This window comes from Haemaphysalis longicornis, unplaced genomic scaffold (genome assembly GCF_048455015.1).
Source record: "Haemaphysalis longicornis isolate Haplotype H1 unplaced genomic scaffold, Haemaphysalis longicornis Haplotype H1 scaffold_2, whole genome shotgun sequence".
NCBI classification, from domain to species: domain Eukaryota; kingdom Metazoa; phylum Arthropoda; class Arachnida; order Ixodida; family Ixodidae; genus Haemaphysalis; species Haemaphysalis longicornis.
Window position 1 is genome coordinate 224258136 of NW_027526295.1, and position 71482 is coordinate 224329617.

Here is a 71482-nt window from a genome sequence, read left to right on the forward strand (position 1 = left end):
TGCCGCGGACACAAAGCTGAGGTTTAGCTTATATTTTTGCACCTCTCTGAAAAAGTTTATAGTATTGCTGGCACAGAAACTAATCATCATTCTTTGAATAGCACTTGTCCACTAAGCGTCTCTTACTCTGCGTTGCTTATTAAGCCAGGAAATACGATAGCAAATTTTAGCTCGCAAGCAGATCGCGAGTCCACCAGCCGAAAAAAAAGTGTTCTTCGTACTTCTGTTTCGCGCTTTACGACAGAAACATTGGTTGATTTTGATTCTCCGTTTCCTAGATGAAGTTGAGTAACCCTTCTTCTGGACTTAACATGCCTTACATTTTCTACATGCATAGTGTAAAAGTACGTCCGCTTCGTTGACCTTACGAAGTTTATTACGCTCTACGAACTAACAAAATAGAGGCACATTCGTCGCGGCTCGAATCTAATCGGGTCTACTGGCCGCCTTGGTCAACGAGCCTGTCGATCTACGGCAACTTTCGGTCAGCCGGTGTGTTCGTATCGTCGTCGGAGTAATATGACAAGGCAATCTCTAGATTTGGCGTGCCAGCAGGTTATCGTCATCGGCGGTGTGAATGCCTGGTGTGACTGCGACGGGATGCAGAATGGGGCGCTCATGCATGGTGCCGGAGCGGAGAGCTCCTATTTGTTGACTTTCGTTTCGGGGTTGGCGTGTGTCGATAGAAACAAAAATTTCACCCTTCATGTTATGGTTTGGCCGATAGTTGCATTTGTAAAACGTACTGCATTTTGTTTTCTCGATGGGGGGCCGAAGCCGGCCTAATGTTTTCACTACACGGGCTCAGTTACAGCCGCAGACAGCAGTGGAATCACCGCGGTGCAGACCGGCCGACTCCTGCCAGACTGTTTCCGGCCTCCTCCGCCAGGAACATGCGCATGCGCAGTAGCGTTCTGAAAGAGGTGGATTGGTGGTCGCCGATCACACAAACAAGATTCCGTGACGTCATAGAGACCTGGCCAGAAAGTTGCTCTGCCTCATCTGTTTTTCTTAAATATCTCGATTATTTGTTCGAAGTTTGCCATAAAAGTGACATGATTGTTATAGTGACGAGGCTTTTTTCTTAATCGCGTGCAACTTTCCGGCTCTTCGCAATATTTTCAGAAGCGACTACTCTGGAGAAATTCAGTGTAATGCAAATATTTTCGCACAGATGATACTAAAGGCGAGAGCTTGCCTTGAAGCTTTCAAGTTTGGCAGTTTCAATCTTAGCAAGTTGCTCAAGCAGGTTCCAGACTGATTGAAACTATCCCATTAAATGTATCTTGACAGTAACTTATGGCTTTGAGTTACACAAACCTATTTATAGTTTTGCAATGAATTTTTACAATGTTTATATAGAAGTGGACACCTGCTCTAGGTGAAATATAACCGTCCTGCAAAGCTTTACTAGATTCCCTATGGGTCGGAATTTCGAGCCAGAAAGCTTGGAATGCAACCAAGCCTTTATCAATAAAGGGAAGGAGCGAAGAATTGGTCAGGACGGCAATCCCATCCACGTATAAAGTCCACCCGCCCCATTAAAGCTGTCATCCCCATGACAGGCTGTGACATGCATGGGGTCTCTTGCGTCTCGTTCCGTAACAAGGTTGTGAGGGAAGCATCGGACCTCGTAGCGTCATCTTCGTACGTGCCGCAGTTTTTGAACGCACATGTTGAGAAAGCAGATGTAATTGTGACAATCAATAGCGTGCTCGGGAGACTTTTCGTCCGGACTGATATCCTGATAATAACATTTGAATAGCAGGATCGCTACAACCTCGTCTTGACATCAGGATTTTTCTTTGTAGTATCCCCACCACACTTTGTCCCCCAGCTTTGTAAAACGTATTCGCAAGACGTATTCGCCGGTTTTAGAGAACGCTTAGAAGCAGAGAGAAAGCTTGTCCGCACCGTAGGGGCCTTTAAGAGGTCTCCACTGGGCGGAAGGGGCAAGGAATCGGAGCTTCTCACTCAAGGTTTAGCGTCATATTTTATGAAAGGTGCAGCCAAAGTTGGGGCGTTTTTCTCGGCTAGGCACAACTGAACGAACATCTTACACATTACTCTAATCGTGACTAATGAGTCTGAGTAAACGAACCCTTCTCTATGCACGACTGTCTCTCAGACGAGCAACTGACACATGGCCCTCTGGTAATAAGCCTGGTCCTTCAGTAGTTTCGCCACAACGGTGTGCGCGACGCGGGAAGAGGACAAGCCTTGCAGCTCGGGAGTGTCGATAGACAGTGCTCTTCCGATGCAAGCGCGGCTCCTCCACAGAAAGAGTCGTTGTTCCGCTCCTGGCGGTCCGGCCCTGCAGGTTGCGTGCACGAGTGTGTCGACGTGCGCATATTCCGACGCGCTGCCAGGAGGTGCAGCCGGTGGGGCACAATGGGAGCCGAAGAAACAATTGAACCCGGCGGCACAGGGGTCGGCCGACTTGCGTGGACGACGAAGACGACGCCGTGACGACGGCGCGGAAAGCGAAGGGCGCTGACCGCGGCGCGTCGTGGGAACGCATCTAATTGGCCTACCGCGGGCGCGAGAAAGGCCGTCGCTCTGCTGCACTGCCCAGTCTGCATACCGGCGTTCTTCGTAACGGGGCAATGGCGCGCAGTTCCGATTGACCCTGTGGCCACTGTGTGCTTGCGGGAGCCGACTTAACGTGTGACGACTCGGATGTTTGGACGTTGCGGAGAGATGGACGCGTTGAGTTCGGCCCTTGTCTCGTAATCGACAAACTTCTTTCAGGAGAAGGATCAAGTGCGCGGCGGAAGTTGTACTTAAGACACGTGATTTTATTTTCGTTTGAAAGTGAAGCTTGGTTCTCACTTGAGAGGCGCGCGATGGTTAATGCTGATGTTATTTCGACATGCCCGGGAAAAACAATGCGGCAAGGGACGGGGCCAGCGTAGGAAATTTACGACCCACATCAAACGAACAACAATTAAAACAACAACAACAACAAAAAACAGAAATGTCTGCTCAGGCTGAATACCCTTTAGAAGGGCACGCTATTTTACATTAATTCTATTAATATTACCACAGAACTACTCAGCGAAAGTTTTTTTTTCAGTGCCTAAGGGTAACTCATAAACAAAATGGTAAAAATTAAAACGGGGCAATCCGATATTGTATAAGGCTTATTCTTTACCGCAGCTTGTTTCCCGAAAGAGGAAACAAGAGGTCGATGTTCATAATTTCTGATTTTCTATTACAGATTCCTCCCCCCCCCCCCCCCCTCACAAAGCTTCGCATGCTTCTTCCTTCTTCGCCGCTTCTAGTCGGACCGAAACCTGGGCTGTGTTTCATAGTGTACTCTTCTAGCACTATACTCGTGAGTACAGTAGGCACAAGTACTGCACTCTCTACTCCCGAGTGCGCGCATGAATACTCGCGATTATTACTTACGAGTACTGCACTCTTGAGTATAAACTTGTGAGTTTGATCACGCACACGAGTCGCGACGTACGTGCACAAGCCTTAGTAATCTCGCTGAGCCCCTTAAAGTAAGGTAAAATGAGGTGTTAACATGGAAAACTCCTGCTCTCTCCACTCTCTCTTCCGCCGTATTACCGCTCTCGGCAACCACTCGTCACGGGGTTGCCATTTTGAAAGCCCGGGCAAGCATGGGTGGCTTCGCTGCACTTTTTTTGTTCAAATTGTTCGAAGGCTGGGGCAGGGGACAACACACGCTGTAGCTAATCTTTCTGGGTCTTCAGAATCAGTAACCAGAAAGGATTTTGCCTGTTTCAGTCAGATGAAATTGTGAAAGGGAAACAAAAGAGCCAACTAATACAGGCTGAAGCCTTCTCTGGCTCTGACTTAGTCGAGTCCATAGACCTAGTGCAGCGCGTGAATATAAGTGGTTGAATGGGAGAACAAATAAGTAGAAACACTTTTGAGGGTGAGGAAATGTGAGTAAAGATTGAACACAACTGAGTACAGATTGAGTACGAGTGTGAGGGAGTACGGGTTGAGTACGAGTACTCGTGAGTTCTAATGGGTTTGAGTACAAGTGAGTACGATTACAAATGAGTATTTAATGAGTGAGTACGTGTGATTTTGAGGACAGTCGAGCCTTTTTGAGTCTGAGTTTGAGTGAGTAGAGCGTGAAGGAAAACAACGCGAATGAGTTTGACTGAGTTCTTTCTGTTTGGCCGACCTATGGCCGGGACCACAGAACACTTTAAGAATTGATGCGTGTTAAGGCATATCGGGAAAAATTAATAATTATTAGCTGTGTGACCGTGTACCCAGCAACGCCCTGCATTTCCACAAAAATGCAGATTTGGTGGGAGTAACACTGGTAATCGTTATAATAGTGTAAATGAAGATAACTGGTCGGACAGAGATTTGAAAACCAAAAAAAGAAAAATAAATAAATAAAATAAATAAATAAACTGTTAATCTTCCGGGAAGACTGCAGGTTAAAACACACCCCTACCATCCATTCCTGTCTGTGTAATTATCTTCCCGTCTTGCTCTCGCTGTCTAGATAGATTAATCGAGACAGCGGGAATGAATGCGATGCATTCTACGCGGCAAAACCCGCTCCTCCTTCGATGCTACCGTGGAACACCGGGCACGCTTTGTCAGTGTGGGCTACACTCAAGTGGCTCTTTGGCTGGGACCATGCCGAGGCAAAGGTCAGGTGTCCCTTGACCGACACGAGATTCGTAACCGCTCATCTTCTCTTTCGTCAAGGGCCGTGTCGCAGGGGTACACTGGAGAGAGAGAGAGAGAACAAGACTTTATTATCACTATCCGGCGTGTGAGGGAGTGGGTCATGCCGCGCAGGGCTTCGCCACCCCTCTGTCTCGCTAGACCTCTATGTTGCCTGACTCATCATTGGCTACTCACTGGAGACTGCGGTTCTGTTTTGCGGATGCATGAGAGTATATTGTGCGCACGGCTCGCACGCCCAGTCAATCGGAGCTCCGGTGCCGCGGGAGAGTTTGACCGAACCGCGTAACCTTTCCGTTTGTTTTAATGGGGGGCGTGCGTGTCGGTCATCTCTCCACCGGGCAGTCTGAGTTCGTCTGAGGTAATCGTGCTTTGTCCGCGCACCGTGTTCTGTGCGGCTCATTCACTGCGGTTTTGTACGCATCCCGGCTCGTTGGCACGGTCATTACCTGCCTAGAAAGATACCGTGGGCGTTCTCATTAGTTTTCTTTTCTTTTTGGAGTTATGAAAGTAACAAGAAATTATTATTATCGAAAAAGTTAGACTATGGAACAAAAAAATGTAGCACCAGCAGGTTCACGAAGCATTTGGGCAGTGAGCGCTTATGTTACAAGTAGCATTAGAACTTCGTTTTGAAAGATGAATTGTTGTCTTTGAGTAGGGCAAGGCAGTCAAACGGGTTGGTTCTCATTCTTGTCCTCCTTTCGGTACTCACAAATGTATCCTAAAATACATGACAAACGTCTCCCGCATGTTGATTCCGTCCGGAGCCAGATGATGGGATGCCCATCCATGGAAGGTATTATGTATAAGCGAAGGTGGTTCCCTCCCTCCAGCCCGTTTTCCCATAAGGGTTCTTGTATATAGAAAGCGTAGCGTCGCAGGGCGTCTCCCTTTCCCTTGCTTTGACAGGGGTTCTGGCGTCCGCCTGGTCCACCTGGTCATGGTCGTGCGTTGTAGGGGGACCAAGTAGGTTTGGTGTCAGCAAATGCTTGCCTCCCGCCCGTCCACACATCATAAGTGCCGTTTCTGACACCATCAGCGCGATCCAGAACCAAATCCAACATCATGGTTATGGCTCTCTGGCATATTGTCTGTACGAGGTGTATGTAAATCGGGTGACCGGAGAGCCGTTGCGTATTTCCGCCGCCTGTCTGCAGTCTTATACATAATGGAGCTCCGTTCCTTTTAATGCGTCGTATTCTTTGCCGAGCACCACCCCAGCCAGGATCGTGTAACGCCCTGAATTTCCACAAAAATGCATATCTGGTGGCAGTAACACCGCTAATCGTTATGATAGCCTAAATGGGGACAATTGGTCGGGCAGAGTTTTGAAAAACCAAAAAATAGGAAAAGTAAAAAAAAAAATTCGACAAAAATGGTCTCACAAAATAAAAAAAAATGCATGTTATCTACCTCCCGCCAAAACCGACGAATGAACACGAAAATTCGGAAAAGAACGTTGGAAATACGTATAAAAATAGCGTAAATGGATCAACTCTGCATTAAGCCTTGCAACTTCGAAAACAAAATTAGCGAAGTAACGGCACTTCATCGCCATTCTGGTGTAAATTTACATCATCTGCGAAAACAAACAAAATAAAACTTAAAATGAATAGAACAATCTAACGTCTTTCACAACTCATAGCCATCTTTGACTGCAAAGAACTCACAGGTTAGACAAGCGGCATAAGAATGCTAGGCATTAGTAGACAATTTGAATGAATTTCTGAATTTCTGCAAAATCTTATTTGCGAGAGGTACGGAAGAGTGCAGGCAGATTGTACGGTTGATTATACTCGCAGTGTGCGGGCTTCAATAATAAACAGGCCGCTTTCGTGGTTTTTGCATGCATTGGTAGCATTTCCGAGTGGCGTCGGCTCGAGTGAAAACTGCAGAAAATCCCAAATGGAGATTGACAAAAAAATGCTGAAACCGCTCTGCTATACCCTAAGCCCCTTAAAATAGACTTTCTTACATTACAAACATGTGCTGCTTGAAAACATATTGTCAGGCACCGATTTAGCAGTCTGACACCGAAGTAGGAAGGCCCTAGGTCCTATTATTAAATAGCACGAGGTCGCGGGTTCAATTCCCGGCCCCGGCGGCCGCTTTTCTAATGGAGGCGAAAAGCAAAAACACCTGTGTATACGAGATTTCGGCGCACGTTAAAGATCCCCAGGTGGTCAAAATTAATCCGGAGCCCTCAAATACGACGCGCCTCATCGCCTGAGTTGCGTCGGCGCGTTAAACCCCCACATAAAAGCCCAAGAAGCGGTATATGCCGAGTGCCTTTAGAGTCGACTTCACTAGTATGCACAAATGCTTTGTTGGATGACATTTTTCTAGGAGAAATAAAAGCAGCCTGATATCAAAGTTGGAATACCTTCGTGTCATTGTTTTGATACATCCATAAAACTCCCTGTATACCTAGTATACCTACGCTATACAAAAAGCCCCTTCAAACTCGGCTTTACCGCTACACAAAAGCACATTGCTCGAAAGACATTTTTACGAGACATTTAAAAGAAGTCCGATAATAAAGTATAAAGGCTGTAGCCAGTTTTTAAAGCGAAGCTTTATTGGTCTTACTGAAGACCGTGTCGTTACCTAAAACGCACTGCAGGAAAGCCAACTTCACACTATGGGACAACACGTGAATGATGATGATTTTGCAATAAAAAAAAAGCTTCCCGTGGCCATAATCGAACCTTGGTCCCTCCTGTTATGAAGACGACGTCTATCCGATGGCTCCATTCCGAAGCGCTCGACGATGGGGGGCGGAAAGGGGGGGGGGGGGGCAGGGCACTCAGCTGTCTCCTGAAACCTTAGTTTCAGTTTGGTCTTTGACTCGCAGGCAGTTTGCTTTTTGATCGTTGGAGCTTTGACTTTGATTGCAGCGGCTCTGACTCTGCCACTTCGCCATTCGATTTTCGCACGCAGGAAAGCTTTGCGTTTTAACCATCGTCATCGTTAGACGGAGGCGATTAGAATTTAACAGTATTTTTTTCCCTCTGGTGCAGCTGCTTTTGGGGTGCGCATTGAGCAGGATCGCCCCAACTTGCAGTGCAACGTGCTCCGTGTGGCAGCAATCTCGCAGGCAAGCACCGGCCCATTCGCGCACGTTACCATGACGCGGTTGGCGGCAGTGATGTTCCGTGCGGGGAATTTTTCCTTGTTAGGAGAATTATGGGCTGTAATTTTGGCCAAAAGATAAAAAGAGAATATATAACAGATGCAGATAATTTTAGGAGCCGTGGAGTTAAACGGAAAAATAATGCCATTAAACCGGACCTCGCATCATTTATTACGTTTTTTATAAGTTCCTTTAACATTTCGTCGGATTTGTAGGCAAATATCCAGAGTCGTGTTCGCGCAAGCATCCAAGACCACTTCAAATTTTCTTCATAAAGCAGAAGGGAGTATAAAAAGAAAAAACGAAGAGCTGCTAAAGAGTGAAGCGGCGGTGGCTAAAGGGATGTAGCGTGTTGGCATGTATTGCTCCGCAATATAGATGGTATTCATCAAAAAGTTTACCGAGAGATTTCTTCGCTTGGCAACACTGAAAACCGCCATGTCCGTGGCCAGTGTGTTGGCGCATGCGCTTTGTGCCTGCGTCTCGCAAAAAAAAAAAAAGCATCAGCGTCCATCGTCTGCTGCGTTGCAACCCGATCATCGTTAGTGGCGCCAACAGATATACCACTCACATTATGCGCTGGCGCTCTAACTGCCCTTGAACACTTCACGTCACCAGAGGATGAAACCGTGGCGGCGAATGGCGCGCAGAAGTCCGACGCTGCAGTTGGCTGCCGCCGCGGACGTCGACGCAAGTGCACCCGCACCGTATCCACGACTTTACGTCTGGTAAGTACCCTCTAATACATGGTTGAGTACGAAAACCAAATAATTTCTCTGGAGAAATGTTCCACGCGTACGCCGATGTTGCGATGGCTTTCTAGTGCGCTAAATGTTTCACGCTCAGCAGAACAACTCACCTTTGGCATTAGAGCGTGGCGGCTGGCAATCAGCTGATCTGCGACGGTGACTTCGCACGCGTACTGTGCTGCACTCAACAGCATTTGGCGTCGAGATATTACTTTGCGTTCAGTGGGGAACAGTTTGGAAATGATGAAGTTCCTGATGTCAAACGGACTGCAGCGCTCACGTGGCAACCTTTGTGCCACGACCAATTCGCACTCGCTCGTAGGTGTGCGCAGTAGCTGGGATTAAATTGCAGATAAAATTGTTACATTCATGAGCGGAACCACGACTTTACGCGTAACCAACAGACTATCGAATTACTCGCACACGCCTTGCACGAAAACAGAAGCTCACGTCGCGGTTCGCGGCTTCCCAGTCCGCCATAAAGGCATGGCGAAGAGGGGTGTCTGGGGGCCGTGCGCACAACGTCGCCTTAGCAACACACGGTTTGCCACGGATATGGCGGCACACACACATGGTTGCCTGCATGCATTCCAGGTCAATGAATAACTCCTATACAAAAAAATTACGCCCACCTCCCCTCGCGGGAACCCTGGTGTGATGCGACGCTGAGGGGGGTTCAAGCGCAAGCGGAGAGCAACCGTCGACCGAAATGCCGCCGGAGAGCGCCACACCGGTTATATGCGCAGCGCGCCCGAAGGAGAGGAGACCGCGGAGAGAGTGCCGCGGCTATGACGCAACACAATCCAACACAATCCACTTTAATCCAATCCAATCCAAATCCAAATCCAATCCAACCCAAATCCAAATCCAATCCAATCCAATCCAAGCCAAGCCAAGCCAAGCCAAGCCAATCGAATCCAATCCAATGCCTCTCGCGAGAGAGTGTTCTCTATCGGAGAGGAGAGGGGGAGAGTGGCTGCGGACAACAACGGACACACGCGGACAACAACGGACGCACGCAGTAAGGACAGCGCCGCCGACAAGAGATGCTCTGAGCGTTGCATCTTAAAAGTACTTCAGGTGCGTCTTAGTCCGCGTGCTGTCAACAAGAGAAGGCGCCAGCAGCCCCAGCACTGTGCTAAAATTGCAACAATTACCCAATAATGTCTCGTTGTCTTTCATGGGGACTGTTTTAATTCAGGGATTAGGCGTTCAAAGTAAGCATGCTCTCTGGTACAAAATGTGAAATATATAGTCAAATGCTGCTGAGCGGCCAATGTTAACGCTGAAACTCTGATATCTGAACGGCGTCTGCGTCCTAACGGCTACGTAAAGTAAGCATAGGTGGTGCTGGCTAACGCCCAAAACCAAACAGGAATTCAAGTAAAGATCCATCTCCTGCATATAGAGAACGCAGGGATATTTTCAGTTAATTCTTAAGAAACCTGAAGGGAAAAGTGTTAAAAATAGGGACTTTCTGAACTGAGAAATGGAAATTTTTCTTCACAGGGCGGAACGTCCCTGGTTAGCTGTCGCGTCCACGGACACATCGACGAAAATTTCAGGCGGCGCTCAGGCCGCAACCCTTTCCCACTTTTGTCTCCGGTGCGGAATGGGAGGAGGAGGGGTATGTACAGGCTTGCCAGGCATTGGTTTTGGGGTGCGGACGAAGACATCCTCTCAAGGCGTGGATTGAACGCCGGGTTCTTAGAGGAACGAAAAAAATCCCGCCATCTCTACTAAGTGAATGATGATGAGAGGGGCGAAGCAAAAATGCTTCGCGGTAAAACCGTGAAACATTCGCCCACACATCATATAAAGACTCGACACGTCAAGCTTTTCACCGCTTCGTTGACAAGCCCGTCGACGACGTCGATGTTTGTGGTGCTTATGTAGAGGTTGTTTTGGACGATGAGAATTTCCATGGGTAAGTTGGCGAATTCGTTGTGTGACATTTTAGCCACCTTGGCCGTCGCCTTCTGCAGAGCGTCTTGTGTCGTGTACCCCCGGTACGTGTCTTGAGCTCGCAGGCGACGAAGGACAGCCTCTTCTTCCCCTTCTCCTTGTTGGGTAGCAACGAACGCGTTGAACGTTTAGACCTCTTCGGCCAATCTTTGGTTGGCCAATCCCTAGGGGGATCCTGCCACAATCATCATTAATGTGCCGTGCCGTATACAGCAGCAACAAGGGACGGGACAGGGCCCGAGCAAGAGGAGCTTCACCCTAAAAATCTTTGTTCTTAGTCTGTCGATCTGCCGCTTAGTCTGTGGTTAAATCTGGTCCTCAGCCTCTGCGGTCGCCAGTTTCGCCACTTGTTCTTTGCGGTTTGCTCTACTTCGCAATGATGTCGGGTGATGGGAGGAACCGAGCGACGCGGTAGAGCTGCTCGATGTTTCTGGGTGTTTCTTGGTCGGCCCGGAGTGGCCTGCAGCAATCGATGTGAATCATTTCAAGTGGTAAGTGCTTTGTTTGGTTCATAGCTAAGCAGACCTCCCCGTCGCACGTCTTCAACGGCATTGCGCCTGTTGTCTGCGTACCCGCACACAGCTGCTCGTATGTTGGATGACATGGTGCTGTAGAATCCACGTCCCCTTCAGCGTCGAATGTAATTTTATGCGTGTACGCGCGTGCTCGTCCATGTGTGTGTGGACATGTATGTATGTATGTATGTATGTATGTATGTATGTATGTATGTATGTATGTATGTATGTATGTATGTATGTATGTATGTATGTATGTATGTATGTATGTATGTATGTATGTATGTATGTATGTTAGCATGTATGCATGTATGTATGTATGTATGTATGTATGTATGTATGTATGTATGTATGTTTGTATGTTTGTATGTATGTATGCATGCATGTTTGTATGTATATATGCATGCATGTATGTATGTATATATGTATGCATGCATGTATGTATGTATTTATGTATGTATGTATGTTTGCATGTATGCATGCATGTATGTATGTATGTATGTATGTATGTATGTATGTATGTATGTATGTATGTATGTATGTATGTATGTATGTATGTTTGCATGTATGCATGCATGCATGTGTGTATGTATGTATGTATGTATACATGCATGTATGTATGTATGTATGTTAGCATGTATGTATGTATGTATGTATGTATGTATGTATGTATGTATGTATGTATGTATGTATGTATGTATGTATGTATGTATGTATGTATGTATGTATGTTTGTATGTATGTATGCATGCATGCATGTTTGTATGTATATATGCATGCATGTATGTATGTATATATGTATGCATGCATGTATGTATGTATTTATGTATGTATGTATGTTTGCATGTATGCATGCATGTATGTATGTATGTATGTATGTATGTATGTATGTATGTATGTATGTATGTATGTATGTATGTATGTGTGTGTGTCTGCGTGCGTGTGTCGGTGGGTGTCCCAGAACGTTAAAAGGAAAACCAGTACAGAAATCCCCTTTGTGAAGCAATGGGTCATAAGTTTTCACTGAGGTTCTGTGGACCACTGCCAACATAACTTCCGAGAAAGCGCTGTGAAATTGCGCACAAAGAGCAGCGGCTGTCTTGCCACGGCGTGGGCGGGGGACGTCGCCGTGTTCTGACCGATGAGCCGCAGCGGCCTTGTGGCTCGGTGAGAACCGTGCCGATGCGTCGCCGGCCACGGTGCGCGAAAGCCAAGCCGGACGTGCAATAAACCACGCTCCCTTGTCTTTTTCTCGCTTCTTAACAACGGGCGTGTACGTGCGGCCGATTCGTGCGTCCAGGCTTGCATTCCAATGTGCTCCGAGGGAGAAGAATGGGGGCTCTTTTTTCTTTTTCGCTTTCTGTCCGCTTCCTGAGTGGCGTTGCTTGAGAAATGTTAGGCTCGCACTGTAAGCCTGTCCTCGCACCGATTTTACGGCTGCCGTAACCTTTAGTATAAAAGGATCGAACCTGTAAGCTGTAGTTATGTAACTAGGGTGAGGCTATTGCACGCAATAGCGCACATGTAGTGGCTCGGGAGTTACTGGTAGTTGAGACAAAATTTCAGCAACGAACGTGCAAGGTAGCATGCAGGCTTTTTAGCAATGCGTAAAGGGCAATTGACTGTCAAATTTTCTAGGGAACCTAGAACGCAGTGCCGCTATTTGTTATTATTATTATTCTCTTGTCAGTTCGTTTCCAGCGTTCAAGGTCAAGAACCCATCGATAATCGCTTCATCGTTTCCGTCTATGAATTAAAACTAGGTAAACGCTCAGCAACAGTTAAAATGTAGACAAAGTGGTTCGAAGTCTGGAAGGAGTGGATTGAGCGGGAGAGTCGGTTGGGTGTAGGTAATTCAGTTTTAGTAGTTGTAATAAACATTTATTGGCGTAAGGTTGAGTGTAGAGATGTGAGTTCAGCCTCCTTAGTCCAAGAGGCCGCTAGAGGGCAAAAATGTATCGCACAACTGGAATGATACTGCTAGCGCAGGCCCCACAAAATGAATCGCAATGATAACAGCAAACGTTTTTAGAATTAAGAGTGATTCTCGCGGCGCAGTCAAGAACCACTCAACGGCAAAGCCAACTTTCAGGTTTGGAATGGATAATTCGTAGTGGCAAAATAGTTTTAAGCTGGCAACCGCTACCGCGCAGGAGGCGAAAGACGGAAGCTGCAAATGCCAGCGCTGTTGTGCGGTAATATCACCTCGCTGTGTGGTTGGCCGCGGGCGAACTGACGGGAGTTGGGTCGAGTAATTCGTGGGAAAGTGTCAACGAAGAAGAGTGACGACTCTTTTCCACCGGAGGCACAGACGAGGCAGTGTCATGCCGGGGCGTAAGTTCCCGTACGCACGACACTACGTACGAGAGCGACGGCCGTGAGCAAGCCGCGCTGCCTCGAAGGCGAATAACGAGGGCAGAGAAAGCGAAGGGCGATGAGCAAGAGAAAGCAACTCCTCCTTCTCTTAGGGCACCATTGCTTGCAACGAGCTCTAATGGGTGGAGCTGGGCTGGCGGCCCTTGTGCAAACGCTAGGCTTCTGCGTAATCATGAAGGAATCGAAAATTTATAAAAAAAAAAGAGTAACCTAATGGGTTGGCCTAGTTGGTATTCGGTACTTTGGAAAGTTGAGCGCGAAACTTAAATTGTAGTAGCACCCTTCTCCTCTTTTCGTCGTTCCTGGGCATTTTTTGGCGCTCAAGTTTGACAATTTCAATATAATCTCCAGCTTCTCGCTCAAAATTCCGCTCTCTCAAGAACCTAGTGAAATCACTGCAGGAAAACGATATTTCGCATGGAGCAGGCAGTCGACTTGGATACGAACACTCTAAAAATACATTGCAGAATTCCACGTAGTTTTTGTTTCATTCGTTATCAAAAAATTATCGGCCATACATTTTGATGCGACAGTTTCCGTGGCTCTGGAACGTACTAAAGTAAAGTTCAATACTTGAAAGTTCGCACAATGCAAACTTTCTTCCTCAGCAATACCTGTGCAAAAATTCTTCCCATTAAATTGACTAACTCCAGAGTAATCACCTCTGGAAGACTGCGACGAGACGGAAAGCTGCAGCTGAATCTCTAATTTGGCATAGTCAATGCTCAATGTATACACAAATCTCTTTATGGATGCCCAGACTTTTCTATACAGGCAAAAATTCGAAATTGGCGAGTAGGAAATGAACCGGTTTGTTAATGGTATCCACCTTGAGTGAGGTATAACAAAGACAAACAAGATTCGAAATACGCAGTGTCTAGAGGTACGTCCGACGGCACCCTGAATTGAAAACTAAAGGTACGTCCGACGGAACTTTAAGCCAGTGTCTAGAGTTACGTCCGGCTTAACCTGTAAATGATACTAAAGTTACGTTCGACGGAAATGAAAATTAAAGGTTCGCCGGACGTATCTCGACCCCAGCGGTTAAAGACACGTTGGACGTACGCCGACCCCGAAAATCTTACGGTACGTCAATATGAAGTCCCTCCCCGTTGAAGGGAGTTTACGTCGGACATACTCTGTGTCCAGAGGCTATAGAAAGGTACAGCGGGCCGACAGTGCAGTCCCGTCCGTCACACCCGTAGACTTTAATCAATCCTGAGGTTGTGCTATGTGGTTGCCTTGGTCGCACGATTGTTCTTCTTGATGGGCGTCTGTTGGTGCGAACCCCCCCTGGCTTCGTGGCGGCGAGGTACCGCCTCGCGCTCTTGACCACAGGTCCTAGGGTCGAATCCCTTTGGTTTCCTTTCCTTTTTTTGAGACAATGACCATTGCTATGCAGTTTTCTATCATTTTTATAAGATGAAGCTTCTTAGGTTCCAGCCGCCACTCGTAATTTTTCCCCCGCACGCGGCGCGAAAAAAAGAGGACCCATCTGTAGCTTGTGATCTGTCTATGTTGCTTTAATCAAGTCTGTCCTTCATTGACCAGCCGAAACAGTGTTTCATCGACAACCCACAACTGTGAAAAATTCACTCTATCTGCACTGTACCAAATTCAACTTTCGCTTCTCTTTCGTAACGAGTTTATGGTGAGCCTGTCCTAACTTCCCGAAATTTAAACCGTCTTTTCATACGCTATCTGGACCGCAAGCCAGATGGTACTGCTCCACATCAGCTTCCAAAAATCGAGTGATCGTGGCAGTGCTTCGTATAATGAAAGCAGCGCAATACGTACCACTGCCGTCCATCTTCTAAGCATGATGCACAAATGCATAGCAATTGTCATTGTCACAAAAAAAGGAGAGGAAAGAAAGTTCTGGGTTTGGGGGACTCGAACCTAGGACTTCTCTACACGAGCGCGAGGTGGTACCTTGTCGCCACGAAGCCAGACGAAATCGCATCTTGAACACAGGCTTAACAAGACGAACACTCGAGCAGTCAAAATCCCAGCGGTAATCTCGTCCCATGTAAATAGCGTGAGCTCACGCGGGAGGCTCTTCCTCCGTGGTACCGGATTTGCATTTCCAGAGGAAACCACATAGCACAACCTCAGGATACACCTGCGGGCGCATCCGACGGGCGCCTGTACAGTCATCCACCGGCTAAGTTCGCCGTGCCTTTCTTTAGCCTCTGGGCATCGGGTACATCCGACGTAAAATCCTTTCATCGGAGAAGGGACTTTATTCCGACATACCGTAAGATTTTCGAGGTCGGCGAACGTCCGACATACCTTTCTTTAATTTTCACTTACGTCGGAGGTAACTTCTATCATTTACAGGTTAAGCCGGGCGTAACTCAAGACACTGGCTTAAAGTTCCGCCGGACGTAACTTTAGCTTTCAATCCTGGGTTCCGTCGGACGTAACTCTGGAGGCTGGTTTAAAGTTCTGTCGGATGTAACTTTAGTTTTAAACTTTGGGTTCCGTCGGACTTAACTGGCTTAAAGTTCCGTCGGAGGTAACTTTAGTTTTCGATTTTGGGTTACGTCGGACGTAACTCTAGACACTGCATTCAAAATATCCCTACGAAAGCAACGTTGTTATATCAAACAGATTTTAAAGAGGATAGTCTTTCTTGGGCTTATTAAACCCAGAAATTGTGGTCTGTCTGTCTGTATGTATGTCTGTCTGTCTGTCTGTCTGTCTGTCTGTCTGTCTGTCTGTCTGTCTGTCTGTGACTCGATTCAGCCACCCGGCCAAAGTAAAATAGATATTGCGCAATAGTCTTATATACTCACAGCCAAATGTAAACGTCTAAGCACGGTTTATATGTTCATACTTGTCAACTTTGTTGAACAAAAATAAGACAGGCAAATATAAGACAGAAAAGTAGTCCACAAGGAATATTTAGAGTGTTCCTTCATTAAAAAATTCATGGATTCTTGGTTTTTCTATAGCAAATGACATTCTACATCTACTGCAGAAAACCGCCGCCTACTGTTGCCCGCGCCACCTCCTGGCGTCATATGAAAAACCACGCGGCAACATCAACGAAAGGTTTCGCTAGCTAGGTTTCACATTCTGCTTGGAACGCACGTACAGCACGGCCACGCGGTTCTATAAACCTTAAAATCGGCCGCCTCGATTCATGCGCGCCTCCTCCGTACTGCAGCGCTGGCATCGAGGAACCCGGCCTGTAGCAGTGGAACGCCGTAAATTCAAATCGCCTTGTGCAAACCTTTAGTGTGTTTACCTTGGTATGAGCGCGACGGTACAGGAACAGCATGGGAGGTGAGCGAGAAGGCAAAGGGGGGCATTTACTTTGCAAATGTCTACAAAGACTATTGTCTTTTGACGACATTTGCAACGAAAGGAGCAGATACGTGGCCATTTTTTTTAATTTTTAGTTAATGAACTAAAATACATGACACGGCTTAGCGTCTGGAGTGTAAGGGGACGTGGGAGGCCACATTACCTTATTTTTAGGAAATCTCACACGCTTAGGTATATACTATTTATGCAGGAAGAAGAAGAAAACTAGAGTTCTTATAAAGTTTAGTTGATGGGCGTTCTGATGCACCAAAGAATAAGTCATTGTTTCCGCTAAAGCAGAAGACGGTACCAAAGGAGCCATGCAGACAAAACACGTTTGGTTCATTCGAAAAATCGCCTCGTTAAAATCATACCGACACCACGTTTAACGTAAACGTCGCTCAAATAAGAGTACATAATTAGCAAAAAGGGAATGGCCATCCGACTGACTAGCTCATTTTCTGAACTCGAACATATGACGTCATGTGCACATCCGTGCCATTGGCTGAAGACGGCAAAAGCAGCCGCAAGTTAGTCAGTGCTTATACTCTTGTAGAACTAGCTATTCTCGCTTAGTTGTAATTCATATTCATTTTGTAGCTGTAAGAATGGCGGGGTAAACAATGGAAATTGCGAAAGTACACGTAAACATAGAAGTACCAGTGCGTACTTCTGTTGGTACTGCGCGCACTGTGCTTGTTCTAGCTACTCAGCGGTTCGGCGCTTTGGGGTTGTCTCAAACGACACTGGCCCTTTGGTGTAAGTGACATTGTCTTAAATGACCCTATCATTCGGGCGTAGCCCATGTTTCACGAAACAATCACTACCGACCGTAAAAAAACAAGGCAGGTGCAAATACCGCCAAAAACAAAGCAAAAGCCAATAGCGGTGCGGATCAGCATGGTGGCGCCATCTAGGAGGACTGACGGTGAACAGGGCTCCTCCGTCCACTGCAGACTGAAGAGTGCACTTAAAGTTCGCTTCAAGACCCGCCATGTGACGTGATGGCAGACGTCACGAAACCGACGATTTGGCATGAGAATAAAATATTAACATAATTGAGTAATTTATCAGTGAATAAAGCATCACCTGCTTCTGGAAAAGCGCTGGGGGCACTATAAAAGACCAAATGCATCGAATAAAACAAACTTGCATTTTGTCTGCATGGGCCCTTTATATTACATAAAAATAAAATAACAACGTACCATTCAAATAGGTTTGTCGCCATGACTTGTAGTAGTAACCACTGGAAAACGAAAAAACCCATTTCTAAGACTTTTTTTACGAAGCGGAGCGTGTATTTGTGCTTCTTAGTGCACAGCCTAAACACATAATTCAGCTACCTGAAGATTGTATCCCACGGGCGATACTTTTCTCACGTTATTTTGCTCCCCGGCGAAGGAAGACTGGGCAGTCTGGTGTCGTAAAAACCTAGCTGGCTTACATTGAGCTTGTTTTAGCAATAATGCCCGATAAGCACCTCTCAACCCCACCATCCAGCCCCACTCAATGCAACGGTAAGTGATTCAATGTTAGCTGCAATGGTGAAAATTTGGTGTGATTACACCTTTAAAATATCTGTTATTCAATTATGGCAGTCCACCGCCGAGCCGACTGGTGAGTCATACTACCGACTAAGCCAAGTTAGGAACAAAAAATAAGGGGAAATAAAGCGAACAGTGTTGTCGAACTGGGTGTATACCTCCGGCTTTAAGTGAACAAACGTCACACTTGTCTTAATCATAAAGATAGACTATAAAAAAGGGGCGGCACCCGACAATATATCCAATGTATTTCTAAACAGATACGCCAACCGGATAGCGAACTATGCATACATAATGTTCAACAAATCGCTGCCAATTAGTTCGCTACCGGCAGAATGAAAAATGGCGAAAGTAATCCGCATTCACAGAAATATCGGCGAATTAATTTCTCTAACAAGCATCGCATGCAGACTGCTTGAACACTTCCTCAGACACATAACATGACCGCGTTCCTTGACCATGAGCGCCTTTTATCAGCATTTCAGCGCGATTTCCGTCAAAGTATATCACCCGTCGCTCAACTTATTGAATTGATTCATGACCTTTCCTTAAACGTTGACCATCAGGCGCGAACAGACATTATAGTGCTTCATTTTTCTAAAGCCCTCGGTGGGGTACGCAAGCAAAAACAATTAAAAAACTAGAAGCAACCATAGGAAAACGCCCAATCAGTGACTGGATTAGGGACTGATGACTGACCGATCACAATACGTTCAAATTCATCAAGAAAGCTCCACAAAAGAGAGAGTCTTATCAAGTGTGCCCGAAGCAGTGTTTTGGCACCTGTTATTTTTAATATTCCGTAATGCTTTACCAAAAATAACCGAATTAACATAAAACTATTTGGGATGATTGAATTATTTACCATGAAATTAATTCACCTGAAGATAATTTATTGTTTAACAGCGCTTTACAATCAGTGCCCGACTGATGTTCCAACGGGCACATAACCCTCAACACAGCAAAATCAGCTCTTGTAAAAACAAGCATAAAACAACTGAAATCAAATTTTTGTTGCACCGTAAATAATGTTCCCTTGACAATCAGGAATGAACACAAATATCTGGGCATAAGCATAACTCACGGCCTCAGATGGCATTGACCTGTCACATCTGCTGCCTTACGCAGACTTTTTTTCTGCTTAGGTGACTAAGGTAAGCACCACAGGAAACAACAAATTTCGCTTGAAATACGTCCGTAGAGCCAACTTTTGAATACGCCAACTTCACCCGGTTTTCTACTGCTAACACGCTTATACACAGACTTGAAAGCGATTAAGTTTATTTATAACAAATACAGGACCACTGATTCGCCCACAGCGGTCTTTCAAAAAAACAGAAATTTGAACCTTTAAACAGCGAGCAAAACTCGCCCGACTAAAACTGTTATACCAGTTAGTAAACAAGCAGTTAAACGTAGATAGCTATGAATATATACAAAAAAAAACAAATTAGACCAACTCTACAAACGAGTTCACTAACACATCGAGAATACGAATGCCGCACCGACTGCTTTAAATTTTCGTTCTTTCCACTAGCCATAAGGGAAAGGAATAACTTGCCGTCCTGCATAACTTAGCAATCTGGCGTAGGAAAGTTTTTCTTCTCTGCTGGAAAACCCCCTGCGCACTTCGGTATAAATCATTTCTTACAGCAGCTGATGATTAAACATAATTAATTTATTTTTGTGTACAGCCATTTTAGCGCTATTTTACGCTTTTACAAAGCTATTTTACAGCCACATTATTGTTGTGACCTATTGAAACTGTACGCCTACTTGCACAAACCTGCACTATCCTAATCAAATTTCGCATATTGGTGTACGTTGTAAAATGCTGTATGTTGTAAAAAGTTGAAGGTTGCATTATTTCGCCCTTCATGAAAAAATTCATGATTGGACTTTCAGCGCGAGTAAAAATCAAAATAAGCAGAAAAAACAGTCTTTTGCTATCTTAACTTCCCCCTTGCGATTGAATATTTGTTTGACCAGCTTACTTCGACGTAAAATAACCGCCGTAAAGCTCAGACGCAGCTCACAACCAACTGATCACATTAAACTCAAGCTCGTCTCAGTCACATGAATCAGCCACATTTCCCACTATCAAGTTAATTCTATGCTTACAAGTTCAAGAGGACTTCATGCATTGAAAGGGACACCTTACGTGTTACCATTACCTAAAACTTCCATGGTGCTGCAAGAAGCCATGTATTAACGGTGTTACCACATGACAAAGTATGCGTAAGGGTTGCTTAGCGTACAAAAGTGTCTGGCTGGCTCACATAAAGAATAACACGCCATACACTTTTCCGTGTCAGATGTGCCGCCCGGTCAAGAGTTAGCTAGAAAACCGTGGGCAAGATGACAGAGTTTGAACAGGTCTTTCAGGCAGCAACGCACGAAATAAACCGAAACTATGGCAGCACGAGCCTAGGATATGAACTAAGCGGAGAAAAGACATGAGCCGCTAGGGGTCATGTAGCAGGACCGCGAAGGTGCGGTTGGTGCATATACCAGGGCCATGTGCGCTGCACTGTCGCTAGCTCCAGCGCCAGTTGAAATCTGGTCCAGCTGCAAAAGTGAAAATCAAGACTATTGTATTGCGTCATCACTGGCGGAAAGTGCTAACAAGGTTCGAAGGGGAAACAAATGAACAAAAATTACAAGGGCACCTACCCTCTCCTTACGATGTAATTACGAAAACATTAGTGCCCAATTGCGGTACGTCTTTTCCCATTGCTATTACTGGAATTGCTTCGCCTGTAATTAGCGTGCTCATATTACTCATGTTATCCTTATAGAGGTCTCTTACATGCGTTTTTAGGTGAACGCGACAACGAATTCATTGAGTTAACTTGACAGCTTTGATATTGTTGGGAATGCGTGCTCGTATCGCATGCCCGACGACCCTGATGCGATTACTATTTAGACCCAATTTACCTTTTTGTTCGCCTCAAATATAGTTAACTTTGTTTATGGGACTTTTATGAGAAATTCAGCGTCAAATCGAGCATTTCTGACCGGCGTTTTAGTCTTTGAGCTGTCAGCCATTTTGTCTACCACCCTTTAAATTTTGACCTTCCCCAATTTCAGCCAAGCCGGGCACATCTGCTACCAGATAATACCAGGATCCAGCACAAATAACTCAAGGGTGGATTGGTAAGGGAACAAAATGCTGGCGCATGCAAGGGGTGAGAGAGAGAGAGAATAGTCTTTAATGGTACAGGTGAGGTTAGCCTGGCAAAGGCGACTAGCTTGGTACACCAGACATGCAAGGGGTACACGCACATCTTCATGGGACAAAGGCAAGTAGCAGCAGTCCTATGTATTCTGTGGGAATTTCGGGTGAGTTCAACCCAAGCAATGACGACGATAAGCAGCAGAAGAATCCGACTAAATGTTCCGTTGCCCAAGAAGGCGATGACGGGAGTAATTACAAGACGGAATTAGCTAAGCTTCGCGTTGCGCAGCGTGTTGGAGCTCTAAACTGCATTCATTGCCTGAGACCGCAGGGCGAAGCTAGACTTCGCGGTCTTCAGAACGTCACCCCACACCATACGCCCAATGAAGCATTTGCAACAGTCCTAGCAAGCCTTTTCACTCATGGCCGCTGAATGAGAGCGCAGTGCGCCTTTCATCCAGCGGCCGTGTCTCACAAGTTGTCAGTGACGCAAGGGGGAGATTATAGCACCGTAAGTGAGGGAGGGGAAAAAACGTGCTTTATTGGAGACCTATACTAAAACACCCTTGCTGTCTGCATCAGTGATGGCCTGTCAGGGTGGTGAGGTCCTCAGGGATGGCGGGTGAGATGGTGGGAGGGTCTCCGGTAGTTACGCAAGACGTCCCTCGGATCCTCGTCGGCATAGACAAACGCGGCAAGAAGAGGTTCATAATAATTAAGATGTGATGTCCCACGTGAACGGTAGCACCCAGTCGAAGTACGCCGTCGGACGAACGTCTTCGGGGAGCGTATGGAGCGTGCGATCACGGAAGATAGTGTAACAATCACAGTCATAGACCAAATGTGCGGCATTTGCAGGCACAAGACACTGCAGACAGAGTCGTTGGGCAGGGTCATCGCCGTAGAATTTGTGGCGAAGCGCCGGGAAAGGGCAAGGTGGTTGTGTTTGTGATGGTGGCAAGCCGGCGAGCCAATGTCTGTGTACCCCGCAGTAACCACTCCAGCATGGGAGGAACAGTGCCGTCACGCTGTTCGGTGCGTTCTAATTATCTTCCCTCACGAAGGCGCCCAAGTATCTGTCGCCGTTTCGGTTGAGCGAGGGCCTTCGTAGGAGTGAAATCGGGCGGGCTTCCATTACTGGTGGGCAATGCATTCAGCGCAGTTGGTTGTCTAGCCGCAGGTCGTCCCTTGCTGTTACCCCACTTATTGCTCTTAATACCCGCATGTGCGGGTACCAAAGCAATTGTCGTGGTTATGTTTAGGTGAGAATGTAAATCCTCGAAAGTTCCGACCGAGTCGCAGAGGATTCCCGGGTATGAAGACGAAGCTCCACTCACTCCCGTGCAGATATTGTAAGCGCGAGCCGTATCAGTTAATTGCAAAAGCTTGTGTGGCAGGTCCGTTCGTGCGAAAGTATTTCTCACCCACTGTGAGGCATGTAGGAGGGCAAGTAGTTCAAAGTGAGTTGTGTCCACGCTGGCGGTACTGGGAAGGAGATCCGAACGAACGACGCAATGAGGGGCGTCAGCCCAGGCCACCGCACAAATGTGTACTGGGACGCTTTCGTCCTCTTCGCCAGTGTCACTTCGTGGAGGCAGCAAAGTCTCCGCCACGTCGGTGTATACGATGTTGTGAGTGATGGGTGGCTTGTTCATGAAGCTTGAATTGTGTGCCTAGGCAAAGCGCCACCGTCTTGCTGAATTTCGAGGGTGTGGTCCCATGTTGCGAGGAAGCGGCTTGCCATTAGTCAGGGGAAATCTTCCCAGCCCATGGAGGTGGTGAGGATGTTCGACCAACAGCCATATTGGGTAATAATACAAGCTCATCTAAGATGGAAAGTCCAGAGTTAGTGCTGCTAAGACGGTCCTTCTGGCCTGAGAGAGCTTGCTCGGCTAATTAGAACAGCAAATTCATAGCACCGTGCCCATAAACTTCACTTAGGGGGCGTATTTTGTCAATCCGGTAACAATCCATATGGCCTCACGGTTAATGTTCTCGTGATGCTCTTGTTGTCCCTTGGTAAGGACATGATAAATGTAATCGTAGAGAATGCTGCGGGAATTAAGGATAGTTCGATCAAGTTGCCGCGTCTCTTTTTCTTTCGTACCCCAATGGATACTTGTAACTCTGGGAACAAGATGCAGCAAGGACTTGCACTGCGTGGTAACTTTCTTGATCCATGACGTACTTTTACCGTTTTGATCAATGTGTGCTCCGAGAATCCTGACGGGATGTTTCCTGAGCGTATATGTCCACAGCGTAGATAGCAAATTTTAATAACGCAATTTCCTTTAGCAAGGGCGGGAGGCGTGGCATTACGATATTGAATAATGTGGGTGAAAGGACTGCACCCTGGGGTACTCCAATGCTGTTGGGGCAAGATGGTCCGATTTAATCTCCCATTTGCTCTCTGTAGCTTCGATTGTACAGTAGCAGCAATGAAAGTCGAGCTAGTTGGTGTGGTTGCATCTTTTTAGCAGAGCTAAGGCGACGGGGACAAAGGTTATTTGCAGTTATGGAAAAATTGACGGCTTTAAAGATGTGGTTTTACATGCTTCAAGGAACACGGGGATGGTTTAAACTTCACTTGCGAAGTATCCATAGAGAACAAGCTGCAGTTTTTAGATTTGACTTTATCTTTTTCCTGTCGCCACAAATGTCACAAGTAGGCACCCCGGTTTGAGAAACCTTGTTTAATTTTAGATCATCGCATTCAAAGCTTGTAAAAAAACAGCATTTCCCACTGCTGCGTTAAGGCTGCGCTTTTAAAGTCCTGCTGTCACATGATGCGTCAGAGCCTTGAAAGACAAAATGCCATGTTACTACAAGTAAATATACCACCCATGTCAGTTTTCGCTCCGAGCGAGAAAGCTTTTAAAGCTTTTAAATCACTTCTGCGATATGATAAGCTTGGGAACACGAGGATGAAAATGATTGTAATACCGCACGTCCATGGGCTGTCACATCGTATGAAGAAGGTATATGCAAAAAGTATAATGCAAAAGTTTTTTTTTTACCCAAAAGTAAACTGAGCTGAGTGTATCCCATTGTTGAGCGCATGTACGAAGAGAAACAGCCAAACTGAAAGCTCCGCTGGAAAATGATATGAACCATACTCCCCGATTTGTTGAATGTAATAAGAAAGGGGTCGTGTATCAGATACCCTTGAATTGTGATCGCGTGTACGTGGGGCAGTCGGGGATATGTCTAAATACCAGACTCGGAGAGCATCTTTCGTCACTGAAAAGGAGGCCCGGTAGCCACTTGTCACTTCATCGCAAAAAATGCAAGTGTATTCCGTCCTTCAATGACACAAAGATACTGTAGTAACACAGCAATCAAACAATAAAAGAAGTTGTGGAAGCTTTCCACATTAAGAGATTGGGAGAGGATTGCATAAGCCACCCATCCTTATCCCTGTCAGATAGGGAAGTTGGTTTGCTGGTGTCAGGGTTGTGAATGGGAAAGGGCGAACAAAAAATCTTGCAGCTGTTTTTATCGATGCACGCACTCATTGCACGGGATCAGATATGTGTGTATAAAAGTTCTTTTTCTTTGTATAAATTTTAGTTGGTAGTCAGCGCCTGCGGTTGTCCTTCTTTCTTTCTCCCCATCACCTTAGCGCTGGTCGAAGAATCGATTGTACAGGAAAATTTTTTGAATGTGACCATATGGCTACGTGCTCCAGCAACTTCCGCGCTTTCTATTACAGCTCTGTGTGGGACGAAGTCGTAGCTTTACGGACGTCCACCGCCACCACAGTCTGTGACTGTGCTGCTGAGGGAGCACTGAGGACCTGGCGATGCAGCATGAGCAGAATATCCTGCGTGCTTAGCCCTTGACGGAAGCCGATTCGAACGTAGCATTTTTCTCAAGCAGCCAATTGAGTATCTCAAGAACCATGCGTTCAACCAGTTTACTGAAGTTGCTCGCGAGGGATATGGGTCACTACTCTTCACTTCACTGCGAGTAAAGTGTAGTGAAGGGACCGGACGTATTCTCTTCCTGAAGGGCGCTATAGTGGCAGTACCAGGACGCAAGTACGTGGCGACAAGCGTTTTCTAGAGCCAGGCCTGTGCCGTGTTGTGGGAATAAATAAATGCATTCAACGCGCATGTGAATACGTAGTATACTGGGACGTTTTATTGCGGGGCTAAATAAATAGGCAACACACAGCACACAAACACTTTCACCGGCAGAGGAAGCGCACAGCTCAACAGACACGACCTGCACACGCAGCACAAACAGATGGCGGCTGCCGAAAGCCAAATGAGAAACCCCGATGACCCGAAAACGAGGGTGAACAAATGGAGGCCTTGTGCGAGTCAAGCACGCACGCGGTCATTTTGTACCATTGCGGAAACCCTCCGTTTTGCGGATCAGGCAGCCTCGGCGAGCGCACACACCCCCACACAGGCACCAACACGCGGACAACGTTCAGCTCGCCTCTGCACACGCACAAAACACACGAAGCGACGACATCACAGGACAAGTTACGAAAGCCCTCTTCGGAACTCCGCAACGCAGCAGCTGAAAACACATACAGCAGCGACGAGCGCGAGGTGCTTGAAGCGGTGACGACAGCGAAAGCAATGCGAGGAACAATGGCCACATTGAAGAGGCTAAAGAGGACAACGGCGAAAACCATTAAAAAAAAAGAATTCTGCTTTCCGGGACAGGCCCGTTAGGCTTAACTCTTGTTGCACCTGAAAAGCCTCCTCTCGGGTTGCGAATAGGAACTGGAAAAAGTTCCGAGGCCTTCTCGGGAAAACCTCTGAAACCACCATAAAACTCATGCCGCGGCCGATATACCGAAGTAGCGAGTGCTGTTAAAAATAGTATCAGTGCTGTTAAAAATAGTATCAGTGCATGACGGCCCAGACCAACCGGCAACTTGGGTGGGCGCGCGGCCAAACGTGCGGCTAGCGCTTACACAACTTACCAAAACTAGCTGTCCGTACGTGCAGCTATGAGTTCGGCTAGCATATTACGCCGTAAAAAGAACAAATACACTGTACACTGCCGAGTAAAGGCTCTCTAAGACATCCTAGTTATCAGTTCTTTCCGGGTGGGTGACGTGAATTGGTGTTTCTATATAAGTTACAGGGGACGGGGCTTCTGGGAATTACTAGGAACTGGTTGAGATTGAGCCTCTAGTATTTGCCGAAGTATCCGGGCACGGCGTAAGTGGGAGTCAGGAAGGCGGCGGCCGCCTTCACGTGGTGGGCCTTGGCGACAACGGCGACGGGCTTGGCGTCGTAGACGGCTCCTCCGGTCTCGCCTGGTGCGGTGCCGGGCTCGTTCGTGGAGACGGTGGCGCGGAAGCCGGCGGCGTCGGCAACGTAGTTCACCTGGCGGTAGATGCCGTTGGCGTCCGTGTAGCCGTACGAGCCCTTCTTCTGGTTGGCCGAGTCGCTGCTCTCCTGGCGCGTCATCCTCGTGCCGAACTCGTCGACCGTGTCGTAGCCGAACTCGTACGGCTGGGGTGGCTGCACGAGCGAGCGTCGCAGATGATGAGGTATTCAGATACTGATTGATTGATTGATTGATTGTGGGGTTTAACGCGCCGACGCAACGCAGGCGATGAGGCGCGCCGTAGTGGAGGGCTCCGGATTAATTTTGACCATCTGGGGATCTTTAACGTGCGCCGAAATCTCGTACACACGGGCGTTTTTGCTTTTCGCCTCCATCAGAAAAGCGGCCGCCGCGGCCGGGAATCGAACCCGCGACCTCGTGCTCAGCAGCGCAGCGCCCTAGCCACTGAGCCACCGCGGCGGGTATTCAGATACTGAGAAATTGGATCTTAAACATGTGGGAAATATCTTTAATCTCATGTTATGGCACCTTAGGGCTTACGGCCTTAGAGAGATAAGGGGCTTAGCCCTTATGTAGTTACGGCTGCTGGAACTGAGCAATGACGAACTAGATTCAAGGATTTCGCGTAAGGTTTATGAGGCTATCGAAGTCGGTGGACCTACTGCAATAAACGTAAAATTTAATATGTACTGCCGTTTGAGCAGAAACCTCTAGAGGTTAACAATTCGGAGATGCACTTAGCATACATTAAAGATCTATTTAGGGGATAATTATATAGACTAAATTGAATGACCTCGGTACACAAAACATTCGGAATTCCTCATCTGGCTGCTAGTCGATTCTGATATCGAATTTATGGTTAGGTGAGCTCCAAAACCGACTGGACGGTAATAAAGCTTTACACCTAATCTTCATTCGGATGTGAGTTCTGATGGGGGTGAAGAAGAAAAACAATCGTGTGTCTTGATTTCAGTGCCCGTTAAAGATCCCTAGGTGATCAAAATTAATTCGGAGCTCTCTACTACAGCATGCCTCATGACAAAGCTGCAGCTTAGGCGCGTTATTCCCCCCCCCCCCTTTTCACTTCTTCCAGAACTTACTCGGAGTTGAGTCCGTCAAACTCACTGATCAAGCTTTGAAATAAATTTAAGTCGTCGCGAGAAAATAAAACACATCAGTTGTTGTGCGAGGATGAATAGGACGAAAAAGTATTTACGGGTCACATGACACCATCCCAACCGCTATCCGAAAATGACTACGCGGATACGAGGGCGAAGAATAATGCAGGAAAAAGAACTAAACCCTGTTCCATCCATTGTGAAACCTGCTGAAACAGCGGATCTGTGGTCCCCTTGTGTCGGCACGAAAGTCAGCCGGCGCTCACCCGAGAACAGCAGCGCCGTCGCCGCGCAAGTTTTACGGCTCTGGCAAAGGAATCTGCAGCTAAAGGTCAGCGGCGCAAGGCTTCCTCCACTCTCCCTCCCTCCCCTAGCGAGAAGGAGAAGAACCGCCCCTGAAATATAACTGCGCCTTCTATCGGCGGGTCTGGGAACCTGCTTGCACCACCGCGTGACGCCCGACCTTCAGCAGACTTACAGAAAGTCTCAATCTACAAGAGCTCCGCTGCTGAAAACTCTGTCATACAAGAGCGAAATAAAGCTGTTCTTTATGGTCGCTCCTGGGTGTAGAGTATACAGCGTTCTTATCAGGTAGATCCCGGACAGTCTCGTTGGCCCAGCATATATGCGAAAAGGAGGAAAGCAAAATAAATGCGATAAGGGGCTCTTTAATAAATGGCTGCGGTATGAAGGGATTGATAAAAAGGCTGGTCACCATTTGGTCGCGTGATAAATCTTACAAGCAGTCGGTTATACACCCCTCATACTAAAAGACTGGTTTACCCATCTCGAAATCGAGATACTTACGTAGATTGGTTCGGCAGCAACAGCCTTGATTACAGCTGGAGCTGCGATTAGGCCTCCGCCGTAGCCGAAAGCCGCTCCACCGTAGTGTCCCGCACCGGCTCCGTAGTGTGGCCCGAGGCAGGAGACGTATCCAACCAGAAGGGCGAAGGTAACCTGCGGAAACCACAAGTGATGCGCCTTGGTGACGAGGTAGACCGGAAACGAAGTTCAACAGTTTTAGTGCAGGATAAATTTAAGGGGGTGATAGGGGGTAGTTTCGTTTTCGCACTAGTTTACTGTAGAATGGGGAACCGAAAACTCCCACAAGCCTTATTAACGTCTAAGCTTGCGTGTGTTGGTATATTAAAGACGTATTGTGTACGTGAAATATCACTAAAATACAACTTTTAGGAAAATATTTGTAGTAGTTAAGGAATAACTTTTGGACGAGCATGGGGAGTTGTCAATGTTGGATTGCTCTCCCCTTAATGGGCTTAATTTTAAAACATGGTATAAATTGTTACTCTATGGTCAAGGGAACGAAAGTAATGACTGCTTTGAATGAGCAGGAGTACGATTTTAAATACTGCCCGGAGAAAGTCGGTTGCAACTGACATTCCTTTTTGCGTTCCCCAGCGCTATTACCTTCATGTAGCGGCTGCCATAATCAGTAACCACTTATTTGGCGATTTTTTCACCCTCATGCGTTCTTCTGTGGCTTTTAGTCAATTAACGTAACCTCCAAAGCAATCAATCCAGGAGAGTTGCCACCATGAAGGCTGTTGGGCGCAGGAAGCTTTTTTTTTAACTCGATGTAATCACTGTTTTATTAATTATTAGTTCTTGTAGCTGATTTAGGAAGTCTCTCCGAAACTCTTTTCGCTAAATTGGGCCTATACTTGCTCAAGGATGGAAGGCCAATTTGCTGGGAAACCTCGGTATCTTATAATTCGTGGCGGTTTCTTTCTAATCATGGCTACGTGCAAGTACCCTGTAGTCCTTCTTTAACTTAGTGAAGGTGGGCCTGAGTTCAAACTGAAGATGCTAATTTCTCATTTAAAGAATGGTGTAGCTTGACGCGCGAAAACACAAGGGAAATTCTCGCTTTGAATTCAAGAGAGTAAGGAGCGATGTTTTGTTGACATCACTTGTCCCCACAAATGTTCCCATATTTTCCCCTATTCCCTCATAAATCCCTGTCTTTTGCTCCCTCGTGTGTTCCGGCCTGCACCGGAAGTGCGGCGGGAGTGTTTGCAGCGCCACCTAGCGGCTTGGAGCGCGCCGCCACTCACCTGGGCGATCATTATTCCTTCCTTGTGGGTTTGTGCGGCTGACGTTGAAGAGCGGACTGAGCGAACAGCAGCGACTGACGACATGTTGCCGGCGGCGGGGGCTTCTTATACCCCCTGGCCACGCGGTCTGCCCAGCGTCCATTGTCCCAATTCCGAGGTCACGCGCTTGGCGTCTCCGGATCGTCCGTCTCCGCCTTCGCCGGCCGCAAAGCGAATCGCCGGAACCCTAGCACCCTCGCCTTCAACGAGAAAGGTTTGCGGCGAGGTGTCGGCGGGAAGCTAAATGAAACGAAAGCCACAAAGAAACAATCGGAACAGAAATAAATGAAGAGCTGTGTGAAAGGGAAAACGCTGATGTGCGGTGAGCGACGGAAGTAAAAGAAGACGACGTGGTTGACGATGCAAATTTTTTCTTCTTCGCGCTTCGCGAAGGAAAAGAGAGGCAAGCGAAAGGTATTTCTCCGCCCTTCCCGGCCGCCCGGTTGTTTCACTTTTCGGCTTCTAGAAGCGTGTGCGGTCTCTGCGGGAAGACGAGAAAGTGGGAAGGGTTGCGTCAACCAGCCCGGCCAACCTTTGGGTGGCACGCCGGAGGCAATGCAGCCCGGACATTGGGAGAGCAACTTTCTGATGCTCCTGATTGCCGCTGAACGAGAGTCTATTGTGCGGCTGACGTAGTCAAGGCAGCGCGCAAGGACACTCGCGCAAAGCCTTCGATGCCAGAAACGAGCTGTGAACAACGACAGCGTCAGACTCGTCAACCAGAAGATGAATATGGATTCAGCGCAATGGCCTGACGCCGTCACCACGCGTCGGACGGGCGAGCGCAGATTCGTGGTCAAATGTGTGTCAGCGCAACACGTCCCGTGCTTCGGCTGGGACCGAGCACTGGGCGGGAGGACGCTGTTTGAGAGTTAGCTGCCGCTGCTGCTGCGGTGCGGAGCAGCCAAGGTTATTTCCGCGCTCGTTTGGCGTGCAGAGGGATGCCGGGCATCGGACGGGCCGGACAGCTGAATGATTAAAGAGGACGGGACGGAGGCCTTCGCTAAAATGAGAGCTGGAGAAAGCTCGAGAGGCGACCCCCCGTTGGTTGAGTTTGTGTGTGTGGTGAAGGCGAAGACGTGTCTGCGGGCGGCGTGCAATGTGGATAAACGCCGGAACCTGCCTTCTGCGGGTGACCGCAGCACCGACTACGGGAAACATAATTACGTGAATGTGTGCTATGGCGTACGGTGTAGCCAGGAAGACGGTAAACAAAATATAATTTCCATTGGGCCCGCATACTGTACCACTGTGTACACAAATTATGGCAGCTGACAGATTGACAGCGTTGTTTATGCGTTTGAGCTTGCAGTCTTATCGCTTGCCTTAATCAGGGCGCGCGAGTGGGAGTCTGATCAGTGGCAAACGGCTTATCGATTGTATTGTACTGGAATTTCAATGGTGTCCCGAATCGAAGCACCTCCTTGCTGCATGTGAAAGAGGAAGGGATCGAAGAGAGTTGAAGCAGGAGTCACCACTGTCTCCGCAAATACGGGTCGCGAAAGGCTGTAAGGAAGGCGGAAAAGGGAAAGGAGAGAGAAATATTGAGGAACAGAATGGCAGGACATGGCTGGTACCATCTTAGATATTGTCGATTTCTTATTGCTGTAAGGTTAAGAAATCGAATGTAAGGGTGTGTCCAGCTGATGAGAAACACCCCCACCCCTCCCCTGAATATATTCAGGAAAAAATACAAATCGAAAACACCAACATAAACAATGCCATGTCAGAGTGTACTTTCTCTCAAAACATCTCAAACAAAAAGAGCATTTACATCAATGCTGACTTCTTATGACCCCCTCAAGAAAGCGCCACAACCAGCCCAACGGGGTGCTCGGAAGAAATGTTTGCGAGGCTAAGCACCGCTATGTCATGAACACGCCGGCTGTCTGCGCAGCTACTGTAGAATACGTATAACTATAGGATGCCATCACCCAGCGTAACATGCAAGGGTCATAAATCCCTTTTGAGTGATCAGCACGCTATCACCCATCGGTACCCCCAAACTTTATGCATGCATTAATGCCAGCCCTTAGGGTAATGTTGAAATATAATGCCTAAAGTCAAGGAGCCCTCCCATCAGCTCACAGGAAACGATATGAAGTCCCGGCTTCCTTAGACACAATAGTGGGGTGACAGAAGAACGAGTTCTTTCAGCCGTTAACGGTGAGCCTTGCCACGGGCAGTGCGCTTTTGTTGATGGCTGCGCCAATGAACTAACCCGAAAGGCCCCCGAGGAGCCTGCTTTGCGTGAACGAGGGTATCAGTTCCTTCATTGTCAGCAGCATTTACACCCTGGTTCCCGCGGAACCATTCGAGAATAAATGCGTCTGTGGGCTCCCATGTAGCACATGCGATTATTTGGAAATTGTGGGGATAAAGTTGGCGGCAAAGTGCCGGGTTGCGGCTTAACTGCGTCTGCGTATGGTAATATGAGTGGAGTAAGGTTACAACACGATTGATTCGGTGATGGTTTGTGCCCGAACGGTTGTAGCAAAAGGCACACAGAAGTGGTGGCAGTTTTTCTTTTGTGTTGGGGCAGTTCATAAATGTAACATATGTGTAGTATGTGTCATACGATGGGCTGATGAAATGGAGGGCTCGACCTTGTATATATACCGGGATGTGTAGTGAGATCTTAATGGTGGCTTGGGATAGGATTGACCATGATGGAGGGGATAGCATGGGATAGGGGTAGGGGGAGGGGTCTTTCGTAGGGTAAAAAGGGGGCAACGGGAAGGCTGGTATCAGACACGATGGTGAGACCTTGGGTGGACGTAGTGTGAATGTGCCTCTGCGCAGCGATTCGGGTGGCTACGTTCTGGGCATGGTTATTGTGGAAGGGGGGGATGGCGAAAGTAGCCGTCACTAGATAGTAATGTGTAGAAATTGGGGCAAACCAAGCTCGTTAGCAGGCGTTTCTGCAGGGAGATCTCCAATTCCACTTATTAAGTTTTCTTGAGTTGTAGGCATCGAAGGGCGATCCGAAATAGGATAAGATAGCCGCTTCTATGATCTTGTGGAGTTTGGGTGGACTGAAGCCTAGACAGCTGGAGGGCGGTTTGTCACAGCATGTTTTAAATTAGGTTGATATGTTTGTTGACTGCTGTGGTCAGCTGGGTGCTTTTCCCATTGTGCTGGGGAGTAAAATAGAAGATTGGGATGTGTAGGCAGCGGGAATTGGGTGGATGTTGACAAGGAGAGTGTTAAGGAAGCGTCAGATGACAGCTTGCTTGCTGTTTTTGTTTAGGACAATCAGTATTTAGGCTTTTGGGGTCAAAATTTCAGACCAATGAATTGAACGTGAGCATGGGTCATCTCCAAGCAGTCATACAGAGTGCCTTCTCGTCTTCGGACTGCTGCAGAAGCTTCAAATGGTGACATTACCGGCATAGATGGTGTGCCGAAGACCAAGAACAAAAAAATTGTCTGTGGCGTAACTCAGTTACGCTTGGGTGTGCGCAGCAAGAGGAAGGGTTAACGTTATTGTTTATCTTGGTTCTCTGTACGGCTACGACGCTTCTCGAGGCTCCTCCTGGTTTTGTTCCGACGACGAAGAATGGCTTCTGTCCGTCTCTCAGACTCACTTTCTATATCTGACGACGAATCCCACCGAGCCGCCATTTCTATATATACGATACAACGCCGGCTCCTGCTCTGTTATTGCAACGTGGTATCACCGGCTCCCTTTCTGACGTCATACCAGATGGCGCGGCGAGTGGCTATGCAAGCTGCGGCGGTTGCAAGGCAACCGCTCAGCTCGCGGTGCAGCCACCGGCCGCAGCGAAACGGCGAGAATACGGCCATTGTAGCTCTCGCTACAAAAATTTCGAGGGCAGGATTTCCATGGTGAAGTGGAACAGGGCGGGAGATAGAATCCACTTCCTTGCTGCTTCCTTGAACTGATTCAGACACACATTAGGGTATTTATTATTGCTGGAGATAACGGTTTTGAAGCCACTGTGGAGGGAGGTAACCGGCATCTTTTCTTTCTACACCGTATCTGGAGATATGCCTGAGAGACATGCGTATCCAATGTGAAAATTTCCCGCCATCCCTATCATAATACTAGATCGCACAGGACTTCTAACCTTTTCTTCCTCAGAGCCCGACTTTCATACGGATATTCGTTGAAACACCATGAATGGTGTTTTGTCGTCACTGAAAATGGTCGCCAAGGAAGTCCACGTCGACTTCCAAGCGTGCCCGGAGTGCCATGTCAATGCGTGCCTGTGGTAGACACTTCGGGATCGTTGCCTATATGAAGGTTGTATGGTTGCATTAAGCAGCGAAACCAGTCGCTCATCAGCGCGTTCTGAATGCACTCTCTCTGTTGCTCCTTGGAGACCCACTCTGGCAATGGCAGCCGACTCTTGTGGTGCCAACCATATGTAGCACGCAAGTTTGTTTATAGTAGTCAGCGACGGGACTACGTTTTTTTTTGTTTTTTTTTTTGCGCCATCCACGCTTGGAAAACGGGCCACGTACTGAAAGACGTCATTAAATTCGTTCCTGCGGAAAGGGCCGAGCCAAGATGTCTGTTCTTTACTCTTGTACGTTCAAAGGGAACAAGAAAGAAAAAGACAATAGGGTTCGTGTTCCCTAGGACACCGCCATATTTGCTGGTCTTGTAAGCGGAAACAGTGTAAGCTGAAAGAATTGCAGCAATGCTTCCTTCAACCGACACCGACGACGACATACATAGTTTGGGAAACTCCTGTTTAATTAGGAAGTGTTCGGGGCAACAAATTTCTACGTCTTAACGGCGACAGCTGATTTTTTACCCTTTCATCAGCAGTGTGGTGGCCAGAAAAAAAAAGTAAGTATAAAACTCACAGAACAAAATTTTAGTAAGGTGAAAAGCTGAGCTAATATTCTCTACGAATAAACAAATGCCCTCACGTGAGGGATATGATCCTGGAGAGTTATCCTTCCCTTTCATTATTTTTTTTTAAATATTCCTCACACATCACGATTCCATGTACGTTAAATGCGAGTTATTTTTTTCTGTAGTCTGCTGAGGTGAAATTTGACCTTCAGCACAAATGCAGCCGCATGGCCACAAAGGAAAGCTACACAGACTTCTCAGAAACTTCACAGTTGAGAAATTCGACCTGGTCCAGTATTCTAAGCCGGGACCACCGCCTATCTAGAGCAGTCGCTCTGCCAAGAGAGCTAACCATGGAGCAATAGATGTTTCAGGTAGCATTTTCTAGTTGACATTCACATGCAGCGCACTCATTTTAGAAATATATTCACACTGCAGGTTGTACGCAATCAATTGAAGCACCTCGAGCATTTGTGTTTCTGTAACTGAGCGGTTTTTATTACTACTTTCTGTACACAACAAAGGACATTTGGACAATACAATACACGGAGAAGCATTCTGGCAACATAGTTGTATTCCCTGAAACAAAACCTCCTCAGATTTTTACCTGTAAACCAGCGCCAGCCACCCAAAATATTATACGCTCACAGGAATTTCTATTGGAAAAAAAAAGAATGATAATTCACCGGTCTTTGCCGGCTTGTTTTCGGGTCTGCGTTTTTGTTCTGACAAAAAAAAAAAAAAACAATGTTATTCAAATCTGACTGTAAATTTAGGTCTTCGAATAAAGTTTGTTCCGTGGGAGCACCTCATATTAAAGCCCAGCCGCCCAGCAAAACAGAGACGTCGATTAAAAAAAAGAGAGAAAGAAATAGGAGAAGAAGGCACAACCAAAAATTCGTGAAGTAGCGCGGTACGTAACAAAAACAAGCTGTGAAACTTTCTGGGAAGTGCGTGTTCAATCTCGACGGGGCATGAACAGAAACGTACGTAGGAAGATAGTTTTTTTGTTGTTTCAGTCTGTGTTTCTTTGCAGGTAATGTCACGAACTGTCTTGCAAGCATTACGTGAGCGAGCGTACCCAAGCGCCTGCTTCAAAGCGCCACGACTGTTATGCGATACTGTACGTAGTGAAGTAAAAAGCCTAAAAGAACCTAGTCTGGACACAAACAACATGAAAGCACAAAGAAACCACACATAAAGTGGGCGAGGAGATATTAACGGGGAAGGACGAATAAATAGATAGACACATCACGAGGAAATAACAAGACAAAACAATACTGTGCACGATCATACTAAGAATGAAAACCGCGGTCTTAATTCTGCTTGTGCGTGTGCAGGCGTGTGTTTCTGTATTTCGCATGTTGCTGTTACCTCGTTGTATCTAAGTCCGTTGTCTTTCCTCCTACCGGTGCGCCTGTACTGTTTTGTTTCCGGTGGTTAAAGAGCTGCCGTTATGATTGAGCGTGATTTCAACATAGCGCAGAAGATGCGTCAGTATTGTAAAGGGACTAGCTTGCTTTCCTGAAAAATAAAAAATAAACGTTTTAAGCAAGAGTACGCGATCAAGGCTCATCACGTCCATTCAATATTTGGCAGTTAATGTAGTTGAGTGATCGATTTAGATGAACCCAGATCCAGCAATTTAGACGTGCCAATAGCTCATGCAAGCATGAAAATTTATGGAGAATAAAAATAGTGATGCCGCTTTTAGTCACACTGAAAAATGTTGCTTTTTTTTCGCTGCTACACGTTCTTAGATTCTACCCAATTATAAATTTACATTATGCCAGCTAAGTAAAAACTTGCTTAGAGTTAACATTGGTTAGTTCGATACGCCTCGACATTCAGGAACGGTGGAAACAAGTTACAGGCCACGGAGTTAGCTTTGCTCGAAACAGTGCTTTTGAGATCTCGGCAAAATGTTCATCACTTGCTGCTTCAAGCCCGGAGCAAGTCGAAGCAGCGGGCCCCATGGCAGGCTGAAGGAGGGACAACGGGCCTCGAGTAGTGTGCGTTGGCTAGTTCGTGTGTTGGAGCGTGAGAGGATCTCAGGCAGCGTTTAACTTAGTGGGAGTATGGCGAGTTGTAGAGGGCGTCGGCGGGTGCGCTGGCGGCGGTGCCCGGCTCGTTGGTGGTCACGGTGGCGCGGAAACCTCCGGCGTCGGCCACGTAGTCGACACGGCGGGTGATGCCGTTGGCGTCGGTGTAGCCGTAGGAGCCGGTACGCGAGTTGGTCTCGTCACTGGTCTCCTCGTGGTAGTGGTGGCCGCCCTCCAGCGGGTTCACGTTGTCGTAGCTGAAGTGGTACGGCTGCGGGGGCTGCAGACGGAGAGGGGAAGGGGAGCGGCGACATTAGCGGAAAAGAGCTTTTCGTTACGAGGGCACAAGAAGCCACAATGGACATTTTGTGGGACCCCCTGGCGGAGAATAAGAAAAGAATAACGAGGAAGAAAGTCAGGCGTGAGACGCTTGACGTATCTACGATCTGTCTGATTATTCGCCTTTTGGGCCACCAGTTTTACCCATCGATTTTATATCAATCCGCTCAACTTTCCTATTTTTCAGCCTTTTCCTTATCTGAAGTCGAGAGCATGACGGAATCCCGTCTGACCGGGAGGGTACATTCGGAACAAAAAAGAGACGCCGACCAGTCCAAACAAAAACATACTGACGTTTCGGCTTCCACCACAAGGCTTCCGTGCTGGAAGCCGAAACGTCAGTACATTTTTGTTTGGACTGGTCAGCTTTACTTTTCCTTATCTCTCCGTTTATTTTGGTTATTTTGATCTGGAGCAATGACGTATGAGCTGTGCAGTTTTGACGTTTTGCGCCAATTACAGCCATAATTGATTGTGCAGCCATACATGGCACTACTTCCTAAAGGAAGAGCATCACGGGATAAGATGGGAAATTAGAGCACGTTATTACGCTTCACGAGACAACTGCTTGCGGGAAATTTGTTCGGGAATTTCAGTAGGACCACAACATGAAAGGAACACGAAAGCACGAGGCATAGAAATACAAAGCTTCTTTCTAGTAGAGATGTACCCGTTTTGCTAAGCACGATCACACAAGAAGCGCACAGTGCGTCTTGTAAAGTGCGGCTTTCAGGAACACCCCCCTCAACACCGCCTCCCGCTCCAATAAACGCTTATCAACAACAATATTCTTGCGCTGCGCACCGTTTCAGGGGCTGGTTACATGTCAGAATAGAAGACCCGCAGTCGCCAAACACGGATCGCTAAAAAAAGAACGTTCAGCGCGAGAAAAAAAAAACATAAATAAAAAATAAAATAAAGCAGGAAAGTGAAAATGAGAGGAAGACTTATGAATGGGGGAATGAAACCGAGGGAAGCTCGGCTGATCTATTTTTAGGAGTCACTAATGAACGTGCGCACCCGTGCCGTACAGTTCCGCATCATGCATTACATAAACAGAAAAAAAAAGAACTGGAAGCGTGAAAAACTGAGCCATCTCCACTCACGTAAGTAAGGAAAAACATTACAAAATGAAGGAGCGCACATACATAAATCGTAAGAGATGTGTGGCTTGGCTGTCCGAGGAAGAAATAAAAGTGAGCTTCCATTTTTGGGCGGCCTATTTATGTCCTTCTAGCGTAATTACGTGTGGTTAGTACATATCTGCGCAGTTCCTATACATTGTCACGTGCTTTATACATGGGGACAATCCTGTGTTGAGGCTACGCAGCGAATACAGCATGGAAGCAGAAACAAAGTAGGATCGCGCGTTGGTGGCTGGAACTCGCTGTTCGAGCGCATTTTTGACTAAACCGTCTTTACCGCAGCTTTTGATATCTCAGACCCTCATTACAGTCCAAGGCTACCTGGAGAGCGTATTTGCTGTACGCTACATAAATGCACGTACGTGAACGTACGAAGAGAACATTTCAACTGCGGTAATTGGCCGAAATCGCCGAGGTTTCCGCCAGTGCTAGCGAAGACGTGTTAAAAATTACAAATAAAAGGAACATCTAAATGGGTAGGTTAGCTAAAACTTTGATGATTCTTTTCTCTCCTACCTTACTTCACGGAGGTTCCTTTCTAACTATAATCCGGCATTTTAAAATTATAATAGAGTGATTTACAATGGAGAAAAGCCAGGGTCGCCGTTGGCGTTGACAGTGAGGAAAAAATCAGCGCGAGTGGAAGAATCAGCAGCGGCATCCAGAGGCATTCACTGAAACCACCGGAATCGTGACGCTCTGATCCAACAGATCGCGTGCGAGCAGGAACTGAACGTTGTCACCACATGCGGATGCCGCTAGGGTGTACGATGACGTCAGCGCTAAGCTGTGATGAGTCGTAACACGTGCTCGCCCTTGATGCACGTGTTATGGATGCGCTTCCGTACCTCTGTGTCAGGTCCACAACACCGTCTTCCTCATCACCGAGTTCTATAACGCTTTCACGTTTCACGATTTATTAAACGACACGTGTAAACGTTCTGCAACTATTATTATTATTTTATAAACATGGGGAACCACAAACTTCAATAATGCCTCCACTACTGAAAAAAGGAACTCCGATAATTAAATTTTTGCCTGGCAAAAAAAAAAAAAAGCAAGCATAACAGCCTGCGCGTCTTGTACAGCAGTATTCAGTTTGCAGCGTGCTTAGCAAAGCTTGTAGCCCTGCGATGAGTGATGCCGTAAGCATCCCGGCCGTTACCGCACCTGTGACCTGCAATGCCGTAACAAGGCGCCTATATTTCCTTCCGGCGGTTCAACTTTCCTTAACGCCATGACAGCGGGAAGACAGGGGAACGGGCGTGCAATCTTAATCTCCAACAAGCATAATATCCAGGAAAATCTCTACGAGAGCAGGAAAGCATCTTGCTTACGTTTGCGTGGGAGCGCCTCATTTAGTCATTTTGTCTCGAACACACTGAGGCGGAAGAAAATTGTCCTATAGACGGTACGACAAAGTGAGAAAGCGAAAAAAAAAATGCAACATCAGTAGGCGGACTAGACGGACTTTCCAATATGGCTGGGTACTCTGTACTCAGTTGTACTCGTGAAACAAAGTCAACGTATACGTGGACCAGCGTGGGCGGTAACGCGACAGTGCGTACGATGACCAGTGATTTTAACGTTTTGCATCTTCAATCCAAACGGTATTATATGCATGCGAGCTCTGTTAGGTAAGCGATGCGCGCGAGGGAATTCCATCAATACTCGTCAACGTATAACCTGTAAACAATCTGACTTCCCTCAGCGTGCCATCGTTTGAAAGCATGTATACGGCGCTCTTGTTAACCATTACTCAGTTTAAAGGTACTGGGCGCCAGTTCTTATCCAAGAGAATAGAACGCAAGCTGCTTGAGATAAATCGCACCGACGTCTTTTTTTACCTCTAAATACTGAAAACTCAACATTATTTAACTATGCGGAAAGGAGTAAGAACAGTATTTCCTTTGTGCTGAGTGGTGCGATTTACACTAGAGGTATTCTCTACGGTCCGTAGCGCAGATGGTTTTCTCGGTTCGAGCGTTCATTGTTTTTTAGCCCGCATCGTCGGCCTCTTTCGCGGCGCGGTGAACAATGGTTACGTTTTACGGCCATTTGAGCCACAGACGTACGCGCCCGGCGCGGGCATGGCCGCACTGTGCGTTCGTAAGGTCGAAGGGAAATTTTTGCCCGTCACAGTCTTGTGCCGGAAGCCACCTTTCGGATGACCGTTCGAACGCTTTCTCTCCATTCTTCCCATTCTCCGGGCTGCGTGACGGTGCATTAGGTTACGTGCGTAGAACCGTGACTCAATCGCTTAGGCAGCGACACTTCTGGCACAGCGCGAGAAGCGTAACGTGGTTACCTCAACCACGCCGCCTCCAGGGTAGACGAGCACCTGGGACATGGCGCAGGCGATCACCGCCAGAAAGACGATCTGCGGGAAAGATATGGACACAGCAAAAATGAGTACAGATAAAAACGAACACATCGCTCTGCCACTGCTACCGTATCTTTAGCACTTGGGGTCAGTCAAGACGAGCAGAATCAAGTGCTGTAGTGGTGAAAAGATTTTTTTTTCACAACATGTTACCAACATTGATAAGTGGGACAACGTATTGTAACGTGTCATGAAATAGCTGTGCGTATCCGGCCGCAGCTGAGCTTCGAACATGGAAATGTATTAAGCCTTCCTTGAACGAGACTCCGCGTTAAATTGGTAATACTACAGATTGTCCATCGGTGTATGGACTTAGAAGCAGGTGCGTTGAAAGTTCAGAGTCACAGTCATCGCAATTGACCAGGGTAAGTGAAAGGTAATTTACGCCTGACGGAAGGTAAGCTACAATACAAAATTAGTCTTTATTTCTTTTCGAGTTAGATTATTTTTAAAATGCGGCTGCGTTACATTGAATTAAATGTCTATTGTATAAGACCCTGATGAAACAAAAACATCTTTTTTTTTTTGTCGTCATGTAGTTTTCAGCTTCGCTTACTTCGTAGAAAGGTTGTTACACGTTACACATCTTATAGTATGTACAATGCGTGAATACCAGGTCTGCGCTAATTCTCTGTGCATTCAGAGAAAGTAGCAGGTAAAGAAACAGGAGAATTTCAGGCTATAGTAAATACGAAACATGCCGCATGAACATAGCGCTACGAGCGCTTGCAGTTTGTGTTGGCGAAAACGTGTCATCCGCATAGTTTAAACGCATTTTGAAAGAGGAGTACTACCGCTGAAAATATTCCAGCATCCTGCATTCTGCTCCATAAACAGCAGCGTCTACGTATGTATTCCATAATTCTCCGTACTTAGAATTAACTGAGCAGCGTCCACGTATGCATTCCATAATTCTCCGTACTTAGAATTAACTGACACATTCAGCGGTGTGTCTGTTTCAAACTCTAATCTGGCACGCTAACTTGAGGTATTGACATTACATTTGCATATAACTCGACAAGTTTATGTCAGAATAGGAGAAGGACATCCCCGGAGCTGCCTTCTGGCAACTTGAAGCAGTATCGGAGGCGATTTCAAATCTCGACTGGTCCTAACTATCGATAATCCGATGCCCTGAAACTCGAGACGAGACACCGTCCGGGGGTATTTCAGGCACATTTCCGGCTCCACCAGAATTTAACGGTGAAGTCCGCTTATCAGGGCAAACAGCAGACGAGGCTTCGAGGAGGACGCGACCAGGGCGTGCAGGCGGCTTCGTCTCGTCCGGGCGAGCGTCGTTAATCCGGGCACTGACGTTGGGTATCCGATGCCGGCGGCCGACTCACCTTAGCGAGCATTTTTGCGCTGGTTGCGTTAGGTTTCACGTCGCAAAGCAACTGCCGTTGTTTGCAGGGGCTGTCGGACCGCTAGGGAGCACAGGAGTGACATGGTGCTGCCGCGGCATCGCTTATATACCCGCGCCGATCCAGGTCCCAATTGATTATGGTGCTCCGCCGATATCAATGGGGTAATCTAGATCCACCCAGCGCGGCGAAGCGGAGAGCATCTTCCTCCCCCCTTCTTGCGCCGTTCCGGCGGTGCGCTAAGGTATTCTGGCAGCATCTGCGGGCTGGCATCCTAGAAAGATAGCGCGCAGGGAAAGGTCGCTGCTGCCTTCGCGAAATCGAAATCCTCCTTGAGGGTTCCTAACGTTGGCGAGCTATGAAAGCTCGAGATTCCGTTCGCTTTCGACGCCTTTCTCCCCCGAGCGCGCTGGCATCGTGCGTATACTTTTCTCTCTTGTATGGCCCCCTTCTCCTTACTTCTTGTACGCTGCGTACTGCCGTGGATGCGGTGTGCGATAGCCCTTCCTCCGGAACAACGACGCAGCTGCTGCTCCGCGCGACGCTTTCGTTCTTTTGTTGTTGATGCTCTTGGAAGGTACGTTTCGGTGTTGCTGCGGAGCAGCACCGATATCTTTGGCGTGTACGGTTTCCGCCCGGCGGGGACCGTCTAGCTTCGTTCTGCGTGAGAAAGGTACTTTGTGACCACATAGTTCGCAGATGCTATTTGTCTTTTGCTTGCGTGACCCCGATTCTGCATCGCTTGTTCGTTCTAAGGCAGATCACAACCCTTGTGTGCCAAGGCAAAACGGGCGCACACATGCGAAGGGTGACGCCCGCATTATTCAATAGCTCACGGAGATTTGCGCTTCGTCCGAGTGAGATTAGCTCATCGAGAAGGTACACAATGATAAGAAAAAATTTGGTTAATATCGTCATTTTCTTTCAAAAAGCTACCCTCGTCTTTTCGCGAGATGAAAATGTCGCCGGCGCATTGAGTTGAGAAAGTCAGGAAACGGCTGCCCCTGCGTTTTCTTAAGTCGACTCACCTTTTAGGCTTATCGCCGGCAACGTGAAGGGGTCATTTAACAGGTTTGATTGTCACGGCCAGGGGAAGAAAAACAGAGAATGATAAGGCGCCCAGCAGTTTTCTCTCTCCGCCTGGTGTAGGCGGAACATATCTCAATACTAACGGAGTTGGGCCAGTAAGAGTCACCTGTCGAGCGATACGGTACTGTTATTCGTTTTTATTTGAGTGTCAAGTTCAAATCTTACGTTAGCGCCTCTTTCTTCTGAAGATTATATGTGCCGTTGGAGGCATTTACTGAAAGGAATGCCTGGGACAGTCCAATGTAGCACATTCATATTTGAAGAGAGGCAATATGCCGTGACAAAGTATAGCACGGCTTCACCCCTTCACACAAGGTAAGAAACCGGATGCCATGGTTCACGCGTGACTCCAGATTGCTTAAGTGCTGAAGTCCGGACCAGGTTTTAGTGCAATGCGTACTCCAGGCGAGATGTCATTCAACAGGATTCTGCTTGATTGCAGAAGTTATATTCCTTCAATAAGAACTGAAGCGCAGAGGAGGGTATACCACGACGCAGGCTAGCAGAACGGTGGTGATGGAGTTCACTTGACTGCCTCATGCTTGAGCGAGAAAGGGAGCTTTCAAAGTCAGCTGATATTTTGAAAAGCTTGGTTGTGGCCTATACCACTCAAGCCATCTTACAAGCTTTGTCACGCCAGTGTGGTATCCTTTAAAGAGCATGCTAAGCCGTGGGAAAAAAGAGCAGACCTACAGTTAAAATACCACCTAAGCATTTTAAAGACGATAGTCTTTCTTGGGCTACTTAAACGGAGAAATTTTGGTCTATCTGTATGTCTGCCTGTCTGTCTATGACTCGATTCAGCCACTCGGCCAAAGTGAAACAGGAGCTACGCAGTAGTCTTATATACCGGTAGCCAAACCTAAACGTCTAAGTCCGGTGTTAATGCTCATACTTGTCAACACTGTTGAACAAGAACAAGACATTACGCAAATGTAATGGAGAAAATCAATACATGTTATATGCACAGTGTTTCTTAATTAAAACATTCCCGGATGCTTGGTTTTTACGATAGAAAATGAACTACTGAATCAAGTGCAGAAAACCGCCGCCTGCTGTTTCCTGCGCTACAATAATAAGAACTAAAACGGCAAACGCAACCAAAGGTTCCACTAGGTAGGCTCCACGTTCTGCTTGGCACGCTCGTGGAGTAGGGAAACATGGTGGTATAAACGTTGTGACTCGATTCACGCGCGTCTCCGCCGTACGGCAGCGCTCGCATCGAGGCATCCGACTTGGAGCAGTCGAACGCGGTAAATTTAAATTGATTTGAGCATATCTCTACGTGTTATCTTAGGAGTAACGAGACGGGAGAGGAACAGCATGAGAGGTGAGGAGGAAAGAGAAAGGGGGCATTTACTTGGCAGAGGCGCCAGTCGACTATCGTCTTTCGTCGACATTTGCAACGAGAAGAGCAGATACGCGGCCATTTTTTATGATTGATGAAAACATTACACAGGACTTTAAAAGGCTGTCACGCCAACAATTTTGGTTGACATTGATGTCGCGTTATCCGCCAAATGATGCCATCAGCGGATAGGGCAAAAGACATCAAAAGGGAAGAAGAACGCCTTTAGATAAGCAACGGGGAATGCGCATACCACTAGTTCGCATCCCGTCCCTAGTTTGCTACTTCTGCAACTTGTCAGGTAGGCCTGTTTGTTGCATTCGGATCACGTTTGTTGTACCTACAAAGGTCACCGAGCTGCTTTGTGCTCGTATTTATCGCTACCTCATCGGCGAAGACTGAGCAGGCATGGGCTCTGCCGTGATCGCATCTCGACAATGCCCAGGGACAACTCTCATCTTGCCTGCCTCCGCGGGGACGCAACCTTCGGCGTTTAACGAATGCTCGTTCGTCCGAGCCTCCTGGCTGCTTTCGTAATATCAGATTCTCAAGATTACCGGCGTGACACAGAGCCTTTAAAGCTGTGCGGTGGCACCGAAACCGATCTGAGTGAGCATAGAAATATCGTAACAGTAGAAAATATTATGGCGCCGCTTTTAAGGAATTTATTGGCGGGAAAGGAGAAGCTCGCGCGGGTGTGATATTCCTTTGGAAAGAGAAATTTCCCGCTGGGGATCGACTGACCTAAAGGTATTGCTTGGGATTGGGCGAGCTGCTTCATGATCACCGGAAAACTTTCATCTGGAACGTAAGGAAACGAAAAGCGGCCGAGAGAAGCGTTGCGTTCGTGTTCCTCTCGACCGTCCTTTGTTTCCTTACGTTCTAGCTGCAAGTTTTCCGGTGACCGAAGTGTACATGCTTCTCGCACAAGAGCTGAAGCAGTATTGATGGGGTGTCTATACTGTAATCCGTCTGCATACGTTTGAAAAATGGGCGTGTCTAATGGGTTGGAATGGGGACGAAAATTAAGGTTAGAAAAGACAGAGTGAGAGTGGGCAATAATGGAGATACACAGAGAGATAAAAAGGGAAGGAGGGAGAAGAAAATACATCTGTTGAGGGCAACCGACGTGAAGGAATGCAGAAGTCTACTTGGTCAAAGCGTACACCTACAGGTGCCGTCATAAGTAACTGGAACTAGGATCTGTGAATATCACAAAGTATTTGTCTTACTGGCTTTATGACAGCCATTACCGGTTTATAGGAAGCTTTTTCTGGTATGAAGGTCTCCTTTACACGCACATGAATGCAGCCAGGCAGTTTCCGGTAGAAGAAATTCCTGTAAATTTACGAGACCGTGTTTCAATTACTTTTGACGGCACCTGTATGTAAATCAGTACTCGTTGATCATTTATTTGATTCATTTGAAAGACTGACGTCGCCGACTGTCCTGACGAGACAATTATGGCTGTTTACGTTTGACGTTGATCAATCTATCGTCTAGACGAAGACGACGACGGCAGTGGAGGTGATATTATTTTGGAATTAGCGCGTGATTTTGTCCAAGGAGGGAGGTAAGCTTAGAAACAACCACTCCGAATCCCGCCTGTACGGTTTGAATGGTGCTATACCACACGCCTAACTTGTACCAACGCTTTGCAACTACTTTAAGCACGAAGCAGTTATTAAACACAAAATAAATGCCATTCAAACTGCTGCCGAGAGAATTTTGTAACCTATCCATATTAGAGTATTTCGATGTCAACAAAATATTCAGTGTTGCCAAGGGTGAGGTAAGATATTTTAGACTTCATGTATTAGAATAAAAGTTTTGGCTATTTTCCGCATCACTTCCCATTAAACTCAGAGAGATAGAAGGGGGGGGGGGGTTAGACCGAAAGAGATAGACTCTTCACTAAAGAGGAAAACGCAGAGAGGTTTGCCGATATGAGTTCGTCGACATTCGACTTTGTGGGAGAAGGCGGGGAGGGGAAAATGCCGTAGGTGTTGTTGAATGAGTACTGACACGAAATTTTAAGAGCGAAGCTCTTTAGCACATCGAAATTTTTCGTGTCCGCAGTTAAAAATACCAAGAAATTGCCGAGGGCGCGCACGTGAGCGCGGGGCTCGCTGTGAGCGGCCGGCAGATAACGAAACCAAGAAAATAACTAGCGCTCGTATGTGCGCGCCTGGCGATGCGTCCCTCGTCCCTGGCGCACGTTTGTCAAGCCAAGCATACCCACTTAAGGAGATTGACCAAGATCGGGGCGACCGCACGGCAGTTAAGAAAACCAAGGGGGCGTTCACGTCGGCATTCTGAGGGCAAGGGGAGCAGATGGCTTCAAGCTGATGCCGATTCCGTAAAGGTATCCGTTGTGAGCGCTCTTGGCCGCACTAAGTTCAAAATGTATTTAAAATATATTATGCTTAAAGGTTAAGGTTGAAACCCGCTGGGAGATATCGTCATATACGATAAAAGCCTTTTACACAGTTATCTCAGCTTTGCAATTTCGTTTCAGTACTCCTTTAAGAAGAAGACAGAGAGGGAGAGACACACAGAGAGAGAATAACCATTTAATAGAGCAAACGGTGGTGGTTGAGCCGTCACTCGGTGGGGTGGGGTCGTTTCAGTCCAGGTACCCTTGGGCCTTGGCTGCAGCCCTGGCTCGGGTGACCAGGGACGGGAGCTGGTCAGCAGGCCCTCCCACTGCTCTGGGGAAGGTCGGTGATTGGGGGTAAGCGATGCGGTGTTTTGACAGGCCCACACCGGTAGCATTAAGAGAGGGGCAGAAGTGACAGGTGAGGCTGTATCGGGTAGGGGAGATAGCGTGGTGGATGGGTGCGTTGTAATAGGGTTTGTTTACAATCGACGCCAGATGATTGCTCCCTCCTTGGTTAGTTGAGGCTGAGGTTGAGGCAAAGTGAGGCGAAGGTTGCGATAATGGTGCAGGAAGTCGTGGTAGCGTGATGGAACCGCGAGAGGTGGAGGAAGAAGCAGGGATCTGGGTGTCTTGCAATGAAGGGAAGGCTAAAATATCGTAGATACACCAATGCCCTCGAGGAACTCAAATAACGCGGATAGGTCTTAGCGATGAGCAGTGAGAAAGTCTAAGTAACAGTCTCAGTGTTAATCGTCGACATTCAATTTTATGCTGCAAACGTCATTTTGATTCTGCGTAAGCAGATCACTCTAGTTATATATGTTCAGCAGCTTAAGGTGAGCCCCAACTGTCACAATATGGGTTTGATGTCTGGCCTATCCCATGTATGTAGGAATTTTCTTTTCTAATGTATGGGTCGAACTGTGATGGTACTCTAGAAGTGACCATAAACGGTTCCGTTCCATCAAAGGTAGTGCCTTTATCATGGCGGAGGCATCATGCTTTGTAAAGAATATGTTCTGATAGCAGCCGCAGCCCCATCCGCTTGCTCGTTTCTCATGATGCCACATGTGGCCTGGGGGAGTGTTACATAATGACCAGCGACGTATGCGATATTACGCAAATACTTCACTACGTGCTGGACATGTTCGTGAAAGCTGAAACAGCTAGCATGTTGCAGGCTTCGAACTTTGTTTAGCTGCTCTTGAATCTCAGAAAACGATCCAGTATGTCGGCGGCTGGCGTACTCAGCATATAATAGAAAGTGCAGGGTTAGCAAAGCTGCATAAAACTAATATAAAGTTGCGATTAAAGGCATTTCTGACGTTATGTACTTTCTGAAACCTCACCTTGTTATAGTGTCTACGTAGTGTGCAGATGGGAATTTATTCGGCTTAAAGTAAACACGGACGAGTGCCACGGCTATTTTCTCGCAATCATGTGGGAACGCATACGAAGAATTTGTGAAAAAACAAGAAATGAATGTCATTTTCACCAGTTAGATGAAAGACGCTCCTAGCATAACCTGTTTAGTGAAACCTTCCGACTATGCTCAGCAGATGCACGTAACGTAATTTGCGTTGAAGTATTTGCATAGGACTGGAAGACACAGCTCTTTTCCGCGACAGTGGGACTCATGGCCGTAATTAGGCTTTTAAATATCGGCGCCACGAAATGCCTTCTCAATTGGCCAAGATAAGGCAGGCATAAAAATCTTAATAAAACTTGCTTTCGCGTCACTTTGGTTCATGATTATTCTGAATAACAGTGCAAGAAATATACACGGAACCCGCGAAGAATAGACAGGAGTAGCGCTAGTCAGGTCTACTTCTCGATTGTGCTGTGCCAATTTTTACTTCGTAGCATTCTTTGCCGAGTACCCCCGCAGCCAGGACCCTATAACGTCGTTTATTTCTACAAAAATGCAGATTTCGCGGGAGTTCCGCCTGTAATCGTTATAATAGCGTAAATAAAGATAATTGGTCGAACAAAATTTTGAAAAACCAAAAAATAAGAAAAATAGAAAAAATAACGAAAAATGGCGAAGCGTATCTTTTCCTGCTTTTCCACAATAATGCAGATTTGGCGGAGTTCCAGCGGTAATTGCTATAATAGTGTAAACGGAAATTATTGGTTAAACAGAATAAAAAAATAACAAGAAATTTGGCTTTAAAGAACTCATTCTCAAGACAAGCGCATAAGCATGCTACGCATTAGTAGGCGATTCTCTGAATTTCTGAAGCTTTTGTGTGATCTTTTTCAAAGGGAAAATTTAAAGTGATTCTGCCCAGGAAGCGTATCTCCAAACGCTTCGCCGCACAGAGCACTCACGTGACATGTCTGTTCGGGCGATGCAGAACGGTAATTAAACGTCTCATTGGCTGCGTTCCAATCCTAAAGTCACCTAAAACATACTAAATCCCTATTATTAACCAAAACAACACGTAGATTTGAGTTCAAAAATTAAATTTAGAAAGAAAAGTTTAATTATAAAAAAAAACTACGTGACAGACCCACTGGGGCTCGAACCCAAGCCATCATCGCGAGTATTCGGTACTGTACATCGAGGCCACAGAGCACGAACGGCGGGCCCCTTTTAAAAGCGCTCTGTACATGTCACGTGGGTGCTCTGTGCAGCGAAGCGTTTGTAAACACGCGCCCAAGGTAATGTGTGTGTGTGTGGGGGGGGGGGGGGGGGGGGGCAGAGGAGCTATAAAGTCATTGCCACGTAGTAACGACAGCCCCAATGGCTTTATTGCCGCTGTTATGCGCACTGTTCCGCATACTCGCAACTGTCAAAGCGTCCTTGGATAATGCTAGATCGCTGCACGTGCGCTGTGGGGTGGTCGGTTGTGCCGGATCGGTGTGGCATCGCAAGCCAAAAGTCTCCAACACGAAACACGTAACCGACTCCTTTTGAGGCCCCGATACCCCTAGGTTGCAAACCCTGACTACAACCACACGGGCAGTGTCGTCCAACTAACCCGCGGTCCGAGGACAGTCCGAGAAGACTTATGTACGCCTTAAGGAGGTCTCACCTCACCTCATGTCTATGGGACTGACTAATTCATAGCCCACGGGCTTCATGACCATCGTACTGCCATACGACAGGCTTTACAGGTCCATGAAAATGTTTCTAACCTCCTAGTTTGCCAATTCCGGAAATATCTCTCCCTTCTATGCTGCAACAAAAAATAAAACCCTCGCTCAAAAGACAGCGAGGTAGTCTAAAATGCGTTTCTTGCTTTTTTGTTTATTTCAGTACAGAAGTGACATAGTGGCACGTGATACATAGTTTACTCAAGACAGAAGACGACGAGGACGACAAAGAAGTGGCTAGGTCCTTGCGGCTCGGCCACCATCCGCGTTGCCCACCCCCATGAGGCATAGGAAGCAGCAAAAAGCCACCCCGTTTCTTGGCCAATCCCCCACGTGGGTATGTGCCACCACAAAACGATCAACAACAACAACAATAATAACAACAGCAGCAATCACCCAGGCCACCACCTTTTTTTTTTTTAATTTCGAGTTTTTGCCGCGCGGCATATGAGAGGCGGTAAAGATGGGAGGAGGGAAGAAAGTAGGAAGGAAAGATAAAGAGATGAAAATAAGGAGAGAGGGGCTGCCAAGAGCACAGAAGGTCACGAAACAGGTTTTCAAGTCTACAGGTATGCATGCAGTCCAGTGGCGGAAAGTCCATCAGTGACCTGCAGTATTTATAGTCCTGCAGCCAGCGGTTGTAATCATCCGGTTTATCCCACCGGAGACCAACCTTTCTGAGCGCATCGTCTCGAGCGGTCCTTGTTCCCGAACACATCCACAAAAAAATGCTTGGCATCAGCTGCAACCGCCGGAGAGGGACACTTGGGACACGATCCTGGGTCGTCTTGTGAGTGCCCCCAAGTCCAAGTGTCTGAAGGTGTGACGGCCACCCCAGCCCGAAGCCTCCCGAGAGAAACTTCCTCCACCCAGGAAAGATTAGGGCGCAGGGAGCAAACACACGGGGGAATTAGGGCACGTGTGTCCTTTCTCAGAAGGCATTTCCGGGCTAAAAGACAGGAGCGCGGATCACAAGGAAGGGGGCTAGGGGAGGATTCAGGGGGGGAGGGAAGAAGAGTGGGAAATATGGTCCGCTAATTGATTCAGTAGATTCTGACCATGCCCCTGTACCCAATGTACACGGATCGTTAGCTCTGATGTTCTGTGGAGGCTGTGAATCTGCTGGCAGATCAGAGGTGTCTTCTTTACTTGCTTCAGATGCTTCAGAGCACTGGGCGAGTCTATGTATATATGCACCTCCGGGATGTTATGGAGAGCACTTGCAGCATTGACTGCGTCATGAACAGCCTGGAGCTCCAGTAGCAGCGGGTCCGGAGTGTCGGTAGCGTAACAGCGCGAGCCTTTGATTTCCGGGTGAGTGGCACTGACGAAAGCAGTCCGTCCTCCGTCCGGCAGAAGAGCTGCGTCTGTGTACAGTATGCAGTGGCCTTCAGGGACTGTGGTATCGGAGGTTGGTGCTGGCTGGTCACGGCGACGAAGCTTCGTCGTCTTATTCGTTGTCATTGTCGTGTACCGCCACGGTGGAAGATCGTCTGAGGTTGAAGTGACGGGGGACGCATGACAAAAATGTGAATGAAGCGCTGCGACCACTGGAATATACAAACGCTTCAGCTTCCTTCCTTCTTCGCGCTGGTTTATAAGCTCCGATATAGTATTGAGCTGGGCGTGTTCATGTAAGATGAGTATCTGGGTAAGACGAGGAAGTGCCGTGATGGTGCGCATGGCTTCTCTGTTTAAAGTCTCAAGTTGCGCCTATTGTTGCATGGTAAGTCTGTGAAATTGTGCCTGTTAGAGTATGCGCAGCTGGAGAACAGCAAGTACGAGTCTTCTAGCCACCTCCGTGCGGGCTCCTCCACTACGCGTTGCAATCCGGCGAATCAAGTGCAAGGTTGTCGAGGACTCCTTCCGTGCATTTCGGAGCCAGTGAAAACCAGAACCCGACTGGTGGATCAGAAGTCCGAGCACTCGCAGCTCTTCTTTGGCTTGTATGGCAGCTGAACCAATTTTAAGTTGAAAGTTAGCCATAGAGGCTAACTTCCTTCCTGACTTATTAGCCACTTGTATGTAGCACGACTCCTCAGCTGAAATTTCTAGGCCGGCTGATTCCGCAAAGGCACGAAAAATATCTAGGGCTTGCTGGAGATGACGGCACTGTAAACCGAGGTCGCGGTTTGTGGACCACAGTGTGACATCATCCGCGTAGATAATAAATCTCACGAAAGGGATGTTTTGCAACTTCCATGCCAAGGGTGCAAATGCGATGTTTAAGAGTAGCCGTGCTAGCACGGAACCTTGCGGTACCCCACGATTCGATGTAAACAGGCCGACCGGCTTCCCATCCACTCGTACAGAAAACGTCCTGGAGCACAGGAAGGAGTGTACCACTTTGGATACATGATGTGGAATCCCTAAGGACTCCATGTTTCTGAGTATTGTTCTGTTGTCCACGTTGTCATAGGCCTTGGAAATATCGGTGGCCACCACAGTCCGCACAAGATGGCTGTGGGGTGAAACATGCAAGGTATCATCAGCAAGAATAGAGAGTCCATCCTCTGTACCTAGGTGCGGTCTGAAGCCAATCTGAGCAGGATGGTATTTCCTGTTGTGCTCCAGCTACCAGGATAATCGAGTGGCCAGTATTCGCTCAAATATCTTGCATATTGGCGGTGTCAAAGAACTAGGTCTTAGTGCATTAATACCCGGGGTGGTTTTCCCGGTTTGGGGATAGGCACTACCACGGAGTGTTTCCACTCGGGTGGAATGACATCTTTTGCCCACACATCATTCAACGAACGGAGTAGTGCGTCCAAGGCCTCCCCCTCCAAGTTCTTGAACAGCTCATACGGGATTTCATCATACCCTGGAGAAGAGTGTGCTTTTGATTCGTCAATGGCCGCAATGAGCTCGGCCATCGTAAACGGTTTGGTTATACCCGATTCATCCAGTACCACAGCCGACGGAGGGGCGGCCGGAGGTTGTTGGTGGTTGGGAAAGTAACTCACGGCCGCTCTGTCCGCAAACTCCTCTGGGTTGATGTTGAGAGCCAGGCGAATGCTAGCTGATTGGTCAACCAGGCTGCCACTCCTCTACATGGCTTGGAAGGTCCGCCATAAGGCCTTGTTTCCAGTGCCAGAGCCAAAGCCAGAGCACCAGTCATGCCAACGGCGACGTGACAACTGTTTCTTGTAGCGTCGCGCTTGTGCTGCGATACGGTTTGCCGTGACACGAGCGTTGAATTGCGCCGGGTTGCGATTAGCAAAAATCTCTGCTCGGCGACGCTCTGCCCAAAGTTTAAGGAGGTGCATATCATGCTTCGGTTGATCCTCGTTCACTGTGGTATGTATAGTGCAGTCGGTGAGTACGGATTGCAGCGTAGAAATTATGTTCTCGGCAGTTAGTGAAGAAGCTCGTTCGCCAGAGCGGACTTTGTCCCAGTGAACAATTCTGACCTGGCGACGAAGTTTTGTAACTTCGTGTGCACGCCAATCAAAATTGGAGAATGGTCGCTCACCCAAGCGTCTAGCTCCGGATTCCAGGAGGGATTCCCGGGTCCAAGCCACCATGTAAGCCGGAGCATGAGACCGAGTTGAAGGGATGGTAGGTACGGCTCGACTGTTCAGTAAGGTAAAGTTCATGTTCGTGAAGGTGTCATGAACCTGTACTCCCCTCTTGGAGTCTTGCTCGTAGCCCGATAAAGAGTGTGGGGCGTTGAAGTCTCCCCCTACGAGTATGGGAGTGCCTGGGTACATAGCCCTGAGGTGGTGGAGCCAACCCAGGTTAAGACGTGCTCTGCATGGCCTCCCATAAAAGGACACTAAAAGAAGCGGTGTTTTGGCTGGGCGTGTTAAAACTGCGATCACCTCTTGCTATTGGTTGCACCATTTCTGAAGATCGATTGGTGTTCGAGGAACACTACTGACAATATATATTGCCGCTTTTCCCCACTCCACGCCTACCCTCATATTAACGGATTCACACACGGCCGTTAGAAATTTCTGCAGAGGCATCCTTTCGTTACTCGCACACAGAATTCTCCGCTCTCAACCGTATCCTGAGCGCACCATCTCCCTTTTGTGGACTCCTGGCCACATGGGCTTTGGCGGCGTGGAGAAGGCCCACGAAACCGCCCGAGATTTGATACACCGGATCCTTCAACAGAGCCCCCCGCCCCTGCGCTTCCCAACCACCTGCTCGCAGCCCCTCATAAAAGTTGAGCCACTGCTCACCATCCGTGATATCATCCTCCATCACACGCTCTCAAGTACCACCCTTCGCCCCCTCACCCCTTGTTATCCCCCGCAGAATCAGCGTTCTGGAGACAAATTTAAACGCATTCCCTCCCCACTCGATCTATTCTCACCCCCATATCACCATCCTCTTCCGCACCCCCCCCCCCCCTGTTTTTCACAGTGCGGGGACTAAGGAGGTACTCCCCACGACATCTGGCATCGCCACGCCCTGCTCCCTCTTCCTCTACCCAACCCCCCCGAGTCCTGGCTGCCTGCCGTCGCGCGCTCGGACGCCAAGTCCTAGTGCGCCTTGGTCGACAGGGCTCGGGTCCACAGAGCTGCGCTTGCGCGGCTCAAGCGTCCCTACTAAGCCTGGCCAGGAATGAAACGATTTTCTCTTTCTCTCTCCGCTGCAATATTTTCAAAATAAGCAAACTAGGCCATGAGGAACATTTCCGTGGATCTGTAGACCTTTTCTTCCGCCGCTCCCTCATCCACCAAGGCCAATAAACGTTTGAACTACTACTACCTATGGCAGCCTACCATTGTCCCTGAAGAAGAAAGTGTATGACAGCTGCATCTTATCGGTACTCATCTACGGGGCAGAAACTTGGAGGCTCACTAAGAGGGTTCAACTTATGTTGCTGGTCGACTCAGCAAGCTATGGAACGGAAAATGATAGGTGTAACATTAAGGGACAAGAAGAGAGCGGAGTGGGTCAGGGAACAAACGCGCGTTACGGACCTATTAGTAGAAATTAAGTGAGTGAGTGAAAATCTTTTGAAGATCCTGGAGAGTAATAACCAGTCCTTGAAGACACAGATAGAGGTGGTAGACCCCGGCTAAACTACTTTGCGAGGCCACTGTCTAGAGCACAGCGCCCATGGGCAGCAAGGAAATCGGGGTCGCTGAGTGTCGTGGGGGGTATCTCGCTTGAATTGGGTATGACATTCAGCAGGATGGGACGGAAGGATTGGTAAGCATAGCAGTGCCAAATAAGGTGCGTCGGATTTTCTATTGTAGCTGTGTTGCAATATGGGCAGTAGGGCGGAGGATCGCCGGTCGGGTGATGCCATTTGCGTGTGATGTGGATCGTCAATGCAGCGTTCGCGCGAAATTTGTTAATAAAAACTTCGGCAGGACGAGTTAGTTATGGGGAATTATGCAGGAAACCTACAGGAGTGGCAGTGGAAAGGCGGTTGTGCCTAACCTGGCGAGCGTGTTCTAGCTGTTGCCTTAGGGAGAGCGGGGGAGCGGGGCTGTCAACCAGTGGAGGAGTTATTTGAAGACTCCCCTGCACTGCGTCGTGGGCAACCTGGTTGCCGGAACCCTGAGCCATGTGTCACGGTATCCACGCAACACGTACAGAGGTACCGTTGCGAGCAAGCAGATATATGTTGAATCTGGTGAACCAGAGGGCGATCGGAGAAGGGTTTCCGGAGCTCACGTAGCGCCACTTGGGAATCAGTGAATGCGGAGTGGTAATGCGGCAGAAGTCTCGTATGTCAAGTGGTCGAGGGCTGCGAGGATGGCATGTAGCTCAGCGTCCATTATAGAAGTAGTGGATGTTTGTCGAGTGCGAGCGCCGTCTAAACTAAGTAAACGGACACCGCCAAGCCAGTCCCATGCGGCTAGCAGACACGCTCGCGTCTGTGTAAATGTTTTAAGTGCGAATGCACTTTATAAGCGACCCTGAATTCCGGTGACCGCCGTCCGTCCACATAGCAACAGCTGCGGGTGCGCGCGCTCCTCGTCTTCCTTGGCAACGGGGGGAGATGGGCGCGCGCTGCCTGGCCGCTGACATGACACATACCCACGTGGGGATTGGCCAGGAATTTCCTCGTCTTCCTTGGCAACGGGGGGAGATGGGCGCGCGCTGCCTGGCCGCTGACATGGCACATACCCACGTGGGGGATTGGCCAGGAATCGGGCGTGAGAAGGGCTAATGCACCCGCTTAAAGGAGTACTGACACGAAATTTCAAAGATGGGCGCGCGCTGCCTGGCCGCTGACATGGCACATACCCACGTGGGGGATTGGCCAGGAATCTCCTCGTCTTCCTTGGCAACGGGGGGAGATGGGCGCGCGCTGCCTGGCCGCTGACATGGCACATACCCACGTGGGGGATTGGCCAGGAATCGGGCGTGAGAAGGGCTAATGCACCCGCTTAAAGGAGTACTGACACGAAATTTCAAAGCTGAGATCCGCTCTAGCAATCAAGTACAACGACAACACAAATAGGTGTCTGTGCATGGCACATACCCACGTGGGGGATTGGCCAGGAATCGGGCGTGAGAAAGGCTAATGCACCCGCTTAAAGGAGTACTGACACGAAATTTCAAAGCTGAGACCCGCTCTAGCAATCAAGTACAACGACAACACAAATAGGTGTCTGTGAATAAATGCATCTTTCTTTCTTTGTAGTTGTGTGTGTGTGTGTGATCTCTCTTTCGCGAACATTACCGAACCGCGCAAATTCAACTCCTGCATTCGCACTTTCACATTCTTCCCCTCGGGGAAATGCGGGGAATTTTTGTTCATCAGAGACTTTAGGCGCCAGAGTGCGAGAAACAGCATGATGGCGAACTCTGGATCGGGATCTTGGGACGCCTGTGCGTTGCAGATTGTCAACCCCTAAGGGTCGTTTCCATGGAGGAGGGGGAGACTGCGGTAGGGTCTGGGGGAGCGCCGTTTGCGAGTCCCAAGCTGTAAGAGCCGCACCCTGCCAGGTCAAGGAACGGCATTTTTCGTGCAGTTGTCGGGTTGCCTCGAGGAGCAGTTCGAGCGGGGGTACCGGGGCTGATTGATTCCGGGCTTCCGTGTGGGTATGGCGCGGAAGTCCGGTAATGGTGCGAAGAACAGCCCGATAAAGAACGTGAAGATGCTGCATATACACTTTGTTGAGCTTATAGACAAGAGCGCCATACGTAAGTCGGCTCATTGTCACTGCTCGAGTAGGCGTAAGGCAGGTTGACTGGCATGCTCCGCCGTACTTGTTCGACATACGCGAAATTAGTAGAAGCATGGGTTTCCAGTTGCGCTTAAGCTGGCTGACTCAACACTTAGCGCTATTGTTGCTGGCCAACGGGACACCTAAAATACGAATTTGCCCACTTTTAGAGGAGACTGGCGTGTCGCCGAGGTAGATGACCTTGCGCATATCCCTTGGGAGTTGATGGCGACCATGAACAAGGAGAAAGTCCGTCTTTTCAGTCTTTTCAGGGGCAATCCCAGTGTCGGAAGGATATCATTGAGGCTGTTAGCGGCACCTTGGTGTTCATCCAACATGGGATCCGTGTCGGAAAAGTCAGAAGAAGAAATGGACGTGGGCTGGGCATGTAATGCGAAGGCAAGATAACCGTTGGTCATTAAGGGTAAGAGAGGGGATCCCTAGACAAGGCAAGCGTGCCAGAGGGCCGCAGAAATTTAGATGGGCAGATGAGATCAAGAAGTTTGCGGGGATAAATTGGTCGCAACTAGCACAGGACAGGGGTAACTGGACATTAATGGGAGAGGGCTTTGCCCTGCAGTGGGTGTAGATAGGCTGGTGGTGGTGGTGGTTGGGATGATGATGATGATGATGAGTACTACTACTACTACTACTACTATGTGCACAATGGTTTTTAAGCCCGTGGGTTATGAGTCAGTATATTTCATAGTGATGTGATGAGGTGAGACCCCGGGCTCACAATTCGAAAGCAATAATGTCCAATTGAAGGTTTCGGGCGTTTTTCTTCCGCCCCGTTTTCTCGACGGGCTTCGTCCTCCGGCCAATAGGCGTGATTTGCTTCGTCATCCGTTCCTGCCTTACGATCTCGAATGACTTCGACCTGTCTTCTATGCGTTGCGCCGCTACCCCTTCCCCCTCGCCATTTCCTGGTTAAAGCGCGTGTTGTGGAACGTCTTGAGCTATAGAACGACTCGCGCTTCGAAGGGGCGTACACAGCCTTGGGAGTTTTAGCTGCCTATAAGCAAGCAGACACGAACCAATTCTAGTAACGCACACACACGACCGCCTCGCTCTATGAAACGCTCACGCTTCAAAGACGCCATGACAAAGTTGGCTTTCGTGCTGCTGAGCATGAGGACGCGGGTTCGATTCCCGGCCGCGGCGGCCGCTTTTTTGAGGGAGGCGAAGAGCAAAAACATCCGTGTGTACGGGATTTCGGCGCACGTTAAAGATCCCCAGGTGGACAAAATTGATCCGGAGCCCTCCACTACGGCGCGTCTCATCGCCGGCGTTATGTCGGCGCATTAGACCCTACAATCATCGTCACCACAAAGTTGGCTTTGCCGAAAGACGTTTTGGTTCGATGGCATCGCAAAATATATGAAAACCTACCCAGACACAGCTCCGCTGTGGACAACCTCCCTGGTATCATCCGCCTGAAACTTTATGTGGTGCCCCGCATCATTTCTCACGTGGTGCAAGTGGGTGATTTCATGATATTCATTCTTGTGAAGGCTCATGCAGCCGGTGGCTTTCAGCAATGCATTAAGAAAGAAACTTATCAATAACGCACATAAAATGAGGGAAATAAACACATTAACAAAGTAAGATGCTTGCTTATCAGTTCGCCGGACGAAGGGATGCTGATTGGCGTATTACTTAACAAAGAAGTATATCTTTCGATATATTCGTGTTGGTCTCACATTGCAAACATGCCTCCGGAGGGGAGGAGTAGGATAGACATCTTTATTGTGAACCAAATTTGCATAGCTTCTTTAGGAGATGAAGTCCTCAGTACAGGTCCCAGGAGGCCCATATGTCTTGCCAGCCGCTACAGCCCGCAGAGCCATCGCGTAACGAAATAAGGTCAAGGCCATATTTAGGGACGAAGCCCCTCAGGGGCTCGAGCTGTCGGCGTCTCCTGTCGTCGTTTCATGTAGTCAGGGGTCTGAAACATTGGGACACTCGTTTCCCAACACCTCGCGCTAGAACGCTTCTTGCTTCAAAGACACGAGAGTTTTACACCAAAGCTGTTCACCTCTACACCACAATGGTGCCATCTCCGTGGGCAAAAACGCCACGGCGCAAAGAACACAATTATACATTGCATGCTTCGCCCCTTGCAGGTTTCACGTTAGGGAGATTGCCGGGTTTCTTTTTACTTTCCCCACATGCCCAAACCATCAGCTAATAGTCCACCCAAGTTCCATTTAGTACTCATTCCCTGCATAGAACTCATAATGTTGCTACGTGGCGGTAGAACAGATGGGGCGACCGATGGTTGATGCTGAAGTGATCAATTTACAAAGTGCGATAGACGTATGTGTACTATGTACAGTCTTTGTCAAAATTTTGTGGACCAAGCCGGAAGTACGCAGACTGCAAAAAATTCAATGTACAAGCTTACGTCCCGAGCGAGGCTGAAACTTTTTATACGGGAATGCTAGAGAAAACACTTATATTTCTTACTGCCTTAAAATATTTTTGCCACATTTCAAGGTAAAGCCGATTTTTTGAATTCTTGGTGGTCGAGAAGGCTTAGGATTGGCCCACAAAATTTTGACAAAGGGTGTACATATAGAGTCAATTAGCAAGCTCGCGCCGGTTGCATGCCAGCCACTCCCTCGACGTCGTCGATGGTGGTCCATCGCACCACAAGGCGATAGCAAAGTAATTTCGTTAGAAGCGCGCGAGAAAACCCTAACGTGGAATGGCAGGCTGCTTTGCTGTACAATGTTGTAATATTTTTAAAGCAGTGAAAGAAAGGCGACTTCAAAGGCGCTCCCCCGAACTGATTGGCGAAATGTCTTTCTCATTCTCTTCCCTCCAATTCGCATCACTCCACGCTTTGCACATTTTGTCTCCTCACGATCTTCTTGGCGTCTGTGAATTGTGTGCGTGGCGCACAAACTCATTTCGCCTCGCCAGTGAAGGTCGTACGTAATACATCGCATACCTGCCGCCGCCGGCTCAGACGATAAAAGTGGTGACGTCACTGTCATCGATGGCCGTGCCCCTTTTCACTTCCGCGAAGGCAGGAAGAAATTTCTGAGACCGGAAGCCGTTTGTGCGTGTGACCTGTGGAGACAACGGATCAACAAACAGAATAAAACCCAAAAGCAAGTAATCCGGCCAAAAGAGATCAAGAAGGAAGAGATTGCGACTGATGATACCCGCGGGTCGCCCACGTAGACAGTCGCGAGAGGGCCGCCTCTCTCTTGCCTCCGACGAGACCCGCAGTGAGGGGTGGCCGATTGTGCACTCAGAACGACGGCCTTGCTTTATCGCTGCAGCACGTGGGCGGTCGTTTGCCGGGAAACGCCGACGGCTGCCAGGAAGGTCTGAAAGGTGCCCGACCATTCGTAAAGCACAGGGGCCACGTGTCAATGCGTCCGGAACACCGGAAACTAACTTGATGTGGGGCACTTCTGTCGCGTCCGTGGGCGGGCTGTATACTTCGCGCATCTGATTTGGTGAGAAGCGGCAGAAACGTCCGGAAATGACACTTGGGATGTTTTGCGCTGCTGATGGGAGTGGCGCGTCTGTGCGAGAGTTCATTTGTGTGGACGTTTAGTGGCATGATTATCCGGACCCTGTGCGGCTTGTCATGGCTTGCTCTCTAGCGTTCGTGAAAGTGGGATGAATTGCTGATATTACTGTGGTTAAAGTTGTTCGCATATTGTGTAAGACGCGTCAAGCCAACTCGTGCTCCTGAAGAACCCCCATCAAGAATGCGCTGGATCTCCACATTTCAGAAGAAAGCCTGTACTAGGGCTGTCCGGATCACCACCACCTGATCCCGAAAATCTCTCTCTCTCTCTCTCTCTCTCTCTCTCTCTCTCTCTCTCTCTCTCTCTCTCTCTCTCTCTCTCTCTCTTGGAGAAGCACCGTGTGGAAACCACCAGATTTATTTAGGCCATCCGAGGCACGCTAAGTCCTGTCATATGATGCACAGCACTTCACACAACCGCCGTGGAAGTCGCTGAAGAATATGAACCTTTAACGTCGTTTCCAGTTGAAGAACTGTTTAGGTAAGCCTAGTCAGTCCACGCTGCTGCTTCAATGACAGAATAATGGAATACTATAACGCCTGAACGCTCATTGTGACAAATAGAAATTCGGCCGCGTATGTTGAGGAGCGTGGATGTTCGCCCAAATTTTAAGATACCCTAATTTATTGTTTTGTTCGAAAAAGAAAAAAGAAAGAAAAGACAACCCCTGGAGGTCTGGAAAGCGTACGCCATTGTGTCAAGAGTGCGTCACTGACCTTCAGTCGGGCTTTCGGCGTGGTAAATTAACTTCCTGCACTACACATTGGTTACCAATCTCCCCCTTGCTTTCATCACCTCGGTTTACAGCCATGCTGTAATATGGCTGGGGTTCCATGTAATTTTCTGGTCGGCAAACAAAAACACACTTACCCTATCTTCAAAGAATAAAGTACGAGTAGACAGCTTGGGCTCCGTTGCTTCATCGTGAATGGGAAGAACTCCGGGAGTCCGGATCATGGCTAAATAGTCTATGATTTCCATGGTGTCCTCGCGGTTATAGCACACACCGAGATGTTCGTTTCCCTCACGGAGGGAGCTGGACACTCGAGACTCGCCCCGAACGAGTTGAGGAAGCATTCCTTTCGTTGATAATGCTTTACAGAATGAGGCGGTCCGAATTCCGAACATACATAGGCTAGGGTTCTGCGGGTGCCAAAATACCTTGCGGCAAAGCCAGCTTTATCGCGAATGGTCAGCATGTCCCTCTTGTTTTCTCTAAATGTTAAAAAAAAAAACAGTTGTATGACAATGGGCCACCAGAACGACTATGTCATTTATTACGGTGAATTCCGTTTACTTATCATACTTCATATTCTATAGCGAATTTGCAAAGGTGGCGGAGTTCCCGTCGGTCTCAAATGCATAGTTTTTACTGAAAGGAGACGAACAGCCGCATAGTCCGCAGGGATAACACACTAGTCCTCCCATGTTTCGTAAACTAATCATAAAGCCATAGTCACCACCATTACCAAATGATGAGAAAAAAACTTCTCGGCACAGTTAAGTTTGCTCGCATGCTTTGAAGGCAGAAGTCTGGTGTCCACTTATTAACAACTTGTTTGCCGCTAAAATCTTTTTGCGCCTGTTTTCGGTTTTGTTTCTTTTTCTCTTGGCGTGAGTTACTTCGACCGCCGCCTTTTCAGCTACACCATTTCCAGTTCATAGTACCGTATTTACTGGCATAATGATCGCACTCGCGTAATGATCGCATCCCTGAAGTTCGTCGTCAAAATACGACTTTTTCTTTATTCCCGCGCAATGATCGCACCCTGAACTTGCCGCAGCCATATGTCGTATGTGTGCGAAGTCTAGCTGACGATGGTCGTACTTACCTGTGTTTGCTCCTCTTTCAAAGCAGACATGGCTACGTTATTGCCGCACCCTTGCCGATAATAACAATATCGGCAAGCATGAGTTTGCACATAATGTAGTCACAAGACAAAGAGAAAAGCGCGCTCAGCAGCTTGATGCGTCGGGAACCGTGTCTCTTTTGGTGTCCCGCGCTGTGACAGCATCAGCCACGTATTGGTCGACCTGTTCTCACGTCACAGCAAACTCGTTCTGGCGCGTTCCGTATTTCATGAAAACACTGCATTTTGCGTCACTTTGCAACGCGGCTGCTGGTGGTCCGTGGAGTTTTTATTATGTTTTTATTTATTATGGTTGTTGCGTTCATGAGACCTATCGTAAAAATTCTGACATGCAACTTGCTTGCGTTTTCAGCGCTGAAACTTCTTTTTTCGCAAAAATTTACCTCGCGTAATGAACGCACCCCTAAATTTGCATTATATTTTTGGAAAGAAAAGTGCGATCACTACGCGAGTAAATACGGTATTGTGAATTTTGTGAAGCGGGCGCACTGTCCCTCAGAGCCCCCAATTCCAGGCCAATCGATCCTTCTAGTGTGTACATGTCCCTTGCGGTCTATGCTGGCAACGTGTGCCACAGCACAGTTGATACAGCACTGGGTTGCTACTCTGCATACACGTGTTCGGATCAGAGTGGTTCATGCATGCGTTTTTGAGTTATTGGAACTGGAACTGGGGCATCGCTGGTCATTTACCTTCGCAGAGTAGAGTAAAAAAAAGCTCGTAATTTCCCACTTCATATTTTACACAGGGGAACCTCGTTATAACGAAGTGCTATCGGAGCAGTAAACTAGTTCATTATATCCGATATTCATTATAACCGTTGAGGTAAGAATAGGCTCTAATGAATCGACAATCTGGCTCGCACACCAATCCTAGATAAAAAACGCATTGTTCGAACCCACTATAAACGAGGTAGTCCTTATCTGTCTCCTTGTGGCAATTAAACAGACCGGAACGTGAGAACGTGATATTACAACAGAACAAAGTTGGTTCGGCAAAACAGGTTTTCTTATTTAGTACTTGAAGGAGGATGTGGGCTTCGCCTTGTGGCTTTTCACAGCCTGAGCGGAAGGAAGTTCTTCGCAGTGTCCACGCAACAAGGGGCTTTAAGCTACCCAAAAAATGTTTGTGTTGTCACACTTTTTTTAAATTTTGCTTTTATTATGCTAGCTGTAGAGTTTTGAGCCTCGCGAGAACGAAATATTTCTTCGTTATAGCCGATACGGCGCGGCTCTCGAGGATTCGGTTTCGTTATAAAAAGAATAGGTGTCATTGAAATGGAGCGGACCGAACAAACTTCGTGTTTAGTTCGCTATATCCGATAATTCGCTATATCAATGTTCGCTATAACAAGGTTCGACTTACATTATGGATTACATATATGGATAAAACAAAACAAAATCAGCCGAGATGACTTTTACCTGCACTCACAAGCAAGAAAGTAAGAAAGAAGACCAGGCATTTTTTTAACATAAGGACATGCTAGTTTTTCAAAAACTCACGATAATAGGCCATATCAAGAGGCGCAGCAGAGTAGGCTGTAGGCGTATCGGCACCAAACGTTGTAGAGTGGCGGAGCTGTCACCTGGTGTCACATGCGCGGAAGTTATCGTCGGCTATTTATTTTCTGCAATTTTACCTGGAACTGCAGGTCATGCAGTTATCGCGTCGAATGGAGATCACGTTGGGGGGGGGGGGGGGAATTTGGATCAAAGCGCCGACGGCATAGGACTGCGCCCTCTGCCTCAGGAAACGGGCACAACCAGGTCGACTTCCGCCATAACTGTCCATCACTGGTCGATTTCAGATTCCTTCGCTCCGTGACAAATTCCCTTGACACTTGGCAGATGCCACTCTTGAATTCGCCATCAGCACACATTTCTTCGAAGAAAAATGAAGAAACTACTCCGACTGCATGGTCAATACTACCGATCGCATTGCACAGTCTGCGCGCGGTAAAGCGGTGCTATGCCTTCGCGATAAAAGATGCAAAAAAAAAAAAACAAAAAAGCAACGAATCCTGTCCCTTCGAGGCTGTGCTGGCGCTTTAAATTACTATGTTCACAAGGGCCAAGCCATACTACGGTTACTTCTCCCACTTCATATTCTCGACGATCACCTCGCGAAAGAGGTCGGATGATGTTCCTTCTTTATAATTATATACCCACCTCCATGGTGGTATATCTCTTTGGCGTTTTTTTTTTTCTTCTTTTTTCAAAAGTTAAGTGGGGATATGTAAGGGTGTTTATATGGACGGGGGAACTACCTAGGAAAGATAAGTTAACATAAATTAGCAAAATAACTCTCGAAAAGAAGTTGTTAGTTCACTAACCTCAGCAAAAGCCTGAAAAATAAATTCGGGGGAGCCAGAGATGGAGACCTCTGGCAGTCGTGGAAACGATATTAGCTATATACCGATGCTCTAACCGGGCCGCCACCACATTCTGCACTGGAACATTTCTGTTAGGCTTCGGTGCACAACTAACGGTATACCGTTTACACTAAAGAGTAAATTCGGAGCTGCCCGTTGAATAAATCACCCATAATCACCTCGTTTAGAAGGTATGACTTGCCTCCATATATATGGATTATTCAGAGACTAAAGAAATAACTGAAAAAAAAAATGCACCACTGCGGTTGGAAAAAGGAAGTCTTTGGAATAATCTGAGCTATGAGAGTCTTCAGACCAGTTTGCTAGGTGAAATACTCCATCACTGCATAATTGATACCCCAAAAAGACAAACCAGGAGAGTTATGGCCGCTTTCCATTTTTCAACGGGAAACGCACGCTATTAGCATGCCCACCTAGCACTTCCATGTCTGCACATACTTACGCGCGCCTTAATTATCGTTACAGGTGATTCACAGTGTGAACAAAAAAGGGCTTGCTCCCCTGGCCACTTTTCACCATGGACCTCTTTTGGTCGTTAAAGGGGCCCTCAAAGAGGTTATGCCGATACATGGGTGTTCCCATTTTCAACTAAATCAATGTCCTAGTAATCACATCCTTCAAACGTTGAGTATTAGTAGAGTTATTGAAAATCAAGACACCGCATTTTCGCCCGCGCGGCGATTCTCCCTCGTTTCGTCCACCTCCTCACACCACGCGAGCGTGAGTGCCCATGATGCCTCGCTTCTCAGTGACGTCTGTCTGCTACTGCGATATTCTGCGCCGCAGCATTGCTTTGGGACGGGGCTGTCTGACTTTCTGCGTACCGTTTGGCCCATTTTGTAGCGTGAGCTACACTGGCCGAGGTTGAGCAGTTTCGCGCGGCTCCTGGAGAGCAGTGCTGCGCATGCGCGAGGAGCAGGGACGTCCCACGGCGAACAGAACGTTGCTCGCTGCCCGGCGTCTCTCACACACCTCACGCGCCCAACGTCTTCGCCGACCTCCGATCCGCACGTGGCCGCCCGGTACACTTGATGATCATGCGGGGGGTGGCCGGGTGTGGAACCGATGGCTCGTGGGTCGCAGCAACACCGGCCTGCGCCTGTGGAACCAGCTTAGCTCTGGGGTGATTGGTGACGCTGTGCCAGAGCCGCTTGATAAATATACATGTGTCACATAATGCGTGTACCGTGTTTGTGCTATTAATTGAAGCAGTGGTAAGCACGATAATCAAGCTAATCCTAGACAACCAGGAAAGCTAAGAATAATCAGCTGAACCTTAGCTCACGCTACGTATATCAGAATATGCGTGCTAAGCCGAGCTAAGCCACTGCTAATTTTTTTTAAAGACGATAGTCTTTTTTGGGCTACTTGAACGTAAAAATTTTGGTCTGTCTGTCACCCGATTCAGCCGCCCGGCCAAAGTGAAACAGGATCTGCACAATAGGTTTATATACCCACCGCCAAATCTAGACGACCTACGTCCGGTGGCAATGTTCATACTTGTCAACATTGTTGAACAAGAACAAAACACTACGCAAATATGACGTTAATAAATCGATGCGTAAGTAATATTTGCCGTATTCCTTTATTAAAATTTATGGATGTTTGATTTTTGCAACATCTCCTCTGCAGAAAAAAAAATAACTCTTTCGCCTGCCTCTGTTCTTTCGCCGTGCGCGCCTGCCTCTGTTCTGCTCTGCATATGATTGCACAAAACCATTATCCACCCTCGTTTTTCCCGCTGATAGCCTAGAGGCCCTTTTCTCTTAATAAAGGCTGGTCGTTAATTTTTTGCGTGCTCAGTGCTGACAAATGCGACATGTGAAGGGTTTGGTTGCCGGATGCGGCCCTATAATACCCCCTCCCCCCTTAAGCCAACCTTGTGTCTTGCTTAAGTTGATGGAAGGAAGCTATGCTTACTTTATATAAAGACATAGTTTCCTTCCATCAATTGCCAGGAAGGCAATTGTACTTTCAGAGAAAGAAATTCTGATGTGTGTATTTGGCAAACTTGGTATGTTTGCTCTATATAAAGACACAGCAATTTTGCAAAATGCACACATTAGTATTTCTTTCTCTTAAAGTACAATTGCTTTTTTATGTATACAAAGCACGAGTTTAAAACGGAACAAACCTTGGCAATGACTTAAACGATGCATTGACGTTTGATATGGTAGTTCCGCAGTTCCACCTAAAAGTTACGTCTTTAATCCGCGAATACGATTCGAAAACTAAGCTATTTAGAAGTCCGCGCAGGGGGAAAAAGCACCAACCTGCGGGATTTGAACCCGCGACTTTGATTTAGTGATTGCCAGGCTTTAGTCCAAAGCTCCACGACAAAACAGGACATTTTGCGAAAATAACTTGTACAATACATTGATATCCACCGCCCTTTGTATCACATCAATGTTTTCTTCGGGATTTCAAGAATTCCTGGCTGGTTACGGGAATATTTCTTGAATAACAGTTGCGCGGTAAGGTTCCATGAAACCCCCGCCATAGCTGATCTCGAGCAACAGCCCTGTTTCGGCTGCGACTGTAAGGGCTTCGTGGATCTTATGTTTATTACACTTAAGAAACTAACGGAACGGAGCGGCATTCATTACTGCATGAATGTTGTCGGGGAGCAGTTTTCGCTTCTCGATCGATTCCTGACTACCGCTCGGCCACTCGGTCAATATTGCCAGTGTCTTTGGTCGGCGAGCCAGTCACACTGCGCGGGCTTTGAATCCGCCGACGTGTTTATGTCGCCGTCGCGTCGTGTGACAAAGCGGTCTGCCAACTGGGAAGTCGGCGTCGCCGTCGTGTCGGACTAGCCAACGTGCCCGAACGAGAAGCGTGGTAATAGAGTAAAAAAGATAAACATGGACGACCACGATAGCGTGCTGCAGGAAGCGGTAATTAACCAAAGGCACCGCCATGACCCGTCGACGCTGAGCAGGCGACGCTTCTCTTCGCCGGAAGTGCGAGAAAAAGCCGTCCAATCGCAGGATTTCTGCTTTGTGATGCATACGGGAGAATCGATGACGTGCATGCGTCTGAATGGAGGAGCCCAAAAACATGCAGGGACGGGTGGGAACGCGGCGAGAAATTTTGCAACGAAGGTTTGAGCTTTTCGCTGCACGTAAAAAAGTTAAACTTAGCACCGATGACGTGGACCACCCAGCCTAACAATTGCGTCACTTCATTCAGTGTTCTCAAAACGCCTTCCAGGACCCCTTTAAGCGCACACGATATTATCTGGGCCGCGGAATCGGCATGTTTTCTGGATTCAAACAGTTTGAAATGACGGCTGCGCGTCATGCATTGCTGTGGGTGTCGCGGTGGCTGGGACACACTGAGGCTATTCGATTCACAGGCTCGAACTCACCGCGGACCCCCCAGAAGCAGACCGGCGTTAGTTTTTCCCGTGTATCTCTATGGCGTGGATAATCCTCGGACTACCCCCGGGCTATCCGCGGTCAGTCCGAGACTGTAAATCGAAGAGGCCCACTGTACTAGGCCCACTGTCACGCCCGGTAAAGAGCGCGTGATTTGAAATTAGTTCGAGTAAATGGGCGCGGCGCTGCTGTATACAGACACCCCCGTTGCTATAGATGTGATATCAGCACGTGCTGCTGGTGTGGATGGTGTAGTTGCTAGCGTGACGTCGGCAGGATTTTGTCATTTTTGTCCTGAGGGAGCAAGCCCCTTGCATCTCCGGGAGAGAGGGAGAGGTTGGGGTTAAGCGGCAAGCGCTGGTGTGGCGGGGGGGGGAGGCAAGTGCCTTTTTCGCACCCCCCCCCCCCCCCCCCCCCCCTTGCCGTCGCCCATGGTTGCTAAGACGGCATGGCAGCCGTTTGAACTTCGATGAAAGTGCGTGAGCATTTGGTAAGTATAGGTTAGCTATAATTTGCGAAACAACTCTTGAAATGATGGGTTATATTTGAGTGAAGAGAGAGAGAGAGAGAAAAGCAAACGGAAAGGCCGAGAGGTTGTCCAGGCTTAGAGCCCGGATTTCTACTGGACACTGGGGAAGGGGTGTGCAGGGGATGAAAGAGAGGGCAGGCAAAAAAGAGGAGAAAGGAGCAGGGCCGCGCACACACTTTAGTCCCTTTACGGGCACTATAGTCTTTCGGCTAAGCCTTTCATTCATAAAACGCAGAAGGGCTTTTGTTGCCTTCTGCGAAGTCGATTGTATACGAGTCGGTGTCCTAGAATAGTTTCTAGTGTGAACGGTTGATTGTCCAATCGGCTGAGCTCGGAGGCCAAAACACGTCTTTCCGATGAATACAGCAGGGAACGACAAAGCACATGTTCGATTGTCTCTTCAACCTCGCAGGCGTCGCACTGGTCACTACTGGCCATCCCGATGAAGAAGGAGTAGGCTTTTGTGAAAGCCACTCCCAACCACAGTCTAGAAAGTAAAGTAGACTGTGATCGCGACAGCCCACACGGAAGACGGCGCTGGAGTAGAGGAGCCTGGTAATGGAGGCGCGGATGCACCAAGTCCGGTGTATTCCATTGAGTAATGGAGGTCCTGCGTGCAAACTGATGAAGCAGCCTAGCGGCATCGGTCCTTGGAAGCGAAAGCAAGATGGTCCTTTCACTGTCATGGCTTGTCCGGGCAGCTGCATCAGCCGAAACATTTCCGGTGATTCCACAGTGACTTGGCAGCCACTGAAATAAAATATTATGGCCCTTTATGACAGCCTGGTGAAATAATTCTCGAATTTCTGTCACCAGTTGGTGCAAAAGATCGTAGCGCAGGGCTGCTCGGAAGCTTTGCAGGGCGCCTTTGGAGTCGGTAAAAATAGACCATTTTTGGGGAGAAGCTTCCATAATGTATTGAAGAGCTTGACGGATGGCTGCAAGTTCAGCAGGCGTCGAGCTCGTGACATGTGCGACACGGAATCGAATTTTGCTTGATTCTGCTGGTATAATCACCGCACCTGCCGAACTGGAGGGCGTCACAGAACCAACTTTGTATACATGCTTCCGGTCATTGTGTCATTCGTGCAGTAACTGTATAGAAAACTGTCTGAGAGTCAGTGGTGGTAAGTCGGCCTTCTTTCCAATGCCCGGAACATGGAGATGAATCTTCGGTGTTGCCAGGCACTAGTACGGGGAGAACGGTGTGGCCGCAGGCGTGTAACTTGACGGTACTTCAGCCCTGTGCGCTACGACAATGGGTGCAAATGAAGAGTGTGAACGACTTCGAGGAATCTGCGGAAGTTGGTGACATGGCAGCCTCGTGAGGAGCCTGATGTGTAAGCGTAGCGTCTCAGTGGTCACATAAGTTGCTATAGGATGGCCTTGGGCAATGTATATTGTTCCCACTGTTGGCGCACATCACGGCAAACCAAGACAGGTGCGGAGAGCCCGCGCCTGAATTCCCTGGATCGCCCGAAGGTTTTTGGAGCATGTACTGGATATCACTGGCAAGCTGTAACGCAAAACTCCCAGGAAAAGTGCCTGGTACAGCTGCAGAATTCCTCTGACCGATGTGCCCCACGTCATTCCAGCGATAAGTCTGAAAATGTGGGCGATAGCGGTGAGTTTCTTCTTCAAGAAAGACACACGTGCGCTCCACGACATGTCTCTGTCGATGACCACGCCAAAAAATTTGTGATTTTTGGAATAAGGTATCGACTTTCCATTGATATTGATGGGATATCGGGACATGTGTTTGCGGGTAAATGCAGCCACCACGCACTTATCACTAGAAATGCTCAGTGCTTGCTTTCGGATGTATGCTCTCGTCACATTGGCCGCTTTTTGAAGTCGTGCTCGCAGCTGAGGTCGATTGACACCCGAAGCCACAGACAGATGTCATCGGCGTAAATTTAGACCTCCCTTTGTGACTCATTATGGTCTATTCCTCTTCCGCGGGCATGTTCAAAGACAAAGAAAAGGGACAAAGAACACAAATGGCGCTTGCAAGTGAACGATCAAGGGAGAGCAAGGGGGAGAAAAAAGGAACCGCGAGAAAAATGTGCTAATAAGGCAGGGCAGAGGGACCAACAGGTCGCGCCAAATGAAAAAAAAAAAGCTTTCTTCTTTTTTCTATAAACTCAACGACTGTTATTAGTTCCATCCTAGCAGTCCATTTTATTCGATCATGCTGGCTACAACGGCAGCAGGTTTGTAAATTTCAATGTACAAAGAACGTTTCTTGTATTGGCTTATCACTTTTTTTTTGTTTTCATTGTGAACACATTGACTGGTTGTGCGGTTCCACCCATGAATGAATGAGCACACATAGCGACGGAAAACAAAAAGCGAGAAACCAATTCCACCCACACAAACATTTCACGAAGCCGGTGTATGGCACACAAAGGAGCTGAAGATCAAATGACTCGGAACAAAAGTCAAAAGGGTAGGGCAGGCACATGGGAAACTAAAGAAACAAGGCGGATTATAAAAATAAACCAGAGTACGTACAAACACTAGCAAAGCAAGGAAAGGGGTGAAAAAAAAATACTTGAGTAAAAACGAAAAAAGACAACGGAGTGCGTGCTG

General features: G+C 47.8%; 3 protein-coding genes across 3 annotated transcripts in view; all 3 read right to left on the reverse strand.

The window, feature by feature from the left end:
* Positions 1-25602: 25602 nt before the first annotated feature.
* Positions 25603-30309, reverse strand: LOC144167647 (uncharacterized). The gene is made up of 3 exons (XM_077696835.1): positions 29973-30309; positions 28702-28854; positions 25603-26949 (listed from the first exon to the last, which is right to left on the reverse strand). Exons 1-3 carry the CDS (start codon positions 30054-30056, stop codon positions 26614-26616), a joined length of 573 nt encoding a protein of 190 aa, XP_077552961.1. The 5' UTR covers positions 30057-30309; the 3' UTR covers positions 25603-26613.
* Positions 30310-36439: 6130 nt separating this feature from the next.
* On the reverse strand, positions 36440-42196 carry LOC144167648 (cuticle protein 16.8-like). Its single transcript, XM_077696837.1, has 3 exons — positions 42095-42196; positions 40674-40745; positions 36440-37161 (listed from the first exon to the last, which is right to left on the reverse strand). Exons 1-3 carry the CDS (start codon positions 42104-42106, stop codon positions 36907-36909), a joined length of 339 nt encoding a protein of 112 aa, XP_077552963.1. The 5' UTR covers positions 42107-42196; the 3' UTR covers positions 36440-36906.
* A 28854-nt stretch (positions 42197-71050) lies between these two features.
* The window catches only part of LOC144167649 (cuticle protein 10.9-like), a 5355-nt gene continuing 4923 nt past the window's right edge, over positions 71051-71482 (reverse strand). Inside the window, exon 3 of the mRNA XM_077696838.1 lies at positions 71051-71482. This exon is cut by the window's right edge and continues 678 nt beyond it. The gene's annotated coding sequence lies outside the window, so the exon portion shown is untranslated.

Bases quoted from the DNA above. Each gene is read 5' to 3' on its own strand.
- LOC144167647 (XM_077696835.1), bottom strand. From the start codon at position 30,056: ATGTCGTCAGTCGCTGCTGTTCGCTCAGTCCGCTCTTCAACGTCAGCC. The intron at 28,855-29,972 runs GTGAGTGGCGGC...TGGTTTCCGCAG, and splicing joins AAGGAATAATGATCGCCCAG to GTTACCTTCGCCCTTCTGGT. The intron at 26,950-28,701 runs GTAAGTATCTCG...TCGCTCGTGCAG, and splicing joins TTGCTGCCGAACCAATCTAC to CCACCCCAGCCGTACGAGTT.
- LOC144167648 (XM_077696837.1), bottom strand. The intron at 37,162-40,673 runs GTAACCACGTTA...CTCCGTCTGCAG, and splicing joins CTGGAGGCGGCGTGGTTGAG to CCCCCGCAGCCGTACCACTT.